The 71,734-nt window shown below is 44.4% G+C and overlaps 1 protein-coding gene across 1 annotated transcript; it reads left to right on the forward strand.

Annotated features, from left to right (window-relative positions):
* The first annotated feature begins 5,504 nt into the window (after positions 1-5,504).
* Positions 5,505-34,391, forward strand: LOC140202760 (aldo-keto reductase family 1 member B1-like). The gene is made up of 10 exons (XM_072268063.1): positions 5,505-5,707; positions 14,635-14,802; positions 14,894-15,010; positions 15,551-15,628; positions 15,832-15,954; positions 16,092-16,198; positions 19,428-19,509; positions 21,971-22,054; positions 25,631-25,713; positions 34,171-34,391. Exons 1-10 carry the CDS (start codon positions 5,630-5,632, stop codon positions 34,199-34,201), a joined length of 951 nt encoding a protein of 316 aa, XP_072124164.1. The 5' UTR covers positions 5,505-5,629; the 3' UTR covers positions 34,202-34,391.
* The last annotated feature ends 37,343 nt before the right edge of the window (positions 34,392-71,734 follow it).

The following is a 71,734-nucleotide window of genomic DNA, read 5'->3' on the forward strand; positions in this document are numbered from 1 at the left end:
ACAGATGGCATTTGAGCTGTGCCCAGCCACACAGTGTTGGGTGTAGAGAGAGTAGAGCAGTGGGCTAAGCACGCAACCTTGTGGTGCGCCAGTGTTGATTATCATTGAGGAGGAGATGTTATTTCCAATCCGTATGGACAGTGGTCATCCAGTGGAGAAGTCAAGGATTCAGTTGCAGTGAGAGGTACAGAGTCCCAGGTTTTGGAGCATTTCAATTAGAACTGAGGATATGATTGTATTCAAAGCTGAACTCTAATCAATAAATAGTGGTCTGATGTAGGTGTTACTATTGACCAAGAGATCCAAGGCTGGGTGAAGAGCCAGTGAGATTGTATTTGCAGTAGAGCTATTGTGGCAATAGGCAAGTTGGCAGCGGGTCCAGGTCCGTGCTTAGGCAGGAGTTGATTCTAGCAACGACCAACTTCTTAAAGCACTTCATCACAGCATATGAGAATGCCACTAGGTGACAGTCATTGAGGCAGTTCACCCTGCTCTTCTTGGGCACTGGATTTATTGTTGCCCTTTTGAAGCAAGTGGGAACCTCTGATAGCAACAGTGAGGGATTGAAGATCTCCTTAAACACTCGTGCCAGAGGGTTGGCACAGATTTTCCAGAGGCCTACCACGTACAATATCATGGCCTGATGCCTTGTGATGGTTCTCCCTGTTGAAAGGTATTCTGACGTCAGCTTCCGAGGCAGAGATCACAGGGTCGTCATCAGTGTTCCCTCTAAGCTGCACAGTAACTGGAATACTCCCGCACACATGACCTTTACTGCCGCACAGCTGGAGTTTTCTTTTATATAATTTTGACATTATGCTGATATAACTTTGAAATATATGGCAAAGTGCATTTTTGAAATGCAACCACAATCAGAATCAGGTTTATTATCACACAGATGTTGCAAAATCTGTTGTTTTGTTTTGCACCAGCAATTCAATGCAATATATTAAAAAAAACTATAAATTGCTTTAAGGAATATTACACGTGTGTGTGTGTGTGTATATATATATATCTCACACATTTTAGACACACACACACACATATATATATATTTTAGCCAGAGTTCAACTACAAGAAGGGTGAGGCCATCTTCTTTGGCAACTGATCCTAGCAATGCTTTGTTTCCTTTCCATGACCTCTAAATACCTGTAGGTGCTGGGAATCTGCTTTGGAGGAGCTGGGGGATACAGCAAGAATAACCAAAAATAAATAAAAACTGGGACTATAGGAGTGGCCTTCCTCACATTGGCAGGTAAGAACCTGATCAACAGGTGAGAAGTACCCTCAATGTTGCTGCATGCAGCAAAGGTATTATCCTTATCCTGTTCCTGCATCGTGGCAGTTACCTGAAGGATTTTCTGTTTTATCTGAAAATTCAAAATGGAATGTATTGGCATTGCAATGCACAAGTCTCCAGAGAACGAAGGAGAAAGCATAGAGTGATGGCCACCTTTGTATGTAATTGCATTATGCTGTGCTTGCAACTAAAGTCAGGCTCCAACTGTCCCTCCGTGCTGAGGTTCTATCTTTTCATGGTGTTCCAAAGGATGACTCATATAACTTATTTAAATCCTCCTAGAGGACAACCTTGTTGCTGTTTGCAGGCCTGTGTGCCTCAATGACCGTGTTGGCTGGAATCAAGGCTTTATGCTTTGGCTCTTGGTAGGCTCACCCATGCCAAACAGGTCAAAGGGCAGAGGCCAGACTAAGAGTGGTCCACTGGATCTCCAGGTTCGGGGGTTCAGCTCAGAGCTAACAACTGTGACTGGTAAAACAAAACTGTTGCAGAAACAGCAATGAAGAATCCTTCTACATCTGAGTGTGACGGTATTCCTGAGTCTCCACCCGGGACTTGCATGACTGGCAGTAGTGAAAACCAAGAAGCTACTATCAGGAAGAAGGAAGCCCTGAACACCACCAGAGATAGAAGACCTTCATTACTGCCCTAAATGCCAGCCACGTAATGGCCAGTTTATTTACATGTCAACAGGACAAAGGAAATTGTTACGACTTCAGCAGAACTCACACCACTTATACCCTTTTCTATCAGGTAGTGTAGTAGTTTGCACAATGGTTTACATTACCGGCGACCAAGTTTCAATTCCCACCACTGCCTATAACAAGATCGTACATATCTCAATAAACAAATAAATAAATAAATATCAACAGCACTGCTATGGAAACTGTGAGCAGTATCAAACTCCTGGGATTGTACATCTCGCACAATCTCTCTGGTTCCAGACCACAATCAGGAAAACTTTTTGAGAGGTCTGAAGAGAGCTGGACTATGCACATCTATGCTCAGGTCATTCTACAGATGTGCAGTAGACAGCATCCTAACATGCTGCATTGCTGCAGGGTACAGAAACTGCACTGTGGCAGACAGGAAGGCTCTACAATGGGTAGTCAAAACTGCCCAACGGATCACCAGCACGAACCTACCTGCCATCAAGAATGTACTGTATATCCAGAAAGGTGCTGGAAAAGGCCCAATAACATCATGAACGATCACATCCACCCTGCTCATGGACTGTTTGTCCCACTCCCATCAGGAAGGAGGCTGCATAGCATCCACATCAGGACAACCAGACTCAAGAACAATTACTTTTCCCAATTAGTAAGGCTAATCAATACCTCCACCCACTAACTCAACCCTCCACAGCCCCAACCACCACTACTTTATAATTTCTTGCCTGTCACCTTATATACAGACACTCCCTTGTTTAGCTCCACTTTATAGACATACAATCAATTTACTTAAGCTATATTATATATTTATCCTTCAGGACTCAAAGGAAGGAAGAGACACCAGAATAAAAAGGTGGGGGAGGGAAGAAGGATAATGAAGTGATAGGTGAAGTTGGGTGGGTAAGACAGCGAAAGGACTGGAGAGGAGTGTGGACCTTGGGAGAAAGGGAAGTAGGGGAGGCACTAGTGGGAGGTGATAAGAAGAGGCAAGAGGACAAAGTGGGGAATAGAAGGGGGAAGCAGAAGGGAAAGAACATTGACCAGAAGAAATCTATATTGATGCCATCAGGTTGGAGGCTATTCAGATGGAATGAGATGTTGCCCCTCCACCCTGAGAATGGCCTCATCCAGAGCATAATTTGTCTTCCAAGAGTGATTCTGAGCTTCCTCTTTCTACTACTTTTCATTTTCAGTCTCACATATGCTAACCTTTGTTACAACTAATGTATTTCAAAACTAAAGAACAGTTGTGGCTACAGCTTGTTTTGGAGGGCCTAATTGGGCAGGTCATGTTTGCCATATCAGTTAGGAATTCAGTAGTTTCTAAAGCACTTCCTAATAGGATTGCTTTGAGATAATATTACAGATCTCAAGACTGTCACTTGATCTTTGTGCATCTCTCTCATTATTCTTTCTCATCTGTTCTTCCCTCCTTCCTCCTGCATCATTACTTCTGTCCTGTATCTCTCTACTTCTTCCCTGATTACCCCATCTTCTTCCTCTTTCTCTTCCCATTTTCTTCTCTCTATACTGGCAGTAAGATATTAAAAGCGAGTCTTTTGATAGTTGGGTAAGTGAGGAGCTGGCGGGGGGGGAATACAGCAAGAATAGTCAAAAATAAACAAAAACTGGGACTATAGGAGTGGCCTTCCCCACATTGGCGGGTAAGAACCTGATCAACAGGTGAGAAGTACTCTCAATGTTGCTGTATGTGGCGCAGGTATTATCCTTATCCTGTTCCTGCACTGTGGCAGTTACCCGAAGCATTTTCTGTTTTATCTGGCAATTCAACATGGAATGCGTCGAGGCATTGCAATGCAGAAGTCTCCAGAGAATGGAGAAGAAAGCTGGTTGTCATAGATACCCCACTGCCAGTTATATTGGTGGTATTTAGGAAAGCAATGAAGGTCTTCCATCACTGGCAGTGCTCAGGGTATCCTTCATTGTGTCAGTAGCTCGGTTTCCACCACAGTCAATCATGGAAGTTCTGAGTGGAGGCTCAGAAATACCGTCATAGTCAGATATTGAAGGACTCTTCATTGCTGTTTCCATAACAATTTAGTTTTACCAATCAAGGTTGTTAGCCCTGAGCTGAACCCCTGAACCTGGAGGACCGGGGAACCAAGGTTGTGGTCCTCTTGGAATGTCATAGATTAGCCTTCAATTAATCATTCCTCCTGCAAAGCTGTCATGCACTGTGGATGCAGGATTTCCCCAGCAGTCAAGAATCCAGTGAGGCAAGTTTAAATGCAGTTTAAGTCATGAGGAGCTGGCAGTGACTGTAAAATCCTGCCCACTGGTTCAGGATTCAACCTTTATAGTTGTATGCTCAGAAAGAAAATTATAAAGGAACTAAAATGTGGCATGCTTATCTCATACAACACCATCAACTTCATACTGAAATAAGGAACATTTATTTCAATTCCAGAATTTTTAGTCTCCTATCACAAATTACTGAAATTGTACAATAGCTTGATAAGGTCCAACCCAGAATACTGACTAGACATTTCAACTCACTGCTTAATCAGCAGAGCAAAACTGGCTATCTGGAATGGAAGTCACATGAAGACAAAGCAGGCTGTGTCCAAGTGAGGTGCATTCTCGTTAAAGCAATCAAAGTTCTTACTCATCCAAAACTGCCTATCTGGAATGGAGGTCACATGAAGACAAAGCAGGCTGTGTCCGAGTTCAGGAATATGAGGTGCATTCTCGTTAAAGTAATCAAAGTTCTTACTTAACTTGGTAAGGATGACTAATTCCCTGGTAGAAGTTACTTTTAAGAGGGACCAGTCTCAGTATGAAGGCTCAGCCATTCGGGACACGAAGGGGAAAGAAAAACCCTTCACCGAAAGAATGAAATTTCTGGAATTCTCTATCCAAGAAAGCCGAGGAGGTTCAGTCATCGAGTATATTGAAGAAATACTTTTTCTTTGTATTCTTACTGAGAAATAAAGTACATACCTTGACAAAGCACATTTCAACTTTGACCAATGATTTGAACAAAATGATGTTATTATATGCTGTTTTATCGTTATCCATTTTACCAATCTTTTGTTCCTTTCCCTGTGCTATTGATTAATATCTTTTGTTATTTAATCTGTCTTCCGTCCAGTCACCCAGATTTCATTTTGTTCTTCCCAATAACCTTTTATCACTATCATTTCCAGTCCTTATAAAAATCGTTAAAATAACTTCAAAATTGATGTTTTCCCTCCTGTCTCGCATACTGTACTGAGAGATTACTACCAGCCCTTTCTTTCCCGTTCAGAGCGTCCGTAGACCCGATAGTCAGTCGGTGGGTGGGGTGGAGGGAGGAGGAATGTGGGCAAATAACCGGTTTGGAAGGGGCGGGGTCTATTGCGGGCGCCCTTTAAATGACAGCGCCTGTTAGCCAATCGGAGAAAGGACTGGCGTCAGCAGGCAGGCTGGAAGGGTAAAGGAGAGCGGTGTGCAAAGCCCACCTTTGAGCGACAGCAACTACGAGCCAATCAGAGGAGGAATTAGCTTCAGGAGCGGGGTGGGGGCAGGTGCGAGTTTATTTTTGCCGTTTAAACGTACGTGCTTGCTAGAATCTTCTATGTGGTGGTAATGCACTGTTAAGGTGGATGCTAACCACCGTAAAACAAGATACAGACAGAATCTTCTATTAGCGTGCGTCATGGCTGGTGGTGGCGCTTTCACTATTACCCTCAACACTGGAGCTCACATGCCCGTTGTTGGGCTGGGGACCTGGAAAGTGAGTAAGTGAGGTAGTTGCCGTCGTTCCGTTCAGTGACTCGAAGGATGGGCACTCGGCAAAGTTAAACCTCACCGGAGTTCTGTGCGCTTGGTCAATGTCACTCCCCGCGCGGTGGGGGGGGGAATGGGGTAGCGGTCTGTGCCCCAAGAGCATGCGGGCCTTACCCCATCTCCCACACCCAGCTGCGGGCCGGACCGTGGGTTCGGGGGTTGCCCCCCAAGCGCTGAGGTGATGGGGTGGGGTGGGGGAACGCGCGATCACCATCTGCGGCGCGCATAGCCGACTCGTTCTCGGTCGAGTGAAGAACTGATAGTGTGGGGTGGGGGAGAGTTGTTCAGACGCGGGTTAACACGCTGTGTTGGGGGGGGGTGGTGTTTATTGCAGCGCAGGCGAGACTGAGTGAGGGGTGCCCGAGTTCTGGGACCGGACAGTGCTGTAAATCTCCCCGAGGTAGGGGCGTTACTGCTCGCACAGATGTGCGCGGGGGGGGGGGGACGGTATTCTCGCAAAGGAACTTCGTCTTTAAAGCGAAAGCGTGCAAGCCATTCCTTAATAAACAAGTGTGTGTGTGATATGTTAACTTCAACTTGTCATATTCTCCTTCGCCGTTATCTGAAGGAACATAAGTTGCATCCGCAGCGCTGTCTTTATCCAGAATAACCCCGAACAAAAAAAATTCAAGTGGGAGATAAGAGTTGGGGAGGGTGTTGATGTTTACATCTATTGGTCCAGTGTCAACGTACTAATGTGATGCCTTGCAGACTAAGCCAGAAAGAAGTTCGAGTTTTCTGTTTTCACTAATGGACAAATACCCGGGTAGAATTGAGCTTTTGTATCTGTTTTATCCAGCACCGGAATGTAAATATCTGTTTGAAGTGTAAGAGTGAATCTAATCTAACGAATAAACAGCCAATAGGTGCTCTTTATTATAAACTAGTTTTTTTAATTTTCTTTTTAGATTTATGTCTTCATTTATCTTCAGTTGAAAATAATCTGAATTCACAGTTTCATCTCCAAAGTATTTGTTCCATGTGTGCTTGGGGAGATCGTTTCCAGACAACACGCCGTTTTGAGCATAATGGGGAAACCTGGATTGAACACAACAGGAATTCTGCAGATGCTGGAAATTCAAGCAACGTGCATCAAAGTTGCTGGTTAACGCAGCAGGCTAGACAGCATCTCTAGGAAGAGGTACAGTTGACATTTCAGGCTGAGACCCTTCGTCAAGGCCTGAAACGTCGACTGTACCTCTTCCTAGAGATGCTGCCTGGCCTGCTGCGTTCACCAGCAACTTTGATGTGTGAAACTGGATTGCAGTTTGTTGGTGACTTTCAGTCACCGAATTCTGGTCAGCACTGCTGGACTAGAATGCCTTCTGGGATGAGATTACAGAGTACCTGGAAGCACATGACAAGATAGGCCAAAGCCAGCATGGTTTCCTGAAAGGAAAACCCTATCTGACAAACCTACTGCAATTCTTTGAGGAAATTGCAAGCAGGAGACACAGGAGACGTGGTGTACTTGGATTTTCAGAAGGCCTTTGACAAGGGGCCACTCATGAGACTGCTTAGCAAAGTAAGAGCCCATGGAATTACAGGGGAGTTACTAGTGTGGGTGGAGCATTGGCTGGTTGGCAGAAAACAGAGTGGGAATAAAGGGATCCTATTCTGGCTGGCTACCAGTGGAGTTCCACAAGGGTTGGTGTTGGGACTGCTGTTTTTTATGATGTATGTCGATGAATTGGACTACAGTATTAATGGATTTGTGGCTAAATTTGCCGATGATACAAAGATAGGTGGAGGAACGGGTACTATTGAGAAAACAGAGCTGCAGAGAGACTTAGATAATTTAGGGGAATGGGCAAAGAAGTGGCAAATGAAATACAATGTTGGAAAGTATGGTCATGCACTTTGGAAAAAATAAACAGGCAGACATTTAGATAGGGAGAGAATTCAGGATTGAATGATGTCTTTTTAGAACTGAGATGCGGAAAAATTAACTTAGTCAGGGTGGTAAGTGTGTGGAATTTGCCACGAGTGGCTGTGGGGGACAAGTCATTTGTGTGTATTTAAGGCAGAGATGGATAGGTCCTTGATTAGCCAGGGCATCAAAGGGTATCGGGAGAAGGCAGGGGAACGGGGATGACTGGAGGAATTGGATCAGCCCATGATTGAATGGCGGACAAGACTCGATGGGCCAAATGGCCGCCTTCTGCTCCTATATCTTAAGGTTTTATCTCATCTCCATTTTGTACAGTATTCGTCCTGGTATTCCTTCTTGCTGAATCCTCTATTTCCAGTCTGTGCTCCTTGTCTCTTGATTGCTCTGAATGTTTGGACTGCTACTCAATTGACCCATTGCCTGAGTGTACACTACTAGAATTTCTTGGCCAGTGAGTGTTCATACTGCAGTGCTGAGGTCTGACCAATTTTTGATGACCAGGAGCTTTTAATTGTGCAAATAGTTCTATCCAAAAGTAACTATTCTGCTTTTTTTTTTTACTTAAAAAGAAACGATATTATTTTGACTTGTTGAGTTCAATGGGGCAAATACAGTATTTTAAATATTTTATGGAGAATGTTGGGTACCAAAGCTGTTTGGAACTACCATAGATGTGAATTCTAGCAGTAGTAGTGTTAGCTGTGATGATGCAAAGGGTGTAAGAAATCTTGATAATTTTTGGGATGTAGGGTTTAAAACTTTGCTAAGTAGTATTGTGAATAACCAGGGAGGGTGTTTAAAGGTGAGCAAAGATTGGCTGGACCTACTCACATTACAAACAATTTTGATTTGGAAAGCTAGGATGAGTTATACTTTTTGAATTGAGAATTTTGTCATGTTTTCAGCTAAGTAATTTTCATGATCAATTGGAGGAAATTCACTGTTTAACATTAAGCCTGTAAGATGAAAGTAACCAGTAAGTGGAGAAAGAGGTGGGTGTGATCAGTCAACATTCTATGCAAGGGAAATAAACAATAATTCTTTCAAAACTCCGAATGCCACTTTACATGGTTATCCAATGATGAGTTTTGATGTTACCGACCTTGGTTGCCTGATCAAGTCTCAATGCCGCCAAGTACAGATCCCATACTCAACCTAAAGTTACCACAGGTCTTTCTGGTGACTGCCTGCTGTCACATCACAGCTTATCCAGTGATAATTCCTGTGTTTAAGACAGGTAAGTGATACAGTTTGAATCCTTGAGCCTGTCTGAAAGTACTGGGACCTCAGGTGTATTGTTTTTACAGCTTGATGACATTCTTTCTCATTGAGGTAGACTGAAAGCAACTTTTTCAGAGTGGCAGAAATCAAGATTGAATGAAGCAAATGGAAGGCATTACATGAATAGTGAAAGCGTTCAAATTCTGAGGATGGAATGGATTACGGGGGGGGTGGGGGGGAGATGTCTGGTGTTGGGTGGGTATACACCAACAGCCCATGCATATTGTCAGTAAAGGATAACATTCTTTAGCATAATATCAGAATTAGGGAAAACACTGAGAGCCAAAGAGGAGGAAAGCTGTCAAATGACTGAATAGTGAACAATGGGTTTATAAAAGGGAAATTGTGCATGACAATGCATTGGATTTCTTTGAGGAGAGTGGACCGAGTACAAATTATGTATTTTAATTCTCAGAAAGCTTGTGATAAGGTCCACACACATTGGACATTGGTGATAAAGTACTAGCATGGATATGTTGGTTGGAAGGAAAGGAATAAAGGGAAAATTTAAATGCAGATGCTAGAAATCTGAAACAAACGGAAAAGCTAGGAAAAAGCTTAACAGGTGGGGCAATGTTTTGTGTCTGCAACCCTCAGTTTTTCAAGTACTGCCTAATCTGAAATTCATCTGGAATTTTCCATTTTCATTTGTTGTAGTAATTGAAGCATTTACTTTGAGTTGATGGGCTATCATTAGAAGGATAAAGGCTTTGATGCCATACAAAACTGAGATTGAAAGATCTCTGGATACTAAGATATGGAGATGAGCAGGATAAAAGCTGTTTGGGGCAGAAACTGGTGAGCTTACTGAGTGGTCGTCTCCTATTTCCTCAAACCATGTGAGCATGCCCTTGCTAGTATAGAAGGGTGGAGAAGATTAACAAGGAAAGGAGTATGGCTTAGTATGGTATGTGATGGTTTTTGAGGAATGGAATATAAAATGCTGATATTGCCAGAACTATATAAACAAAATCAAAGCAAAAACAAGCATGTAGATGCTGGAAAATGGAAGTGAAAAATACTGAGGATACATTCAGTCAGGCAGGTTTCGTAGAATGAAAATGATGAACAGTGGAGCCCAGTGTCATTCATCAGAACTACTCAGTTTCCACTTGACCTGAATATTCCAGTATCACTTGTAATATGAAATTTCCAGTTTGTCAACTTTAATGCATATAGATTGGTGTCATTTTCACAGGAAAGATGTGATGGAACACAAATCTACAGCACATTAGTCCTACAATTACAGGCCCTTTGGCCTACAATCTTGTGTCACCCATGTATCCGACCGCACAGCCTTCTATTTTTCTAAGTTCTGTATATCCATCTAAGAGTCTCTTAGAAGACCCTGTTGTATCTGTCTCTACCACCTTTGCTGGCAGTGCATTCCATGCACCCACTACTCTGCGTGGAAAAACTTGTCTCTGGCATCCTCCTTGTGCTACTTGCAAGCACCTTGAAACTGTGCCCCTCGTGTTACTTCAACCCTAGGGAAAAAGCCTCTGGCGTTCCACATGATCAATGTCTTGCATTATCTTGTACACCTCTATCAGGTCACCTTTCATCCTCCGTTGCTCCAAGGAAAAAAGGCCAAGTTCAATCAGATGGTTCAAATTATTTGGCACTGAGGAAGCTAGGAAGAAACTTTTTTTTATTTGAGATGCTAGGACAGTATAGAACCATTTGACAACAGGGATGAAAGCCAAGAGAATAGTTTTAAAGTACATTGAGTGGATATTAATTTTAACCCAAATGATGATGGTACTGATATAGAACAATACCTGAACAGATGATAGAGGCTTGTTACACTTAAACTGATCATTTGCTGACATGTGGAATTCAAATGGGTGGATCTTTTCCTACTGGCATGGGCAAGATTGATGAAATGGCTTTCTATTCCATTAGGCTTTGGTGCTGTATGTAGGGAGGATTGTTTGTACATCGTAGATGTATCTTGCAAGAGTAAGTCATGCACAAATGAAAGAGTTGAAGAAGCAGGCAAAAGTGTAGGGGAGGGGAGTGCAGAAAATGAAGGTACAAGTATTGACTGTAATGGCAATTTATGCTGAAGAAAGGCTTAAGCCTCTGCAAATTGAACTGTGGACGTGCAGAGAGAAATATGCAAGTGGCAGCAAATAATTGTTTTGAAGAGGAAATGAAGACAAAAGATGGATGTTAGAGCCACTGAGTCTTGCACAGAAGAGCTTGGTGATTTTCTTATAGTAGCAAGCACCCCAATTGAGGCTTATCAATAGGGATGTCAGCCTTGAAAGTTGAAGTAATAGAGGAAAGAATGAAATCGAAGTGAGAAGTGTTGTAGGTTTGAACTGCTATGTGCATATACAAGCATCAAAGCAAAATTGGACAGTGTGGGAGCAAGTCAGTAATTTTCAATAAATTATTAAAAGTTCAAAGTCAAAACTGTGTTCCCTGAATTGGCAGTATAGATGAGCTATAGTGAATTGCTCTAGCTTTTGATTAACAAAATCCTTGTGTCGTGGCGGTGGAGAGAATAAATTTAGTGTGGATGTGATGTTGGGGGGTGGGGTCTTGTTCTGTGTTGTATAACATCTTGACTTTCGTTTTGAAGGATCTAATTGAAATACTTGAATAACATTGGTAGTACAGTGACCTTGGTTATATGAAAGAAATTTTTGAAAGGAATTTTGATAAGGTGTCAGGTAAAGGTGTTATGTAAGAAAGGGGTCATGAGGTTGAGGTAAATATTTTGACATGGTTAGACATTACAGAATAAAAGCTGAAGGGAGATTTTTAACAGTGACAAAAAATAATTACTGGGTACCTGTCAGGATCAGTAATTGATCTTTGGTTATTTGTTGTCTACAACTGGATACCTGATCTTAATATATGCAAGCGTACTGGTGATGTAAAACTTGTGTAAGGAAGTTTAAGTTACAAAGTACACAAGTTAGAAGAGGATACAGATGGATAGGCAAGAATGTGGCAGAGTGGTTTAATGTGAGGATTTTGAAGAAGCCACTCACTTGTAGAATGCTCAGTTTTTAGAAAAAATTGAGTGTGGTTAAGTGAAATGAGATGTTTTTGTCTGGTTAGCAAGCAATTGAATTAGTTAAGCTGTATGGCATGATTACGGTATGATTTATTGCCTGCTTATCTCAACCATATTTAGCTTGAAAGCAATGCAACAAAGGATCTTAAGATGTGTTGGGATGAGAAAGCTGTTCCATGAGGAGACATAGAGCAGAATTTTTATGATTTCAGGAAATGCTAAGATATGATTAGGAAGGAAATTGTCAATGTTGATAGGTTTTTTCCTTTGGTACTTTCTGATGGCTGGGATTACTAAATCTGAGATTTTGTTTTGGGATTAGGGACTGGCTAATGAAGTCAGCTGGAAGTTCCTCACTTGAGGATTGACTTCTTAAAATAAAAGATTATACTCTTGAGCTGTGGCTGTGTAGCTGTTGAACATTCAAAGGTTAAGATTCTGTAAGTTCCTGAATTCTATTGTGAGAGAGATGGGGGAATTGGGTGGGAAAACTAGGTATTTAGATGGCAGAACAGGCTTGGGGTCTTGCCCTACTGCTTGACCTATTCCATGGATATTGCTACAATTGCATTTATCCAGGAAAACAGCAAATACCACATATTTCACCTGTTATTAATCAGTTATTAAGGTGTTCAGGAGTCAGGTGGTCACTTGGTGATCATAGGGTGCCCAACCTCTGCTCGAATCTGGCCACAATTGGTAATTGTCAGATTATCAAAGTACTATCCAAGATAATGACACTTCACATAACTAAACTTGCTGTATCTGGTCAGAAAGTTTCTGGACAGGGCTTATGCTCAGCATATTGAGAAGGGAATGCAGTAATAATATTGCAGTTGAAATTATAAAGGTGGTCAGACTTGCTGCTGATGGTTGATGCCTGATTCTTGTGTGGCACAAACCTTACTGGCCATTTATACCCAGTGCCATTTAGGTCATGGTGGCTGTAGGCATGGACCACCTCATTAGCTGAGGAGTAACAAATGGAACTGCACACTAAGCGAATGTTAAAGAAAATCTTCACTTCTGACCTTGTGAAGAAAATGTCACTAAGCAAGCTGAAGATAGCTCTGAGGGCCTCCTGAAATGATGCTCTGGAGTTGAAATGATTAACCTCTAGCAATCAGAACCAGCTTCTTTCAGATATGAATAGAGATTGAAGAGTTCATGCCTTCATTCCCATTGATGCAATTTTATTTGGACTCCTTGATGTTGCACTTAGTCAGTTGCATCTATTGTGTCAAATCTCTTGTATTATCTCTGGAATTTGTCTTTTCCATCTTCTCTGTATTAGGACCAAGATTGTAAATTAGCTCTGAAACAAGTGGCTCTGATGGTGCAAAAGTATTGGTAAGTGGATTCTTGGAATGAAGAGCTTGTCTTATGAAGAAGTATTGAGCAGTCAGGATCTAAATGGAGGTGATAGTGAAATAATATGCTGAAGAAGTTATGAAGGTAGATACTGAAGATGTTGCCTTCTATGGAAAAACTGATTGGGCAGAGATAAAGGTTCAGAATAAGTGGAAAAACCATTTAAAATTACAATGAGGAATCTTGTATGAGGATTGTAAGTCCCTGGCATCCTACTTTCCAGAGTACTGAGAAGGTTGCATTATTGGATATGTTTAAGCCTGAAACAGATTTCTGGGCTCTGGTGGAATTGGGTTTGGGCAGCAAATTGGAGGTCAAGCTAATAATCTGGTCAGCCATTGAGCTGTTATCTTCAAATGGTGAATAGACTTGAGTCACTTTACCTGCTGCTTCTAGAATGGCACTTGATAGCATTGTCAAGGGATCCTTTTGGTACTTGGTAATGCTTTTGGTTGGCTGAGTGTCAGGATTAAGACTGTGCTAGAAAAGTTTGGTGTATGGCAGGGCAGATTTGCTGTATTACTAACAGAACCTAAAGTTTGCTGTAAGCAGTATCCTTAGGATTTTCAAACACAAAATCTGTAGATACTAGAAATCACACTCAATGCTGGATAATGCAGCAAGCTGGGCAGCATTTATGCAAAAGAGTAAACAGTCAATGTTTTGGGCTGAGGCCCTTCAACAGTCCTGATTTCACCCATTTTATGGCTTGTTGGTTGTAGTAGCAGAGACAGCCTGTTGCCTTTAGTGGTGATGATCATCCACCATCTTGATGCTCAGTGGTTGTTCTGGAGAGGTACTTCAAATAGTTCTTTTGGTTAGAGTTCAAGGCCCAGTGACTGTGTGGGGGGGGGAGGGGATATAATTTTTTTCCATGTGAACTTGCATTTGGCCATGTTCTCGTCACTTGCTGTCCTTGTCTCAGTGATAAAGTTTGTGCTTTAGAGAGGTGCTGATGGAGTGACCTAGAAGACTTAACTATTTTATGGATACTTTGCATTTCAGTGCTGGTGGGATTGGGCATGTCTAGACTGGTGAATGAGTTGGAAGTCATTGTCTGCTACCACTAATGTCAAGCTTCCCAAGTGTAAATGCAGTTGTCCTTTGCCTTTTTGTCTCTTACTTGTGTGATCTTCTGTGGTAGAGCTTGGTTAAATTCTAGGCTAAAGAGGATGTTGGAAGAATGTTTTTAGCTTTGCTGTTTTGAAATGCTTAAATTTGAATTGAGTGCCATTTATATTTGTTTCATTTGGCTTTGCCTTACCATTTGAATTTTAATTAGAATCACTTTTCTGTTCAGTCTGAGCCAGGTAAAGTGATAGCAGCAGTGAAAACGGCCATTGAAGCTGGTTATCGTCACATTGATTGTGCATTTCTGTATGAAAATGAAAAAGAAGTTGGTGATGCTATTCAGGCGAAGATCAAGGATGGAACTGTAAAGCGTGAAGATCTTTTCATTGTTAGCAAGGTAAAGGATTTGGGGTGCTGCCAGGTCGCTAAAGTATAATTTAACTTTAGCAATATCAATGCACTAATGAATAGTTTTGTTTTCCTGCTAGCTGTGGTGTACATTTCATGCCAAAGACATGGTGAAGGATGCCTGTTCTAACACATTAAGTGACCTGAAATTGGACTATCTGGATCTGTACCTTATTCATTTCCCTATGGGATTCAAGGTAAACTGCCTGGCAAAACAATTTTGTATATCTTTCTCTAGGTTAATTTGCACACTGCTCGAGTTAAATTATTTGTACCCTTAGATAGCCAAGTACTCAGTGGGTTGTTTAAAATGAGTAAATTTTGGGGGTCAGGTACTGTACTTGAGGTTTTTTAACATTCATTTGTGAGAAATCTAAGCCAACTGAATTACATTGAAGTGACTCATAGGAACATTGCTAGGTAGTAGCAAGCCATACTGGAACATCGAATATACAATGCAGAGCAGCCTCTTTGGCCCCGTTAGAAGAAACACAGGACTCCTGCCCTTGCATGCCAATGTGTTCCTCTTGTTGAGTAATGTCAAGGAATATGTAGTGAATACAATTTGATAAGACTTGGACATGAAGTATATTCTGTAATATAAATGAAAACAAACCAAAGGCAAACTGGCAAACAGCTCTTAAATGTTGGCATGTATTAACCTACTTGGGTCTACATCCTTTCTCAGTAATTTAAGTCATGCTTTTTGTTCTTGTTTCTAAAATATCTCCTTTTAGGCTGGCCCGGAGAACCTTCCTCTTGATGGGAATGGGGTGGTAATACCAAGTGACACGGATTTTGTTGACACTTGGGAAGTGAGTATGTAACTGAAGAATCTTAAGTTTATTGTTACTAGATTTATCTAGAAATTAAACTTGTAATATGTTTCCTCCTTAAAGCCCTTGTTGTTAGATTGGTCCCTTGACTTTAGTTGCTTGAAACATTATTCTGGATGGTCTTCAGTCTATAATAATTAACAGTCAGATCAATTTAAATTTTAATCATTTTCCATTTACAGGCAATGGAAGACTTGGTGGATCTAAATATGGTTAAAGCTATAGGGGTGTCCAATTTTAATCGTAAGCAGATAGAGCACATCCTTAATAAAAAAAATTTGAAATACAGACCGGCTGTCAACCAGGTAATTGATCACTTTTAAAATTTGGCATTATAGAATTTCACTTATTTTCAGTATGGCATTTATTGACACTACCTTTTTCTGTGAAAATTTCTCATCAACATTGAAGTTTTATTGTGTTCTTTTTTTTGTTTTACTAGATTGAGTGCCACCCTTATCTAACTCAAGAAGATCTGATCTCCTATTGCACTTCTAACAATATTGTTGTGACAGCCTATAGTCCATTGGGATCTCCAGACAGACCATGGTACTAACGTAATTTGCTCCTATTTTAGTAATGAGAAATTGCTAATATTGTAGTTTATTTTATAAAGACAACTTTCTTTTTCAATATTTTTATTAATTACTTACATAGACGAATACAAAATACATTATGAAAACAGAAACAAGATTGAAGTGCCCCATAATTATGTATAGTAACTAACCATAATATTGAAAAGGTATATTTTATTCTAATCTAAAACAATCAAAATGCCATAACAAACCAAAAAAGAGGGGAAAAAACAGCTATTTGGTTAAAAGAAAAAAAAAATCTCTGCCATATAGTTGTAAATTCAAACATATAATAGCCATCATCATTGCTATAATAGCCAAATCGAAAATTGTGAAAGTAGTTCCAAAAAGGTCCCCATAATGTGAAAAAATCTTGTCTAGGTATAGAAATAGAACACCTAATCTTGTCCAGATTGAAACGTGACATAACATCAATCAACCAATGGACATGAGTAGGCGGAGTGGCATCTTTCCATTTAAGCAACAAAACTCTTCTGGCTACAAGAGAAATTAAAGCCAAAATATGCAAATCATTCGATTTAAGAGTAAAATCATTTCCTCCAACAATGCCAAACAAGGCAGTCAGGGTTGGGTTTAAAGTTTACTTTAAAAAGCTCTGAGAAAGTTTGAAATACTTCTTTCCAAAATTTATCAAGCCGCGGGCAGGACCAAAACATATGAATTAGAAAGGCCTCTTCGACATTACACCTATTACAGTATGGAGAAAAATCTTGAGTAAAATCGAGAGAGCTTATCTTTAGTCATATAGGCTCTTTGAACCACTTTAAATTGTAAAAGAGAGTGACGAGCACATAACGAAGAGGTGTGAACAAGTTTTAAAGTTTCATTCCAAGTATCCTCATCAATTGAAATCTGTAGGTCTTGTTCCCAGAGGTTTTTAATTTTGTCTTACGAAATGTTTCTCATTACCAACAACATACTATAAATATTAGAAATAGATCCATTATGAAAAGGTTTCAAGGTAAAAATTGTATCAATTAAGTTCTTATCTAGACATTTAGGAAATGTATGAAGTTGAGAATGCAAGAAGTATCTAATTTGTAAATATCTAAAAAAGTGAGCTTTACGAAGATTAATAGTTGATCAAATGAGGAATGACCATCTCCAACAAACAGATCTGAAAACATTTAATACCTAGTCTATTTCACTCTTTTGAAAAACTACATGGGTCAAAGAAGGTATAAAAAAATTAGAAAAAATGGGAGTGAAAAACCAAATAACCCAAAGAATTTTCTAAATTGTAACCAAATCCTCAAAAAATGTTTAACTACATAATTATCAGTTAAATTACGTAAAGATAGAGGAATTAAAGAACCAAGAAGAGAAATAATAGAACATTTATTAACAGAATTAACTTCTGAAGAAACCCAAACTGGACAGTCTTCACAATTAATGTAGTATAACCAAAACGTAAAGTGGCGTATGTTGACTGCCCAGTAGTAAAACCTAAAATTGAGTAGGGCTAATCCCCCATTTTGTTTTTTAGTTTTCTGAAGATGAACTTTTTTTAATTGGGGGTTTTTATTCTTCCATAAGTAAGAAGATATAAATCGAATCTGAAGAGTCAAAAAAAGGATTTAGGAATAAAAACAGGTAGGACTTGAAATAACTAAAAAATTTAGGCAAAATATTCATCTTAGTAGAATTAATACGACCAATCAGCGATAAGAAAGGGGAGACCAATTTGATAGTACCTTCTTGATATATTCCAAAAGAGAGAGTTTTCTTTAAAAAGAAATTTGTAATTCCTAGTAATTGTTATACCCAAATAAGTAAATTGCTTTCTCAAAGTTTTAAAAGGAAGGTCAGAGTTGACTGATACCAAATTATTCAAAGGAAAAAGTTCACTCTTATGAGGATTTAGTTTATATCCTGAGAACTGGCTAAATTCAGAAAGTAAAGAGTATTGAGGGTAGAGAGGACTCCACATTAGAGATGTAGAGCAAAGGGTCATCAGCATAAAGTGACAACTTATGAGTGATACCCCTCCTTAAAATACCTGAAACGTCAATGGATTCACGAAACACGATGGCTAAAAGCTCTAAAGCCAAACAAAAAGCAAAGGACTCAAAGGACATTCTTGTCTGGTTCCACGTTGGAGATTAAATAGTTTGGAGCTCTGAGAGTTAATAAGAACCTGTGCATTGGGAGATGAATAAAGTAATTTAATCCATCGATTAAAACTTACCCAAATTTAAATTTTTCTAATATTTTAAAAAAATAATTCCATTTTACCCAGTCAAGGCTTTCTCAGCATCCAAAGAAATCACGCATTCCAAAGTTTCTTTAGAGGGAGAATAAATAACATTCAGTAAACAACGAATGTTAAAATGAGAATAATGATTTTTAATAAATCTGGTCTGGTCTTCAGAGATCTTTGCAAATCTTTAGAAAGAGTTGTAGTAAATTTCCAGTGTAATCTGGCCAACCTCTTGACATGAAAGAATCAAACTGCAAAGCTGTGTATCTTGAGGACACATAATGGAAAGACCATTGTCCTTCTCTATTAAATCTAAACAATATTATTACTGTTTCCCATGTGCCTACCTGACACTGTCTATCTGATTTGCCATATTCTTCAAAACCTGATCATCCATTGATTCATCCTTGGTACATTAAGAAATAATGTATTTGCAAAAAATAATCTCTGCTTTGCTCTTATTAGATGATGAATTTTTGAGTAATTGATCCCTAATTTTTTTAAACCATGCTACAATTTATGCACACTTATTATTGTCACTTGTACTAAGGTATAGTGGAAAACTTGTCTTGAATACTAATCATACAGATCAATTTGAGGAAGAACAAGGTAAAACAATACAAAATGCAGAATAATGTAACTCCTAGAGAGAAAGCGTAGGGCAGACAATGAGGTGCAAGATCATAGGTAGATTGTGAAGTCGGGTTTATTTTGTAGTACTAAGGAACTATTTTATAGTCTTACAAGAGCAGGGTAAAAACTGTCCTTGACTCTGGTATGTGCTTTCAGGCCTGTGCTATCTTTTGGCTGATGGAAGAGGGGAGAAGAATGTCGAGAGTGGGTGTGACCTTTGGGAAAGTTAATCTACCTCTGTGCTAAGCTTCTCCATGCCACTTCTACTGATATGCATCATATATTGCTGCTGAAAGTTCTTACTAGGAGATTTTGCACAAGTAATTCCGTTTCCTTTCATTAATTTCAGGGCAAAGCCAAATGAACCCAATCTCCTTGAGGATCCTAAGCTACAGGAAATAGCACAGCGCCATAAGAAATCAGTTGCACAAGTAGGAACTTCTCTTATTAAATCTCTGCAGCAGTGTCAAATTCTAGCTTTTTGGTTCATTACGTGTAGCTGTACCATGTGTACTTTAATTTTATTTCAAATACAATGGATTCCATTCGGACATGTTGAGACCAGTATGTTTTGGCCCAGTTGAGTGGCTGCCCCAATTGGCAGAAGATTCATGGAAAAGTTAGGTACAAAAAAGACCAAGTACTGTTTAACTGAAGAATAGATTGTGTTTAAATTAAATACAGAGCAAATTAGGACACTACCACTACTTTAAAGATGGAGGAATTCGTCAGTGTACGCTGGCATGTTCTTTGAGCAAAATCAGTGCAGACACCTATGCAGTTAATGGACTGCCTTCATTGTCTACCTGCATGAAGCAGTGTTGTAATCCAAATAATTTCCTGGCAGCCTGTGTAGTCAAGCTCAGGTTCAATTGTGTCATTCTCATCACTTTCCTAGTCTTAACGTTCCCCACTTGGTGTTCTGATATAATGCTTTCAATGATTGCATCCTCCAAATCTTCATTTTCTTTAGAATATTCAAGATGATTGTTGATGCCTTCAAATTCTTTGTAGTTTCTAACTTGAAGTAGTGAAATCATTTCCTTTTCACTCTTAGCTATTTCTGGCATCTCTAAGCCTGAACACTTGAAACTACATTGAGCAAAACAGTTCTGAATTGTCTTGCTTATTTCTTGCCAACTTCTATTGACAAATTATACTGCCTGTAAAAGATTAAACTTTGCTCTCACTTCCTTGGCTATTGAAGATGTCATTGATTTTCTTCAAATTCTTTAATGTGTTCACTAACTTTAAATTTTTTGATTCACATATCTATTGGCTACACCAAGGATGTTGTATTGTCAGACAAATTCCAGAAGGCTGTTTCTCAAACATTCTACACTGTAAAGAACTATTTCATTGACATTGCAGATATTGTCTGTAAAATTACTGAATTTGAAGGTTTGTAGATTTCCTCGTTTCTACATATGCAACATCAGCTTTGCCTTTCTCACCATGTGCTTTCTTTAATGTGCTGACATTTCATTGAGATAACCAGCCATCTGTTCATTTAAATTCTTCGTTACCCAGCTTCTTAGCTACTCCCTCTGGCTTGTCTTTTTTAACATTTGGTCCTTTATCATGCACATCTTGTCCAGTTATAATGGAAAACTATTGAGAGCCTCCAACACCTTCACACATTATTTTTGGAATGCTCCCTTTCCTTTTTGTCATGCCCATTCTTACAGTTTAACTTGCTGATGCAGTTGTCAATTTCGGCACTCAGTTATCTCTGCCAGCCAACAATGAGTGGTGTTGGGTGGATGGGTTTTAATTTGGTCTAGGTAATTTTCTTCGGCTATTGACAAATCTGTTGGTGCTTATTTGGCAAAGGTCTCAATTTTTTTTTAAAAGACAATTAGACAACTTTTTAAAAAATCATCAAAAATTGCTGCATTTTGAATCTGTCCATTCAAGTGGATAACATAACATCACACAAGCATATGTAAACTGGTTGTTCCAAGCACGGTGAAGTCTTAACAGTGACAAAAGCGCCAATGACCAACCGTCTGCTGCCTAATTAAGTGACATTGTGTCCCAAATGAATTAAGGGAACCTTGGCTACTTCCTTGATTTAGTTTTTGTTCATTAAGTGTTGTCCAAAATAAGTGGCTTCACCTATTAACTGATGGCCCGATTAACCAGAATCCACTGTTTGAAACTTTTTAATGTAACTTCCGAAGAACTGATTCTTGATTTTCTTTGATATTTTGATTATTCATCTATAAAAGCTGTAATTCAAATCTCATTCTGGTTAGTTCACTAAAGAAGAGCTCCATAATTGGTTGGATACATTGGGTGAATGTTTATTCTCCTTCCAGTACCTTACCTATTAGTGTAAAAAGTTTGGAAGGATGGAAATCTGTTCTTTAATTTAGCATGTAACTTTTTTACAGAAACTACCAGGTTTAGTGTTGTGCTTGGCACTTCTGGTGGTCTGAGCAAGAAAGGGGTAGGTTCTGTCTGATTTGTTGTCAGCAATGTGCTTAGGGCCTTGACTAAAGCTGCTTTCTGCTCAATGGATGGATGTCCCACTTTTTAAGTTAACACTGCTTTCGTTGTTCCTGATTTGTTAAATTGTAGCGTCCTACAATTTGAAGGAATTTTGGGGCTGAATGGCAAGTTTGGAGTTCCTGTGTACAAGCCCTCGTGTTAAAAGGTATTTCCAACATTAAAGTTCAGCAGCCTCTTCTATGACCTGGCTAGTTTCCTTTTAATATAGGAAATCAAAGTCACTTCCTCACTTGGAATCTCACTTTGGAAAATCACATGGTCGGCATTCCAAAACATTTGGCCAATGGAACCCACCCTATATTGAAGCAGCAAATCTGCAATCGTCATTAATATTCTACAGCAGGCTATTGGCTCTAACTATAGTGGATTTGGTTTCAGGTTTTGATCTGGTTCCAGATTCAAAGAAGGCTGGTTGTAATTCCAAAGTCTGTCACTCCAGAGCGAATTAAGAAAAACTTTCAGGTAAGTAAGATTTGAGGTGTTGTGTCCTGTACACTTCCTGGCCTGTTTCCTCTTTAACTTGTGTTGCAGTTCCCTGGAACACCTGCAATTACCCTTCTATTGCTGGGGACTTCTTGTGGTGTGCTGCTGTTTTGCCATTTTTCTTCCTTTTGGTATAACTGCTGGGTGAGTGTGGTTGTTTGAGTGCTGTTAAGTTAGCTAGTGCACGAGTATGCTGGTTAGAGAGGGAATGTATTCCAGCTGAACTGAGTAAATCAGTTTTTCCTATGGGTCACTCCATTGTTTTCAAGGTGTTCCTAGGTAGAGACGTTATCTGATAAGATGAGCATTTCTTAACTGCATGACCATAGGCTGATGGCCTATGCTTCCTGAATTTTTGCTTTTAAAGTCACCTCTTGTCCAGTACACCTCAGAAGATAAGTAGGGTTGTTCATTTGATTCTTAGATCTGCACTTTTTTGTGTGTTTAGATTAGCACTCAAACGCCATTCTCATTTTGGTGTGTGTGGGATGGGGAGGGGGGAATGAGAGAAAGCTTAAGTGAATAGGTTAAGTTGGGAGAGTTAAAGTGACTAAATTTTAGGCACTTTTGTGGTGGGTCCATAATTGGCTTCTGTGAAGTTCTACCTTTGAACTTGTTTGTAAACTACTATCCTGAGTTTTGTTAATTAGGATGACTGGCAGTCTCCATTGAAGAATTATGCTTGTCTGGGGTAGGTAATCCATTCTATGCTATTCTGGTATTTGAGAGGTAACATCTAGTTTTAATTTTGTAATTATGGTCTTAATGGCTATTTTCTAGAGCAAAATTTGCCACATGCCGTATCTAGGTCGCTATGTGCTGTATTGGGCCCTCGTGTGTGTTGTGTACACTGTTGCTTTGTAATAAACGCCCCAGTTGTAGGTTTGTGCTTATTTCTATACCTTGTCAGAACTTTAATGTAGGGAAACTTTTAAATATGGCATCTGTTGAAGAGTTCATTAAAGCTCCTTCTCAGGAGCTGCTTAAGCAGTTTACAAAAGATCAACTTTTGCAGCTGGCCTCTGGTTACAAAATTGAGCTTACTAACACTGAAAATGGTTGAAAGGAGTGTAAAAATTGTCATCAGGTAAGTGTTGATAGACACTGGGGTTCTTGAAATTAGCTTCCCACCCCTGCCGGATGCCCAAACCTATTCCTTTGTCAGAGGCTGTCATTGAGTTGCGGCTAAACGAGATAGATAGTGCTGCAAGAAAAGCAATTAGTGGACAGGCACAAGGAACACCAAATGCATTTAGAACATGAACGTTTCCTTATGGAATTGTAGTTTAAGAAGTCTCCTAGATTAATCCTTCTGTATTTGATGTAGGTAGCCATTGTAAGGAAGTTCTACCATTTGCAGAGAAGGATGCCAAAATACTCTCATTTTGAATGTGTGGCTGCCACTTCAAAGTAGCCTAAACGTGGGTAAAGCCACGGAAGCCTATTCTGCTCCAAGCACTGAAAAGAGCTCAGATTATGATGGGGGTCAAAGTGGCTATCTTGAAATCTTATGAATTAGTTCCTGAGTCTTATCGGCAACACTTTATTAGCTATAGCAAGCTTGACAGGAAAACGTGTTGAGTTTGTCCTGGTGGGGAGGGGAGAGAGTCTGTTTGACCAGTGGTGTTTAATTTCTACTTGAGCTAAAGAACGACTTCGTCAGCTCACCATGCTTGAGGAGTTTAAGAGCCTGTCTGCCCGATGTTGTATCTGTCTGTTTAAATGAACAGAAGGCATCACCCCTTGAGCAAGCTGCCATATTGGAAGATGAGTATGTCTTGACCCACAAAGTCGGTGTTATCTGTAAACAGCATGCTGGGGAAAAAGGCCTATCCTATCAAATACCATCTTTAAAACCAGTACCCCACCTCACCCTTGACTAAGAATTTTACATCTGAGAAAGCTACATTCCACCGTGTTTCTACTGCAACAAGCCTGGTCATCTAATTACTGAATGCTCAGTGCTTAATAAAAATCAGAAATCTGTGAAGCCTGTAACTTTTGAGAAAACTGTAACAAATTCCTGTCTTCATTTGGTGACATCTCAAGCAAGGAATATGAGTTGGCTGGCTGGCTCTTCCTAATGGATATTTCATTTCTCCTGCCTCTGATCTTGAGTCAAAGCAACCCATTAAGATCTGGAGGAACAGAGCTTTTCAGTCTGATTCTCCACGATGTTTTGCCATTGAGTCTGCTTTGGGTTCAGAGACACTTGTGAAAGAGTTTGGTACAGGTTTTTTATCCATGCCTTTGCATAACTTTTGTCTCCACTCAGGTTCAGTTTCTGGTGAAGTTGTTGCCCTTTGTTCCCAGATACCAATTGAAGGCATGTCTTTCATTCTAGGGAACAACTTGGCGGGTAGTAGTGCTCCCTACTTCTGAAGTAACCTCTAATCCTGTGGTGCAGATCAGCTTGAGCTGACTATCCCAATACTTTCTTGTTTGTGTTACTACTTATTGCAATGTCTAAGAAAGATTAAAGCAAAGGCAAGAGCTCTGACAATCTCCCTATATTGCCCTCTGTGACACTTTGATGGCCTAAGGTGATGTAGATCTAACAGGGTTTGGCCACGAGTTTCCTCTTGTGAACAGCTAGTACTTGAACAGGAAAAGACCCTTCTGTCTCCTCTGGAGAGGTGGTCTCAGAGGAGACAATTTAGAGGCTTTGTGTGGTTATTAGCAATGGGTTGATAGTGAGAAAGAGGACTCCAAAAGTGTCCGTTCAGGACAATTTGAGTAGTGCCCTGATGTTTACCGATCGGACATAGTGCATTTGGCTCACAATCATAACCTCGCTGATTATTTGGGCACTAGGAAAACTCTTGTGCACTTGGACATTTCTTCTGGCCTGGTGTGAGGCCTGATGTAGCACAGTACCGTAAGTCATGCCAGGTGTGTCAGGTTGTTGGTAAGCTTAATCAGAAGATCCCTGTTGCTCCTCTACATCATATCCCTGCCACTGGGGTAGCTTTAAATTGCACCAGAGCAAACTTATTAAGGATGAGGTTATGTCCTGTACATTTCCTGGCCTGTGTATCTTCTTTAACCTGTGTTGCAGTTCTCTGGGACGCCTGCAATTAGCCTTCCATTGCCAGCACCAGCTGGGGACGGCTTTTAAAATGAGGCCACTCCCTCTCCCTCTCTCCCATTCTGCAGCCACATCACACATCACCCTTCTTCCCTTACCTTAACAAAAATCTTCTGTTTTCCTGTCGTGGCCCAACTCCTTTGTGTTACTTCCTGAGCCAAGGTTGTAAGAGGGGGTAGGAAGAGGAGATCAAAAGATGATGCATTGCACCAGCTCATACTTAATTTAGTGCTTATTAGTGCTTTTTTTTTAGGGGTGGGTGGGGGGGAAAAAACTAAATTTATGATAGTTAGCTTGAGGCTTCTGATTTGTCTGTGAAAGATCAAATGCTATAGTTACTTTTCAGCCCCTTGTTAAATCCCAGCTGAAAAGCTCATGGAAAGATTATTTCTACATGTCATGTATGTCATTTCACCAATCTTTCACTGTTTTAATTTCACCATCTAAATGTGTTTCTGCTGTTGCAGGTGTTTGATTTTCAGTTGAGTGATGAGGAAATGAAGAGTATTCTTTCATTCAACAGGAATTGGCGATGCTGTCCAATGGAATGGTGAGTTGTGTGCACGTGTCCATTCAGGCTGTGTAGCAGAAGTAAAAGCTGAGCATTGTTTTTCAAACATTACCACTTCTGCTATTTTTTTTCTTATGGTGGTCAAGCCATCGAGATCGAAGAGATGGAAATTTGCTGTTTTGAGCCTAGACTCAAATAAGTGTGCTTGACTCTGATCTGCCTGCCTGAACTAATCTATTTTGAAAGCCCGTTAATAAAAGCTGATTTGTCCCCAGTAGCACATTACATGAAGAAATAAAAGAGAAGTGTTTGCATTACTTTGGCCAAGAGTCCTTTACTGGTGCCAGGCTGACTGGGTAATATCGGTCCTTAAAATCTACCTGCGAATTCCGCTTATGTTCCTAGATCTTGAATCTTCTCTGTACTGATGTTTTTCCACATTCTCATTTTTCCTTAGTTTTTATTTTGGTTCATAAATTAGAGATTTTTTTATACCTGCTTTTTGGCTCTATTTTTGAAAGCTACTTTTCACATCTTGCTGTTCTCATGGAAAGCTTTGACCAATGAACGTCTAGAACTTCTGATGTGCATAATAGATTTTCCAACAGTTGTTGCATGGCTTTGACTATTCCACTTGTGAGTATGCTGCAATTCCATTTTGAATAATTGAACAGGCAATGTGTTCTGTCTTGAGTTACCAGACTGTTACTTTGCTTAACTATTTCTTAAGTGATGAACTAGAATAGTATTGAAAAGCTTCCCATTTTTCTAAATGAAATTACAGAAAACAAACAATCCAGCATTATTCAACCTGTTCTGAGTGCTTCGAATAATTTGATACTTCTGCATGTTCACTCTCTCCACATTTGAGGTTTCTTTTAAGACAAAGATGTCATGGGTTTGAAGTAACGCTGAGCAAGACGCTGAAGCTAGTGAAATTTGGTAGCAGGTGAAAGGAACTCAAGGAAAAATATGCACATTGTTAGATTAGATTAGATTTTGAGGACACGCAGTCCTCTTTTATTGTCATTTAGATAACCTTAAATTCAAGCAAGATGAAATGATGGGAAGAAATGAAACTATTATAACAGTAAAGGTTGTATATGATTTGTGCCTAGATGAAGGTTAGAGCAGATTAACTGAAATGTAAGCAGTTTCAAGTGATGTTTGAGGTTAAATGTGTAAGCTGCTTAAATCTAATCTTGATGAAATGTAGTTTGTGTACAGTGTTTATTTTGGTGAGAATAATGTTGGAAATTTAGGATTAAGTTTGACCCAGAGCTCAGTAATTAGCTGGACGGAAATTGTGCTCCTCCAGTACTTTGATTCAGTTCCATTCTCTACCATCTCAACCTTTCCATTATCTGCCAAAATTCATGTGGATGTGGAAACTGCTTCTGTTTGAGTTCCTCAGTCATATCATCCAAAACATAATCGTATTTTAAAAAGGAGTTGATCTTCCATATAGGATTAAGAACTCCTGTCATGACTGGCAAGGCAAGAATAAAAACAAATGTGATTATTCCCACTGTTGAATAATCTTCATGTGATTTGATTTAAGCTCGCACCTTAAGAATAATTACATAAAAGGGACAGAAAAGCTGGCATCTCCTGCAACACGTATTTCATGAATGAAAGAATGGTGCGTCAACTGTTAACTATTTCCAGCACTTCTGTCCAATGTGGTTCTGGTACCACCATTTTAATCCTGTAATTGATGTGCAGTCTACAAAACTCTGAAACCATAATCCCGGACACTGTAAATTGTAAACTAGCAGTCATGATCTTTCTGAACAGTTACTGATTTATTGTGGATGTTGCTATCATTTATTGTATGTAATTGTCCTGAGAAGGTGGTTCTTGAACCACCACGAACTCCACAATTGCATGATTTTGACACCTAACTGAAAGTGATGTCTCCAGGATAAGATGGTAGTTGTGGAAGGGAGTTTGCAGATGATGGGCACGTGTGTTGTCAAAGTTCACCTAGATTACTGAAGTTACTTGTTTGAAAGGTCCTGATAAGTAAACCTTAGTGCATTCAATGGATCTAGTTAATTTGCATAGCATCAATTGATGGGAGCTGTTAACAAAGGGATTTAGTTAAGATGAGTAATTTTTGTTCCTAATAATCATGAATGAGCTCATAATTCGGGCAAATGGAATATAAAAGCAAGGATGTAATACTGAGACTTTAAGACATTGGTGAGCCTCATTTGGAGTATTGCAAGCAGTTTTGGGCCCTATGTTCAAAGGATATTCACAAAAAATGATCTGAGGATTGAAAGGCTCAAGTGTTTGGCTCTGGGCCTGTACTCGAATTCAGAACAATCATGATCTCACTAAAACCTAATGAATGTTGAAAGGCCTTGATAGAGTGGATGTGGAGAAGATGTTTCCTACGGTAGAGTCTAAGACCAGATGACACGGCCTCTGAATATAGGGATGTCCATTTAGAACAGATGAGGAATTTCTTTAGTCGGGTAGTGGTGAATAGACAATAGGTGTAGGAGTAGGCCATTCGGCCCTTCAAACCAGCACTGCCATTCACTGTGATCATGGCTGATCATCCATTATCAGTATCCAGTTCCTGCCTTATCCCCATAACCTTTGATTCCACTATCTTTAAGAGCTCTATCCATCTCTTTCTTGAAAGCATCCAGAGACTTGGCCTCCACAGCCTTCTGGGGCAGAGCATTCCATATATCCACCACTCTCTGGGTGAAAAAGTTTTTCCTCAACTCCGTTCTAAATGGCCTACCCCTAATTCTTAAACTGTGGCCTCTGATTCTGGACTCACCCATCGGTGGGAACATGCTTCCTGCCTGCAGCGTGTCCAATCCCTTAATATTATGTTTCAATAAGATCCCCTCTCAGCCTTCTAAATTCCAGAGTATACAAGCCCAGTCGCTCCAATTGTTCGACATATGACAGTCCCGCCATCCCGGGAATTAACCTTGTGAACCTACGCTGCACTCCCTCAATAGCAAGAATGTCCTTCCTCAAATTTGGAGACCAGAACTGCACACAATACTCCAGGTGTGGTCTCACCAGGGCCCTGTACAGCTGCAGAAGGACCTCTTTGCTCTTATACTCAATTCCCCTTGTTATGAAGGCCAGCATGCCATTAGCTTTTTTCACTGCCTGCTGTACTTGCATGCTTGCTTTCAGTGACTGATGTACAAGAACACCTAGATTTCGTTGTGCTTCCCCTTTTCCTAACTTGACTCCATTTAGATAACCTGCCTTCCCGTTCTTACCACCAAAGTGGATAACCTCACATTTATCCACATTAAACTGCATCCGCCATGCATCTGCCCACTCACCCAGCCTGTCCAAATCACCCTGCATTCTCATAACATCCTCCACACATTTCACACTGCCCCCCAGCTTTGTGTCATCGGTAGATTTGCTAATGTTATTTTTAATTCCCTCATCTAAATCATTAATATATATTGTAAACAGCTGCGGTCCCAGCATTGAACCCTGCAGTACCCCACTGGTCACCGCCTGCCATTCCGAAAGGGACCTGTTAATCGCTACTCTGTTTTCTGTTAACCAGCCAATTTTCAATCCATGTCAGTACTCTGCCCCCAATACTATGTGCCCTAATTTTGCCCACTAATCTCCTATGTGGGACTTTATCAAAGGCTTTCTGAAAGTCCAGGTACACTACATCCACTGGTTCTCCCTTGTCCATTTTCATAGTTACATCCTCAAAAAAAAAAAAAAAAAAATCAGTGAATCTATGGAATGTTTTGCTACAGGTGGTTGTGGAGGCCAAGTCATTAGGTATATTTATGGCAGAGGTAGATGAATTCTTGATTAGTCAAGACATGAAAGGATATAGGGTGAAGGCTGAGGGAAATGGATCGGCCTTGTTGAAATGGTGCAGCAGACTAGATGGGCCAAATGGCCCAATTCTGCTTCCATATTGATAGATAGATATACTTTAGTGATCCAGAGGGAAATTGGGTTTCATTACAGCTGCACCAACCAAAAACAGAGCATAAATATAGCAATACAAAAACCACAAACAATCAAACAACAAAATGCACACTATGCCAGATGGAAATAAGTCCAGGACCAGCCTATTGGTCTTGTGATGTAAATAGAGAATGTTCTGTAGCATCCATAAATTGGCTTGTAACCTGGAAAGATATTGAGTTACAAGATGTTACTCTGTTGGAGGCTATCCAGCTTCTGACCTATATTTGCAGCTATACCTTCTAATGTTCTTGGTCCAGTCAAGTTCTGGGCCTCTGGACTGTAGAGAGGAAAGGCTGTTGATCAGTGAAAATTGCAGAAGTTTAAATCCCACAAGTCTGGTGATTACATAATTAGTTGTGAAAACACACATTTGTCTAAGTTGGCACTCCAGCTGGTGTTGTGGATATTGGGGATTTTTGCTTGGCTAGATGTCAAAGTACAGGAAGGTGTTTAGAAGGTAATGGCTCTATCTGAAGTGCACTTGATACCAAATTTGCCAGGCTGTAATTGCTTAGCTTAGTCTTGCTGATCTTGAATGAAGGAAGATTTCCTTTTTGCCCCCCTCAGCAGCCTGGGATACATTCTGTCAAGCCCTAAAGATTTAGCTGCCTTTAATTCCACCAAGATATACCTCCTTGCATTCTCCAACCACAATGCCCATCTCTACCTAGATTACTTACCTGTATTAATTGAAACATCACCTATATCTTCTGACTCCAAACCTATCTTGTCCCTATTCTTCCCTGATTATCCTCTTGCCTTTAGTTTTTAAATATTTTTCTTCAATTTTCCCCATATGATGCTCTTTCTCTCAGGTCTTCCTTAGTTCTCTAAGTATACTTTGTATATTTTCATAATTTTGAAGAGGTTCTCCAGTTTCAGCTCTCCATAGTTGCCAAGCTTAAACCTTAGTTCCATAATGCTCTTTGGAGAGAAAATTGCACCGTGGCCAAAAAGTGACTCTGAACTGACCAACTTGACTTAGTTTAGGCCATTTGAGGAATGACATTAAATGTCATTATTGCCAACAATGTATCCTAGGAATGAATGAATCAAGACCATCTCCAGCTCAGCCACCCAGGGCCTCACCAATGAGGGGGTGGGATGAAGAAAACAAGTTCAAATTGATGGTCATCTGACTATATATGTACAACCAAATGAAACAATGTTCCTTGGGACTGCAGAGCACCCACACATGTAACACACACAGCACAAACCAAAATATTGTACTATAAATAAGTTTAAAATATAGTAGTGAAGTGCAGCAAAAGTATGAGTGACGCCACCTCGGTGGTGACAGAGTATTCATTAGACTCAGCCTGATGGAAGAAACTGTTACCCAGTCTGGCAGTCCTAGTCCTGATGCTTCTGTTCCTCTTCTAGTTGGTACTGAGTCAGAAATTGTTGGATGGGTGGTAGGGATGGATCCTCAATGCTTTAGGGTCCTTTGTCAGCAGCGCTCTTGGTAAATGTCAGAAGTGGGGATAAAGGAGACCCTGATCCTCTTTGAAGCAGAGTGGTGGTCACTATGGAAGAGGTAGCACGGCAAAGGTTAATTAATGTCCAAGCAAGGGTAGATTGCAGACGTCCAAAGAAAGAGAGCATAGCTTCTATTTGCCCAGCAGCAGAGTTGGAACTAAGGGAATATTTCAATGGAGCTTTGGTTAAGCCATTCTTTATTAATGTGGGTGACCTTGACTCCCCTGATGCCAAATTGTCCTGTCCAATTTTGCCTTCAAAAGTTGAAAAAGCTGTCATTTAACTAAAATGAGGCTTTCAGAGCAGTGAGTATTGCTTTTGAGGTTTCAAATCTTCGAAGGGTGAAACTTCTGTTTCCTAAGTTACTGATATTTGCAATTTTAGGATGAAAACAAAGAAACTGTTGTCAAAAGCTCGTTTCCTCCTTCTGTCCAATAATAGCTTCTTGCTGGAAGATTTGTACTAAATTGTGTACAAATTACATTTTCAACTACATTGAAGCTGCTTATTCAAGTGTAAATACCTCTAGCATCACCATATAACTTCTGATACCAAATTCTTGTACGTTTTGGCTTTTCTGTATCTGATTTGTCTTTTGAATTCAAGGTGCAATTTTCCTGATTCTGATTGAGCCTTGTGGATTTAATCTGATAATGACATGCAGTTGCTTGATCTTTTCAAGGATTTCAGGTTTCCTGGCCCCCATCATATTTTTTACTATGTATGTCCAGTCCCTATACACCTCCATCCCCGACCAGGAAGGCCTCAAAGCTCTTTTTTTCTTTCTGGACATCAGACCCGACCAGTTCCTCTCCACGATTCGCCTCTGCCTAGTGGAACTTTTCCTTCTAAGTAATTTCTCCTTTGGGTCCTCCGACTTCCTTCAAATAAAAAGGGTAGCCATGGGCACTCACATGTGTCCCAGCTATGTTGCCTGTTGGCTACATGGAACAGTCTATGTTGCAAGCTTAGACTGGTGACTGTCCTGCACTTTTCCTATGCTGCATTAACAACTGCATTTGTGCTGCTTTCTACACCAGTGCTGAACTCGTCGGTTTCATGCACTTGGCATCCAACTTCTACCCGGCCCTCAAATTCACCTAGTCAATCTCCAACATTTCCCTTCCCTTTCTCTATCTACAGTGACAGCTTATCCACCAATATCTATTATAAACCAACAGACTCTTACAGCTACCTGGACCATATCTCTCCCCATCTTGCTACTTGTAAAAACGCCATCCCCCTTCTCTCAATCTCCCCCACATCTTTCAGGATGTGGCTTTTCATTCTAAAATGAAGGGTATGTCCTTTTTCCAAAAAAAAAAGGCATCCCTTCCTCCATCAACGCTGACCTCAACCGCATCTCTTCCATTTCATGCGCATCAGCTCTAACCCCATCCTTACGCCACGCTACCAGGGATAGCATTCCTCTTTCCTCACATACCATCCCACCAGCCTGCGTGCCCAGCACATAATTTTCTGAAACCTCCCCCACCTCCAACTGGATCCTATCACCAAACACATCTCCTCCCACCCCCACTTCCTGCTTTCCGCAGGGATTGCTTCCTGTGCATTCCTTTGTCCCTTGTCCATTCGTCCCTCCCCACTGATCTCTCTCCTGGCACTTAGCCTTGCAAGCAGAACAAGTGCTTCACCTGCCCCTACACCACCTTACTCACTACCATTCAGGGTACGAAACAATACTTCCAGGTGAGGTGACACTTCACCTGTGAGTCTGTTGGGGTCATATACTGTGTTCCGTACGGCTGGTGTGGCCTCTTGTATATCTGTGAGACCTGATGTAGGTTGGGAGACTGCTTCACTGAGCATCTATGCTCTGTCTGCCACAACAAACGGGATCTCCCAGTAGCAACCCGTTTTAATTCCACTTCCAATTCCCATTGCAGTATTTCCATCCATGGCCGCCTCCACTGTCAGGATAAGGCCACACTTGGGTTGGAGGAGCCTTGTATTCCATTTGGGTAGCCTCCAGCCTTATGGCATGAGCATAGATTTCTCAAACTTCTAGTAATGCCTCTACCCCCTCCTTCACCATTTCCCATTCCATTGCCGCCCTCTCATGTTATCATCTTACTTGCGCATCGCCTCCCTCTGGTGCGCCTCTTCCCTCCCCCCCCCCGCCCCCATGGCCTTCTGTCTCTTTCACCAATGAACTTCCTAGCTCTTTGCTTCATCCCTCCCTCTCCAAGTTTCACCAATTGCCTGATGTTTCTCTCTCCCCTCTTCAGCTGGCCTGCTGAATTCCTCCAGCATTTTGTGTGTTGCTTAAGTTTTCACCATCTGCAGACTTTCTCTTGCTTGTGACATGCAGTTGCTTGTCCATTTCATAATTTTTGCCTTTCACCTGCCACTTTGGCAACCAATCTTCCTTTCAGCCAAAAGTAAAATCAATGGAAAATGTGCAGAAGTACAAGCTCATTGTAGAGAAAAATGTCTCTGACTGAATTGCCGAGTATTTTTATATCCTTATCAAGCCCAATTTGTACACTTCCGGTCCCTTAAATGCTTCTGACCCAAATTTAACTAAAAATATGCTTGGAAATGTAGCAAAATTTTGATTTTAAAAAAATTGAGGAAATATGAGACTCCAAGCTGTTACCTTGAAATCCACAAAAGATCAGCTTTTAACGTAGCTTTTTGTAGAAAGGAATTGCAATTATGAAAGTATGCTGTACATGTTAATGGTTGTTAATTACATTCGAAATACAAGAGTACCAATCATTTGGAACAGTGCACATGTGCTTTACCTTGGAGTTTGTGGGTCTGGTTGGAGGAAGGTTGGGGCATTGGCCAGTGGAGTGTGCAGTGTGCTGGAGTTGGCTATCAGTAGTGCCTGGTTCTGAGGCAATGGAGTTGCAGTAAATGTCTGTGCAGAACACTAATCTGAATAATGTTTATGGCTAAAGTATAAAACTTAATAAAATTGCAGGCAAGTTATCTTGGCATGTGTTGGTGTTTATATGCCTGCCTTTAAAGTGGGATCTCTAACTTTTTTTTTCTTTTTAGGTGTGTTAACCACAAGGACTATCCTTTTTGAGATTATGAACTAACTGCTTCAAATGGAACAAGCTATCTGAAAATTAATAGCTCTCCTATCTGTAGACCTGGAACAGCAGAATTAATGTGATATTTTGAAGAATAAGGTCTTTAACTACGGTGATGTGCTTTAGCAGTGTAACTTTCTGATTGCATCAATGATATGAATAAACATTCACAAGAATTTGCCACTCTTGCTGCGATGCCTCTATTTTCTTTCTGTGCAAATCCAGAAACAATTTTCTGTTCTTGGCTTCAGAAAATTTGCCTTTACCTAATTACTAAAAGTCTGATTGCAGGAAAAATATTTTCACAGGATTTATGAAACCAATTTACAGTAGACAAATTTATAATTCTGAAGTCCAAATCTTCAGTATCACCTTGCAACATGATAGTTCTGTTTAGTGTTACATTTTAAAGGTTGTAGTAATCCCAGAATAACTTCATGTAACTACTTGTTTCTTCAGAGCTGGTTCCATTTGGTCACAGAGCTTGAAACTGCTAAATTGCTCACTGAAAGGAATATAAGTTTGACATGAGACACATACCTTTGAATGTGTGCAACTTAGCAATTGAAACTATCAAAAATTCCAGTAATAGATTATGCTTTTTGTCCATTGACAATTTTTCACTCAAAACATTTGCTAGGAGTTTATCCCATTTCACAATTTCAGAAAATGCTGTACATGAGTTCTGTAACGAGCTAGCATTATGTTGGTGTATTACCATAGTGATAATCCAGAGGCCTGTGCTGATATTAATAAATAAAACTTCACCAAACTGGTAAAATTGAATAAAGCGAAGAAACATCATGCCATTACTGCAGATTATAATCACTGGGTTTTCCAGAGGGATGTAGAAGTTAAATTCTAATTTCCTGTTTGAAGGAAATCTGATGACCTTCCACAGGGTTGGCTAATGCAGCATCATGGTCTGAACAATGCAGATGACTGTTAATAACCTGTGAAATGGTCTCTCTGAAAGCTGGAAAGACAAAGTCACACTCAGCACAGTCAGCTTTGTATGCACCTGCCCTACATGAGGAAGCAAGTTTAATATGGAGGAGTAACTAAGTATGATCTCTAGAAAGCCATCTCACGGATAAAGTAGCAATTCCAGTCTCAACTCTAATCAATGAATGATGCTCAACTGTTGTGGCCAGGCTTGAATGCCATGACCTCTTAAAGTAAAATGAAGTGACATAGGTGACAATAGGACTTGGTTTCTGTGTTGGGACTGCTTTTTTACATTGTATGTCAATAACTTGGGTAATAGAATGCATAGCTTTGTGTCCCAAGTTTGTGGACGATACAGGGATGGGTGGAGGGGCAAGTAGGATTGAGAAAGTAGAGAAAAGAGAATGGGTGAAGAAGTGGCAGGTGGAATAGTGTTGGAAAGTATATAGTCTGCACTGTGGTAGAAGAAATAAAAGGGTTATCTAAATGGAGAGAGAATTCAGAAATTTGAGGTGCAAAGGGGCTTGGGTGTCTTCGCACAGGAGTAATAAAAATGATTCTGGGATTGAAAAGTTTGTGATATGAGGAGCATTTGATGGTTCTGGGCCTGTACTCATTGGAATTCAGAAGAATGATGGATAACATAATTGAAACCTATTGTATGTTGAAAGACCTAGATGTGGAGAGGATGTTTTCTGTGGTGGGGGTGTCTAAGATCACAGGATTCAGCCTCAAAATAGGGGTGTATCCTTTTAGAATGGAGATAAGGAATTTCTTTAGCCAGAGAGTGGTGCATCTGGAATTCATTGCCACAGGTGACTGTGGAGGCCAAGTCATTAGGTAGATTTAAGGCAGAGGGTAATAGATACTTGAATAGTCAGGGCATGAAAGAATACAGAGAGAACATAGGATACAGGGGCTGAAGAAAGGTGGATCAGCCAAGATAAAATGCTGGAGCAGGCTTGATGAGCCAAATAGCCTAATTCTGCTCCTCTATCTTATGGACTTGTGACTCATTGCCTTCTATGCTTGCTTTGATGTCAAAACATGAAGGAACCATCATGAACTCCCAAAGCAACCCCCCATGGCTCCCTCTTCCCTGCATAGTCATGTGATTTCAGTCTGAGGCTGATGTGTGAGTGGCCTTCAGGGTGAGCCTGTGAAAAGCAACCAGCCCAGATGGGGTATCTGGCCAAGTACTGAAGACCTGTGCTGATCAACAGGCTGGAGTGTTCATTGAGATCTTTAACCTCTCACTTTGTCATACTGAGGTATCCACCTGCTTCAAGCAAACTTGTACAGGTGCTCAAGAAAAATGCAGCAGATGCAATCTCAATGGCTCTTCACATGGCTTTAGACCACCTAGACAACACAAACACCCATGTCAGAATGCTGTTCATTGAATATAGCTCAGCATTTAATGCCATCATTTCAACAATCCTGATTGAGAAGTTACAGGACCTGGGCTTCTGTACCTCCCTCTGCAATTATATCCTCGACTCTTAACCGGAAGACCACAATCTGTGCAGATTGGTGATAACATCTCCTCCTTGCTGATGATCAACACTGGCGCACCTCAGGGGTGTGTGCTTAGCCCACTGCTCTACTCTACTTTCTATACCCATGGACTGTGTGGCTTGGCACAGCTGTATAGCATCTATACATTTGCTGATGATACAACCATTGTTGGTAGAATCTCAGATGGTGACACGAGAGCATACAGGAGTGAGATATGCCAACTAGTGGAGTGGTGTCACAGCAACAACCTGGCACTCAACATCAGTAAGATGAAAGAGCTGATTGTGGACTTCAGGAAGGGTAAGACAAAGGAACAAATACCAATCCTCATAGAGGGGTCAGAAGTGGAGAGAGCAGTTTCAAGTTCCTAGGTGTCAAGATCTCTAAGGAATTAGCCTGGTCGCAACATACCAATGCAGTTGTAAAAGAAGGCAAGACAGCAATTACTAGAAATTTGAAGAAATTTGGTTTGTCAACAAATACACTCAAAAACTTATATAGATGTACTGTGGAGAGCTGACAGGCTGTATTACAGTCTCATATTGAGATGGTGGGGAGCTACTGCAAATGACTAAAAGAAGCTGCAGAGGGTTGTAAATTTAGTTGGCTCCATCTTCGGTATTAGCCTACAAAATACCCAGGACATCTTCAAGGAATGGTGTCTCAGAAAGGCAGTGTCCATTATTAAGGACCTCCAGCACCCAGGGCATGCCTTTTTCTCACTGTTACCATCAGGTAGGAAGTACAGAAGCCTGAAGGCACACACTCAGTGATTCAGGAACAGCTTCTTCCTCTCTGCCATCCGATTCCTAAATGGACATTGAACCCTTGAACACTATCTCACCTTTTCAATACGCATTTCTGTTTTTTGCACGATTTTTAATCTATTCAATATATGTATACAGTAATTGATTTATTTTCCTTTTCTATATTATTTATTGCATTGAGCTGCTGCTAAGTTAATAAATTTCATGACACATGCCAGTGATAATAAATCTGATTCTGATTCAATGACTATTCTTCAGTAGCACTTATATCCATAGTAAAGTGTTTTGAGAGGTGCATGATCAAATATATCAACTCCTGCCTGAGATGTGACTTGGATCCCCATTTTTTTTTCCTACTGGAGCAACAGGTCCCCAGCAGATGCTATCTCACTGGCTCTTCACTCGAGATCCGGGCAACCAAGATGCGTACATCAGGATGCTCTTTAACAACTACAGCTAGGCATTCAATGGCATCATCCCATCAAAGCTAATCAGTAAGCTTCAAGACCTTGGCCTCAATACCTCCTTGTGCAATTGGATCCTCTGTTTCCTTACAGACTCCAGTCAGTTTGGACTGGCAACATTCTCTCCAGAATCTCCATCAGTATAGGTCCACCAAAATGCTGTGTGCTTAGTCCCCTGTTCTATTCACTTTATACTTATGACTGTATGGCTAAGCCATATTCAAGTTATTTGATGACACCACAGTCATAGGCAGAATTAAAGCCAGTGAGAAATCAGCATAGAGGAGGGAGATTGAAAACCTGGCTGAGCGGGTCCACAGCAGCAACCTGTTACTCAATGTCAGCAAGACCAAGGAGCTGATCATTGACTTCAGGAGGAGGAAACCAGAGGCCTATGAGCCAGACATCAGAAGATCAGAGGTGGAGAGGGTCAACAACTTTAAAATCCTCCATGTTGCTATTTCGGAGGTCCTGCTCTGGGCCCAGCACAATGTGCAATTACGAAGAAGGTGTGGCGGTGCCTCCAGGTAGTGTTTTGCGAAGATTCAGCATGACAGCTAAAACTTTGACAAACTTGTAAGATATATAATGGAGCATATATTGACTGGCTGCATCACAGTCTGGTATGGAGGCACCAACTCCAGCAAAATCCTACAGTATCCGTCATCGGGGACCTGCTCCACTCATGTCATGCTCTCTTCTTGCTGCTGCCACTAGGAAGATGATAGGAGCCTCCAAACCCTCACCTCCAAGTTCAGGAACAATTAGTACCTCTCAACCATCAGATTTGTGAACCAAAGCAGGTAACTTCACTTGCCCCATAATTGGAAGTTTTGCACAACCAATAGACTCACTTTCAAGGACTCTCCATTATCATGTTCTCGATATTTATTGCTTTTTATTACTAGTTATTTCTGTATTTGCAGTTTGTTGTCTTTTGCACATTAGTTGAACACCCAAGTTGGTACGGTTTTTCATTGATTCTATTATGGTTGTTATTATTATGCGTTTATTAAGCTTGCAAGAAAATGAATCTCTAGGTTGTAAATGGTGACATAGAAAAACTTTTTGCTTTAAGTGCACATCAAATGTTGTTTCTTTTTTTTGTAATTTATTTTTTATTGAATTTAATCGTAAAACAAACATTTCCATAAGATGTATTTCAGATAGTGTACGTATATATCATATAATCATATTTGTCACAGATCTCTACATAATATTTATCTGAGGTATACATTTATAGAAAGGAGAGGAAAGAAAGAACAATCGAAAGAAGAAAACTATGTACAGAGTAGGGAGTGATCTTTTTTTTAACAGCATATTCATTGAATTGTGAGAATAAGATCAGGCCTATGAGGTGTTATGTAATTAAACCATTTTTCCCAGTATGAATAAAATTGTTCTAACTTATGATTAACAGATGCTGTTATCTTCTCCATTTTGTAAATGTCCATTGTAATTTCCATCCATACATTTAAAGTTGGGCTCTCCTGTGATAACCATTTCCTGGTAAGGGTCTTTTTACCAGCCACCAGCAGTACATTCATTAAATATTTATCTCTTTTCAACCATTCTTGAGGTATTTACCCAAAATATATGGTCTTACTCTCTAAAAGTATTGCACATTTAAAGACGTCTTGTAGGGCATTATGTATCCCACTCCAATAGTCTTTGATAATGGGGCATTCCCAGAAAATATGATAATGGTTTGCATTTTGATTTCCACAATTTCTCCAGCAAACAGGGGGGGTTACTATCATAATGGGATTTCTGAGAGGGTGTAATAAAATACCAAGTTTTTCCACCCGAACTCCCTCCATTTCTGTGAACTGGTACACTTCCGTTGATACCTCCATATTATTGTCCAGTCTTCCTCAGATATTATTATCCCTCCTTCCTTCTCCCATTTTGTTTTAATGTATGAAGTCGAATGTGTTTTAAGATTTGACAAACCCTTATACAAGCTTGAAATGATTCTACTACCATTGTCTGAATTATATGCTTTTCGAAATAGCGCTATCAGACATGTACTTGCCTTGGTTACATTTTTAACTGTCCTATTAACATACTGTCTGTAAATACCAGTAAAAGTCTTGTTTTCCTAATAAGTGTTTCTCTTTGAGCATTTCAAAACTGAACAGTGTTCCTTCTTTCATTATATTGCAAATAGCTGTTATTCCTTTAGCTGTCCAGTCCTTAAATCTAGCATCCTGTTTATTTGGCGTAAAATCTGAGTCATATGCATGCCATTTAAGAATTGCCATGTCACTCTAGTTTATGTTCTTTTATAATAGTTTTCCATATTTTAAGAGTCCATTTCACCCACGGGTTATCAATAGTATTTATGTAACTTTGTAGGTTGTTATCAGCCAAAATTGCCCGTATGGGGATGGAAAGTATTCTCTCCTCAATGTTTTTCCATTGAGCGTCATATGATGGATTGCACCCAGCATATCACAGCTCTCAACTGTGCTGCAAAATAATAATCTCTAAGAGAAGGTAGGCCCCATCCCCCCCTTTTCCTTGGCTAATTGCAAAGTTTTGAGAAGAACCCTAGGCCTTTTACCTTTCCATATGTATCTTGATAGCATCTTGTTCCATTCATTGAATTGATTTTGGTTCATCTCTATTGGTAGGGTCTGAAAGAGATATAGTAGTCTGGGCAGTATATTCATTTTAATAGATTCAATACAGTTAGAACATAAAGCAAACTTTGCATGATTATTCTGGGATGTGTTCTGTTCACTTCAGTATCATACTATGAAGTTGGTAGTGTTACCTTAGGAATCTTTAACATAGACTGGAACCAATGAAGACTCATCATATCAGATCAAAAAGGAGCAAACTGAATCAGTACCCTCATCTGTTGAACATTGCTTGGGAGAAAGCAATAACACAATAGAGTGTGAATGGGGGGACTTAGCCATCCATCATGAAGGCTGATTCAATACAATGATTACTGATATTGACTAGAGTAGTACTGCACAAAAATGTACAGGTTCTTTGCCCAACTATGCTAGTTCCATTTGCCAACCTTATTCCGTATCCTATGTCTTGCCTATGTACGTGCCTGTCTAAATGTCTCTTAAATGCAGTGATCGTACTTCACTATTTCCTTGAAATGCATTGTAGGTACCAACCTTGCCCAATGGGAAAAAATCCTCAAATCTTTAAAAGTCTTCTTCCTCTTACCACATGGGAAATAGAATCTATTTATCTGTATGCTTGTTTTATATACCTCTGCCAAGTCATACTGCTGCCCCACTTGCCTTTCCTTTAAACCTGCCACCCCACTCCAAACTCCCTTGTTCCAGGAAAAACAAGCCCAGCCTATCCAATCTCCCCCTATAACTGGAGCTCCAGTCCAAGCAACATCTTGGAGAATCTCCTCTGCACCAGAACGACATACAATTCAAGTGTTTTGTAAAGTTGCAATGTAACATCCCAACTTCTATGTTCCATACCCTGTCCCATGCAGGTATCATGCCACCTGCCTTTTTCACTACTTTATCTACCCGTGTTGCCACTTTCATGCACCTACCATTCTATTAAAATAAAACCTCTTTCTGGCATCCCCCTATGTTCTTCCTATCATTAAAACTATGTACCCCACATTAGCCATTTCTGTCCACTCTCTATGCCTCCTATCATATATACTCCTCTATCAAGTCACCTCTTTATTCCAAGGAGAAAAGCCCAAGTTTGCTTAACCTTTCCTCATAAGACCTGCTCTCTGATCCAGGCAGCCTCCAGGTAACCAGAGTTTTATAGAGCTGGAGATTTACCTCACAACTCTTGAATACAATCTCCCAACTAATGAAGGCCAACAATGCATATGCCTTGTTAACCACCCTATCAATATGCACAGTAACTTTGAGGGGTCTATGAATGTGGACTTCAAGATCCCTGTTTCTCTATGCTGCTACAATTAACCTTTTTTTAAAAAAAAAATCAATCTTCCAAAGTGAATCACTTCACACGTTTCCAGATTGAACTCCATCTGCCTCCTTGCTGCCCAGCTCCGCATCCTATCAATATCCCATTGCAACCTAAGACACCTGCTACATATCCACAACACTACCAACCTTTGTATAATCTGAAACCTTATTAATCCACCCTTCTAGTTTTTCATCAAAGTCATTTATAAAAATCTCAAAGATCAGGGGTGCCAGAACAGATCCCTGCAGAACACTAACCTCCAGGCAGAAAACACTCCATCTACTACCAACACCTTCCTTCTGTGGGCAAGGCAATATTGAATCCAAGTTTCCCTGGATCCCATGCCTCTTGATTTTCAGAATGAGCCTACCGCAGGCAAGCTTCAACACCTTACTAAAATCCACATACACCACATCCACTACTCTACCTTCATCGATCTGTTTTGTTACTTCCTCAAAGAATACAAGCAGGCTCATGAGGCATAGCCCGGTCCCCACAAAGCCATGCTGACTATCCCTAACCAGACTACACTCCTCTAAATGCTCAAATCCTGTTTCTCAGCATCCTTTCCAATAGTTTATCCACCACTGACATAAGACTCACTGATCTATAAATTCCAGGATTATCCCTATTAACTTTCTTGAACAGAGGAATGACACGTGCCACCCTCCAATCTTCTGCTACTACTCCTATAGCCAGTGAATAATCAAAGATAGTCAAAGACGCAGCTACCTTTCCCTTGCTTCCTATAGTTGCCTGGTGTATATACCATAAGCCTGGAGGTTTAACTATCCTAATGTTTTTCAAAAGTTCCAGTGCATCCTCTTTCTTAATGCCAGCATGTTCCAACAAGTAGCCTGTTCTATGCTTCCTCACATTTGTCACGATCCTTCTCACTAGTAAATACGGAAGCAAAGTATTCATTAAGGACCTTCCCTACCTCCTCCAACTCCAGGTACATTTCCTCTTTTTTCCTGATCAGTCCTACCCTCACTCTAGTCATCCTGTTCTTCACGTACATGTTGAATGCCTTGGGGTTTTCCTTAATTCTGCTCACCAAGGTCTTCTCATGTCCCTTTCTAGCTCTCCTAAGTCCATTCCTAAGATCCTTCCTGGTTACCTTACAACTCTCAAGAGCCTTGACTGACCCTTGCTTCCTAAATTTTAAATGTTTCCTCCTTTCTCTTGATTAGACATTCCCAATCTCTTGTCAACGATGGTTCATCTACCCTATCATCCTTTGCCTGCCTCAATGGGACAGCCCTATCCAGAACCCATGTGACAGCACTCAACCAGATAATCTATCTCATTCCTGAGATTCTACCAATAACAGATGTGATATCAGCAAATTTATTGATGGCATTTGAGCTGTGCCTACCCACACAGTCATGAGCGTAGAGATGGTACATCAGTGGGCTAAGCACACATCCTTGAGGCATGACTCTTTGTTCGTATCACCTGCAAAATTACTCATCATACTACTTATAAGCACATCCAGTTCATTAAAATATATTACAAAAAGGAGTACCAGGACTGATTCCTATCAAAAAAAAACACCCTTCCTACAGCACCCTTTGCTTTGAATATGTCAGGGCTATAGTTTTGAATAGTTCAAAACCCAAGGCAGTTTTTCCCCTAACTGTGTACCATTGTGGCCGGAACAGACCAAATGTATCTAAGAGTAAGGCAACCAACTGTGGAAGACAAAATACAGGATTAAAGCCATTTAATGAGCTAAAGCAATATGGAATAGATATTTCAATAATCTCATAAATGGCGAAATCTGGATTCTTGCCTCATTCAGTTTTAAATTATGATGGGTATTTACCAATGGGAGGTGGAGTGGTTGTAAATTAATTCATTCTGTGCAATTATTATTGATACTAAGGTAGCAGTGTGACACCACAGTTTTGCATAAAAACTTGTGCTTCAAAACTAGTCAGGCTTCCGGGTAGGCTGTCCCAATATTATAATACCACTGATATCTACTCGACAATTCTGCACAATGCAGGACAAATCCAGTTACTTCCCTGTTATTAGATCCATTGAGTTAATTTTTTTTGAAGATACATACATTGTACATCTTTCACTGGCAGTCAGAGTCATAGAGCAGTACAGGACAGAGAGAGGCCATTCGGCCCACCTAGTCTGTGCTGAACTGTTATTCTGCCTAGTCCCATTGACCCGCACCTGGACCATACCCCTTCCATCTATGTTCATACAGTGGCATGCAAAAGTTTAGACACCCCGGTCAAAATTTCTGTTACTGTGAATAGCTAAGCGAGTAAAAGACGAACTGATTTCCAAAAGGCATAAAGTTAAAGATGACACACTTCTTTAAGATTTTAAGCAAGAAAACATTTTTTATTTCCATCTTTTACCATTTAAAAATAACAAAAAAGGAAAAGGGCCTGAAGCAAAAGTTTGGGCACCCTGCATGGCAGTACTTAGTAACACCCACTTTGGCAAGTATCACAGCTTGTAAATGCGTTTTGTAGCCAGCTAAGAGTCTTTCAATTCTTGTTTGGGTGATTTTCACCCATTCTTCCTTGCTAAAAGCTTCTAGTTCTGTGAGATTCTTGGGCCGTCTTGCATGCACTGCTCTTTTGAGGTCTATCCATAGATTCTCAATGATGTTTAGGTCAGGGGACTGTGAGGGCCGTGACAAAACCTTCAGCGTGCGCCTCTTGAGGTAGTCCATTGTGGATTTTGAGATGTGTTTAGTTTCATTATCCTGTTGTAGAAGCCATCCTCTTTTCATATACGGCTTTTTTACAGATGGTGTGATGTTTGCTTCCAGAATTTGCTGGTATTTAATTGAATTCATTCTTCCCTGTACCAGTAAATGTTCCCCGTGCCATTGGCTGCAACACAAACCCAAAGCATGATCGATCCACCCGCGTGCTTAACAGTTGGAGAGGGGTTCTTCTCATGAAATTCTGCACCCTTTTTTCTCCAAACATACCTTTGCTCATCGCAGCCAAAAAGTTCTACTTTAACTTCATCAGTCCACAGGATTTGTTTCCAAAATGCATCAGGCTTGTTTAGATGTTCCTTTGAACCTTTTGAGTAGAAGTTTTTGGCAGCTCGTTCCAAACGCGCACCAACCTGGCCACTGAATGTAGATCTGTGGTTTACTACTGCTGTAGCCCATCCACATCAAGGTTCAAGTGTTGTACTTTCAGAGATGATCTTCTGCACACCACTGTCGTAATACATGGTTATTTAAGTTACTGTCACTTTCCTGTCAGCTTGAATTAGTCTGCCCATTCTCCTCTGACTTCTCTCATTTTACAAGGGATTTTTGCTCTCAGAACTACTGTTTACTGGACGCTTTTTTGTTTTTCACACCATCTTCTGTAAACTCTAGAGCCTGTTGTACATGTAAATCCCAGGAGATCAGCAGTTTCTGAGATACTCAAACACCCTGAATAGCACCAACAAACATTCCATGGTAAAATTCACTTAGTTCACATTTCTTTCCCCATTCAAAGGTTCAAAGGTACAATTTAATGTCAGAGAAATGTCTACAATATACATCTTGAAATGCTTTTACTTCACAACCATCCACGAAAACAGAGGAGTGCCCTAAAGAATGAACGACAGTTAAATGTTGGAACACCAGAAGTACCCCCAGCTTTCCCTTCCGGCGCATAAGTGGCAGCAAGCAACAATCCCCCCTCCCCACACTTGCAAAAAAAAAGCATCGGCACTACCACTAGGCACTCAAGAGTGAGCAAAGCAATAGCAAAGACGCAGACTTGCAGTTACCCCAAAGACTTTGTATTGCACCCAGTATTTGACATACCACAGGTTCTCTCTCTCCCTAATAAGGGAGGAAGAGGTGTCTCCATTTTCCCAGCGAGCGGGGAGACATAACAAACAACTCGTTGGTTTATGATGTTAAAAGTCCATTATGTCACTTTTCTCTGGTGTTTGGAACAATAACCAAACCTTCTGACTATGTCTGAATATTTTTATGCATTCAGTTGCTGCCACATGATTGGCTGATTAAATATTTGCTTAAGAAGCAGGTATACCTAATAAAGTGGCCACTGAGTGTATTTCAGTTTATCACATTATCATTGAGATTTTTGACATAAATGACCCAGTGCTGATCTCTGCTGCACACCACTAGTCATGGGCCTCCAGTAAGAGAGAGGCAGCCATCTACTACCACTCTCTGGCTTCACCCATGAAGCTAATGTTGAGTCCAATTTATTACCTCATCCTGAATGCCAAGTGACTGAACTTTCTCAACCAGGCTCCCGTGGGGAACCTCGTCAAAGGACTTCCTAATGTCCGTGTAGACAATTTCCGTCATCAATTTTCCTGATAATTCAGTTAGTCAATTTATCTGCAATATTCCATGGACAATTTTTCTAGTTAATCCACATTTCTCCAAGTGACTGTGCATCCTGTCCTCAATAATTGTTTCCAGAATTTTTCCCACCACTAATGTTAAACTGACTGATCTGCTGTTATTTATTTTATCCCTACACAATTTTATTTGAACGAGACCCCTCCTTCCCTTTCTCCTATGGTCCACTCTCCTCTCCTATTAAATACATTTATCTCCAGCCCACTTGGCTTCACCTATCACCTCCTAGCTATCCCTCTTCCCCCTCCTCCCATTCCTCCCTCCTTTTTATTTTGTCATCTTCCTCCTTCCTTTCCAGTCCTGATGAAGAGTCTCAGTTCAAAATGCTGACTGGTTATTCATTTAAAGACACAAGAAAATCTGCAGATGCTGAAAATTCAAGCAACACACACAAAAAATGCTGGTGGAATGCAGCAGGCCAGGCAGCATCTATAGGAAGAGGTACAGTCAATGTTTCGGGCCGGGATCCTTTGTCAGGACTAACTGAAAGAAGAGATAGAAGGAGGTTTGAAAGAAGGAGGGAGAGGGGGAAATCCAAAATGATAGGAGAAGACAGGAGGGGGAGGGATAGAGCTAAGAACTGGAAAGTTGATTGGCAAAAGGGATACCAGACTGGAAAAGGGAGAGGATCATGGGATGGGAAGCCTAGGGAGAGAGAGAAGCGGGGAGGGGAGCCCGGAGGGTGGAGAGCAAGCAAGGAGTAACAGAGGGAGAAGGACAGAGGGAGAAAAAAGAGAGAGAGTAAAAAAAGGAGGGAAAATATATCTCATTTCCATGGATACTGCCTGACCTGCTGAGTTCCTGAGTGTATGTTGTTTTGCATATGATGTTTGTAACCGTCCAGTCCTTAGCACCAGCCCTGTTTCTGTTGTTTTCATTTGAATATCATTTGGTATCCTGGTTGAATATCATGGTCAGGATCTCTGCATTTCCATTCCTTAATTTCCTCAGCAACCAAGGATGTACCTGATCTAGAACCAGTGATTTATCCCCTTCAATTACAGCCTGCCTTTCAAGCATCTCTTCTTTATCAGCTTTTATTCCATCCTGAATCAATACTACATCTTCCTTTACAGAATCTCCAACAGCACCATCTTCCTTGATAAAGATGGATATGAAGAACATCAAGGATTGATGGTCAACTTTATCGACCATATGCATTTATATGCATTAGGAATTTGCTGTGGTGTGTTGGCATGACGTGCAACAAAAATAACACGTTCAACAATTATAAATATGTAGCCTCCCTGCCCCCACCACCGGCTTGTATGAAAACCTGGCTTGTTGCCCAGCTCTGCTAATATCTACATGACTCAGCGGTGAGAATATCACCTTTCATAAACAATATACGTCTAGGGTCAGTATAATTTGGGGTTGCACCAAACAGGAACGTTGTGTTGTTCCGATTAAAGAAACCTCAATTTGAGTGAATTCTCTGTAAATACTGTCCATACACAATTGTCAGTCAGCAAGAAATACAGATGATACACTGCATACAATTATAAAGAAGGTATACTTACAAATTTTGGCTTTATTGAGCAGTTAGTGGGGAGAAAGAAAAGAAATAAAAGGCTCCATTACAGTTAAACCAACCCAAATGAGCACATAAAGTTGGAGCTCATCCTGGAGTTGCCTTTTTACTCATGCGCTGGACCCACACTCCACGTGAAAGCACACACCACATTCTGAACTTCGCTTGAAATCCATCTTGAACAAACGGACTCTCTCAGGATTATTGGCCCTTCCTCCTTGGAGCTATCCATCTGGACAAAGCACTTCACACAGCAAGGACGCTCCTTCCCATGGCATCCTCAACCATCCGCCCTCCTGTCCTCACTTCAGGTCCCGCCAGAAAGAACACGCAAACCACACAGTCCGTCACCAAAACCTCTCTCCCGCTTCCGCCATCCTGACTGGCTGACATAGCCTTCCTAAGTGGAACAGCAGGGCTCTTGTCTCTGGCTGAAACCAAAACATTCTACCAGCAGGTCACACTGCCTTTGCAGAAAATACCTACAGCGTAGCATTACAAGAATAAAGAGTTACATAGAAGATAAAATTAGCGGTTAAAGCACGGATATGGAACAAGTTTGCATAAATACCTAACTGCAAACAAGTATTTACTATGTAAACAGCATTATAAAAAGTGGTTTAAAGTAAATACAATCCTGTAGCTCAGTGCAGTCACTGAGGTGATAGACAGAGTGAGGTGGGCTAACTAGAATGGCTGCGCAGATTAACTTGCTGTGTTAAGAAAGTTTTTAAGATGGCATGTAGTTTTATAAGTTGCTAAACCTCACCACCTCTGATCACCTGATGGGGACTGGCTCATAGGCCTCTGGTTTCCTCCTCCTGTAGTCAATGATCAGCTCCTTGGTCTTGCTGATATTGAGTGAGAGGTGGTTGTTGTCTGATTTTCAATCTCCCTCCTACATGCTGATTCATCATCACCTTTGATACAGCTAATGACAATGATGTCGCCAGCAAACTTAAATGACCACTAGAGCTGTGCTTAGCCTCACAGTCATAAGTATGAAGCGAGCAGAGCAGGGGGCCAAGCACACAACCTTATGGTGCACCTTTCGTGATGGAGATTGTGGAGGAGATGTAATAGCCAATCCAAACGACTGGGGTCTGCAAGTGAGGAAATCGAGGATCCAGTTGCACAAGAAGGAATTGGGGCCGAGGTCTCAGAGCTTATTGAGAGTTTTTTTTAGTATTGAGTGCAGAACTGTAGGCAATGAAGAGCATGCTATGTATGCATCTTCAATGTCCAGCTATTCCAAGGTTGAGCGAAGAGCCATGAAATGGCATCTGCTGTTGATCTGTGGTGATGGTAGGCAAACTGGAGCGGATTCAAATCACTCCTCAGGCAGGAGTTGATGTGTTTCATCACCAACCTCTCAAAGCACTTCATCACCATGGATGTAGGTGTTACTGGATGATAGTCATTGAGGCTGGTTACCATATTATTCATGGGCCAGCTTAAAGCAGTTGGGTACCTCAGACTGCTGAAGCGATAAGTTAAAGATCTCAGTGAACACTCCAGCCAGTTGATTAGTATAGGTCTTCAGTACTCAGCTAGGTACCCCATCTGCTTTCCTTGCTTGCCCGTCAGCCTCAGAGACTCCAAATCATAGGGTTGTTGGGGACATTCTATTTATTAATTTACTTACAGAACGTGGGCATCACCAGCTAAACAAGCATTATTTGCCCATCCCTTGTTGCCCTTGAGGAGGTGGTGATGAGCTGCCTTCTTGAACCGCTGCAGTCCCTGAGGTGCAGGTACACCCACAGCGCTGTTAGGGAGGGAATTCCATGACTTTGACCCAGCGACAATGAAGAAACTGTATTATGTTTCCAAGTCAGGATGGTGAGTGACATGGAGTGGGATTTCCAAGGGGTAGTGTTTCCAGGTATCTTCTGTTCTTGTCCTTCTAGATGGTAGTGGTCATGCGTCTGGAAGGTGCTGCCTTAGGAACTGTGGTGTATTGTTGCAGTGCACCTTGCAGATAGTACACACTGCTGCAACTATTTGGCGATGGTGGAGGGATTGGATGCTTATTGGAAGGGGTACCAATCAAATGGGCTGCCTTGTACTAGATGGTGTCAAGCTTCTTGAGTGTTGATGGAGCTGCACTCAACAAAACGAGTGGCAAGTATTCCATTACACTCCTGACCTGAGCCTTGTAGATGGTGGACAGGCTTTGGGGAGTCAGGAGCTGAGTTACATGCCGCAGGATTCCCAGCCTTTGACCTGCTCTGGTAGCCACAGTGGTTATATGGCTAGACCAGTTCAGTTTCCTGTCATTGGTAACCCCCAGGATGTTGATAGTAGGGGAATTCAGTGATGGTGATACCACTGAATGTCAAGGGACAATGGTTAGAAACTCTCTTCCATTGCCTGGCACTTGTGTGGCTCGAATGTTACTTGCCACGTCAGCCCAAGTCTGGATATCTTCCAAGTCCTGCTGCATTTGGGTATGAACTGCTTCACTATCTGAGGCGTCACGAATGGTGCAGAACATTGTACAGTCATTTGCGAACATCCCCACTTCTGACCTTATGACAGAAGGAAAGTCATTGATGAAGAAGCTGAAGACAGTTGCTCCTAGGACGCTTCCCTGAGGAACTCCTGCAGTGATGTCCTGAGGATGAGATGATTGACCTCCAACCACCACAACCATCTTCCTTTGTGCCAATGATTCCAACCAGCGCTGGGATTTCCTCCTAATTCCCAGTGACTCCATTTTAGCTAGGGCACCTTGATGCCATACTCGGTCAAATGCTGTCTTGATGTCAAGGGCTATCACTCTCACCTCACCTCTGGTATTTAGCTCTTTGGTCCATGTTTGGACCAAGGAGGTGATGAGGTCAGGAGCTGGGCATCCGTAAGCAGGTTATTGCTGAGCAGGTGCTGCCTGATAGCACTGCTGATGACTCCTTCCATGACTTTGCTGATGATTGAGAGTGATGATTGGCTGGGTTGGACTTGGCCTGTTTCTTGTGTACAGGACATACCTGGGCAATTTCCCACATTGCCGGGTAGATGCCAGTGTTGTAGCTGTTCTGGAACAGCTTGGCTAGTGGTGCAGCAAGTTCTGGAGCGCAAATCTTCAGAACTATTGCTGGGATTTTGTCTGGGCCCATAGCCTTCGCAGTATCCAGTGCTTTCAATCGTTTCCTGATATCATGTGGAGTAAATTGGATTGGCTGCATACTGACATCTGGGATGCTGGGGAATTCTGGAGGAGGTCGAGCTGGATCATCTACTCAGCACTTCTGACTGAAGATTGTTGCAAATGCCTCAGCCCTATCTTTTGCACAGGTGTGCTGGGCTCCTCCATCATCGAGGATGGGGATATCTGTGGAGCCTCCTCCTCCAGTGAGCTGTTTGATTGTCCACCATCGTTCATAGCTCGATGTGGCTGGACTACAGAGCTTAGATTTGATCCATTGGTTGTGGGACCACTTACCTCTGTCTATTACTTGCTGCTTATGGTGCTTGGCATGCAAGTAATCCTGTATTGTGGTTTCACAGGGTGACGCCTCATCTTGAGGTATGCCTGGTGTTGTTCTCGGCATGCCCTCCTGCACTCTTCATTGAACCAGGGTTGATCCCCTGGCCTGGTGGTAATGCTAGAGTGGAGGATATGCCAGGCCAGGAGGTTACAGATTGTAGTTGAGTACAATTCTGCTGCTGCTGATGGCCCACAGTGCCTCATAGATGCCCAGTCTTGGGCTGCTAGATCTGTTTGAAGCCTATCCCATTTAGCACGGTGGTAGTGCCACACAATGCGGTGGAAAGTTTCTTCATTGTGGAGACGGGATTTAGTCTCCACAAATACCGCGCAGTGGTCACTTCTACCGATGCTGTCATGGACAGATGCTTCCGCGGCAGGCAGGTTGGTGAGAATGAGGTCAAGTGTGTTTTTCCCTCTTGTTGGTTCCCTCACCACTTGCTGTAGTCCTAGTCTAGTAGCTGTGTCCAGTAGGACCTGACCAGCTCAGTCTGTGGTGGTACCACCGAGCCACTGTTGGTGATGGAGATTGAAATCCCCATTCTGTGTCCTTGCTGCTCAACATGGAGAAGTACCGATTCATCAGCTGAGGGCAGACGGTAAGTGGTAATCAGCAGGAGGTTTCCTTGCCCATGTTTAACATGGTGCCATGAGACCATGTTTTGTTGGATAAAAGTGACCATAAAAGGCACTGAGCTCAGCTGGGAGTGAAATCTTCAAAGTACATTTAATATCAAAGTATGGATTCTACATACAATCCTGAGGTTCATCTTTTTGCTGGCAGCCACACACAAAATAAAGAAACACAATGGAACCCATTAAAAAAGCTTCACATGACAAAGACCACCAAACCCCCAACGTGTGAAAAAAGAGCAAACAATAAAAAAGTGAGCAAAAAGCAGTAACTGCAGAGTCCTCAAGGGTGAGTCGACAGCGAGTGAAGCTGGTCCAGGAGTCCAATGGCTCCAGGGCGCAGTCACAGAGCCAGTTCAGCACTGAAGAAAGTGCTGATGGTTGCAGGCCACATCTACGAAGTCAGTTCGGCGTTGAGATGAACAAACCTATGAGCTCAACTTCCTCACCCTTGGTTCATGATGCCTTGATCTTTTTAATCTGGCTTGGTGCTTAAATCCACCAAACATTGGCTTGTTTCTCGTTCTTGTCCCCAGGCCCTGCCACTTTGATCTGGCCCCAAGTCTGCTCCAGGAATGGCCAAATATCAGTTTGTATTTTGCTCCTGGGCCCAGGACCAATGCTGACCTTGTTGTCACATACTGTGCGTTGCTGGGTTGTACTTTGTGGGAGGTGATATAATTCATGCCCTGTGACAGATGTTGACCATCCTTCTGTGATTTAAGTTTGGTCCAGAACTGCTTCTTTGCTTGTGAGATGGCTCTCTTGAGGCCATACCTGGACCTCTTGCGATTTACTTGGTCACCAGACCTGAATGCCACTGATCTGGCCCTCGGCAGATTGCTAATTTCTTAGTTCATCCAGGAGTTCTGGTTGGGGAAAACTCGGAGTGATTTTGTAGGGACACATGCGTCCACACTGACTCTACAAATTCTGTGACAATTGTGGCAGATTTGTCCAGATCCTCTGAGTCCTTGAACATGCCCAAGCCCACCGATCAGAGCAATCCTGTAGCTGTTCCTCTTGCCCTCTCGACCACATCTTTGTTGTCCTGACCTCTTCAGCCTCTGTCTGTATGCAGGTAGGAGGAGGACAACCTCTGAAATCAGGATCAGTGTACTAAAATGCAGTCTAGTAAAGGAACAGTAGGTATTCTTGATGGTGGTGTAGCAGTAGTCAAGTATGTTGAGATCCCTGGTACTGCATGTGATATGTTGTTGATAATTAGGCAGAGATTTCTTCAAGCAAGCTTGATTGAAGGCAATAATTTGAAAAGCGCTTAGGTAGGCTGCTTCTTGTTTGCTAATCGTGGCACTCGTTACATAAAACCCTTACTTAACATCAGCCTTTGGGAGTATGTAAACTGTGGTCAGGATCACGGAGAAATATTCTCTTGGTAAGTAGAATGGACAGCAGTTAATCATAGATGTTCCAGGTCGGGAGAGCAAGAGTGTGACGTGACCACTACGTCTGAGCACCACAAAGATATTATCATGAAACTCAGACCCCACCTTTTGCCCTCTTTGAAACAATGGTTTAGTCCGTCCAGTGGATCAAGAAGCCCTTGGGTGTGACTGCTGTATTTGGCTTGTCTGGAGTGAGCTATGTCTCTGTGGAACAGATAATGCAGCAATTCTTCATTTCCCTCCAACACAGCAACCTTGCCCTTAGATCCTCAATCTTGCTCTCTAGTGACTGTACCGAGTAGAGGAAGTTTTACACCCCAACGTTGTGGTCTGGCACGTAGTCCTCCCCTCCAACCTCTCTTCTGGCCATGGCAATGGACATTCGCCCGCTTGAAGGTACCGTACCTACATTACTGAGGGTCCAGTCAACTGAATCCTTCAGGAGATTGTAAAATTGCTAGTTCATTTTGATGGTTCAAAAGTACATTACTTAAAGGGAAATTGCAGTCTGTGGATTGCAGCGATAGCAGGTCACAGTAAGTATATCTCGCAGTTTTGTGAGGTGTCTGCAAAACGTCGCCCAAATGTTGAAAGTGTTAACCGTAGAGTTGTTGATGACAATTGAGTGGAGAGGAAATGTATTTCTCCTGCAGTTGATATGCATCTCCAGGATTTGAGAGCATTCAGCTCCAAGTAGTTGTGATGGCACAAGGGCGTTGGTTTGTTTACTTCAAAGAGGTAGTGGGTGTTGTGTATTTAATATTTTAGTAATATTTGAGTAATATTGTAATTGTGTTGTTTGATTAAGCATTCTTTGTTGTTTACAGTATTCATTACGGGTTATATGTAAAGGTATGTGAATGGCATACATCATGATGCCACTAAAGTCATATTTGCGCATCACTAAAGTCAAAATGAAACTAAGAGTACATGCTGTCCTGGATCCTATGTTTTTCTTTCAATTAGTTTTATGTTTTGGAGTTACAAAGCATAACAGTGGTGATGAGGAAGCTTTAAAAGAAACTAAGATAATCTGTTGAAGTGCAGTGAGACATTTGAGTAAAAAAAAGCAGCACTGCATGGTGTCTCTTTGGAAGGACAGAGGGGAATGGTCACATTTTAAAAAAAGGCAGAAAACAGATGAATTCATGGGTTCATAAACAGTGACTACCTCATTGCTCAGTCTTGAACTAGCCTTTCCATAATGATGTTCATTTCGAGTGACCTGTGTATCTTCATCGACTCTTCTCTGAATAAACTCTCATCCATGTTTTACACTCGAGTCTCCGGTTATTCCACTGTCACGTACCCCGTGACGGGAATAAAGAACCAGCAGAAATAGAAAACATCTTGGAGTCCAGTATTGCTATTAACTGATAATATTTATTAGTAACTATGCAATACAGTAATATAAATGTAGATAAATCAAACAGGTTAGCAATGATTGTATATAAGTAAGTAAGTCAGTAAGTGTGGAAATATATGTGAAAAACCAAGCTTCTTTAAGTCTAGGGTAAAAAGATACAGTCTTATGATGACAAGTAAAGTTCAGTTCAGTTCAGTTTGTGGTATTGAGTTGAGCAGTGATGGAGAGAGAGGGAGAGATTTGAGTCTTCAGGTGAGCTGATGCCCTCGATCTTCTCGTTGTCCTCTGAAATCCTTTAAAAGTCACCGACTGTGACCACAACAAAGGGGACCGGTTTTCTGTGGTGGAGCTATCACCCAGGCAAGGGTGGACACATGGCCAACTCCCCACCAGTCAACCTCTTTCCTTTTCACTGCAAGAGCCACTGATCGATCCTCCAAAAACCCACTTTTTCTGTGGGCACAACAAAGCTCATTCAGTGTCCACAAACACGTGCCTGAGGTCTATCCTCTGACCTTCTAGTTTATCTTCCCGTGCTGAGCATCAACTGTCACTCAAATAACTCCTCCTTCCTTTGTCTGTGTAAGAAATACACCAGCATGCCATGTCCTTGAAGAAAGTATAAACAACCTGTGAGCAGTCTTCATCTCTCTCTCTCTCTCTTTCAAAACAACATGTCAGTGTTAAATAACTCTCTCTCTCTCTTTTCAAAAGCACAGTTAATAGAGGTAAACGAGCACTTCATAGGGGTAATTCAGGACTCCGTCACACCGCGCCTGGGTTCACTAGCCTGAGTTCGTCATTACTAAACCTGGCTACTGTGTTCCACCCCTTGAATTCATTACTACAGATCAGGAAGTAATGGCAATGGGCAAAGCAGTGTGAAATAGCTTTCCAAAAAGTTAAAGGAAATGATGACATCAGACATTGCATTCCCACATTATAATCCCCATTGTCCAGTGAAGCTTGCCTGTGACCCCTCTTCTTATGGGCTAGGTGCAGTCATGTACAGGTATTATGTTATGAGTGATGGAAGTGAATGCTCCATAGCTTTTGCATCTGGCCCCTTACCATTGCAGAGAAAAACTACACACAGATTGACAGAGAAGCTTTGAGTTTGGTTTGGGGTGTGAATCAGTTTGTATGGGAAAGAGTTTCAAGTCAAATCAATTTTATTGTCATTTAACTATATACATGTATATAATGTATATGGAAACAAGACAACATTTCTTCAAACCGGGGTGTAAAGCACAGTAGTACACATAACACACGATAACTTATGAAGGTAAAGATAAAACCTACAGATGACTCACACATAAATTACAAACTAAAGTGCATAAATTTTAAACATTGGAAAATAAGGAACAGATTAACCAGTGACAATTTGAATACAATGCAGCAGGAATTCAGAAGCCTAATGGCCTGGGAGAAGAAACTGCTTCTTATCCAGACCATTCTTGTTTTTATGCATTGTAGTCTCCTGCCTGATGGTAGAAAGTCAAAGAGGATGCTGGATGGGTGGGTGGGATCCTTAATGATACTAAGGACCTTGCCATGCAGCACTCCTGATAAGTGTCCCCGATGGATGGTAGGAAGACTCCTATGATTCTCACAGCTGTTCTCACAGCCCTCTGTGGGGACTTGAAGTCCGATTCTCGATTGCTCCCATACCAGATGGATTTGCAACTTGTCAGGAGGCTCTCAATAGTGCTCTTGTAAAACGCAGTTAAGATTAGGGGATGGGAGCCTTGCTTGTCTCAGTCTTCTTAGGAAGTGGAGGTGCCGCTGTGTCTTCTTTTTCAAGGAGGTGATATTAAGGGACCAGGTGAGGTCATTCATGACGTGAACTCCCAGGAACTTGGTGCACTTAACTCTCTCTATAGAGGAACCATGTTTTTTGCAGAGGGGGATGGTTCATCTACTCCTTCCTGAAGTCCACAATGATTTCCTTTGTCTTCTCCATGTTCAGGCTGAGGTTGTTCTTCTCTCACCAACCCACCAGCAGCTCTACTTCTTCGCTATACTCCATCTCATCATTGTTCTTGATAAACCCAACCACTGTTGTGTCATCCGCAAACCTGACGACACGGTTTGAGCTGGATCTGTGACACAGTCATGTATCAGCAATTTGAACAGCAGCGGGCTGAGCATGCAGCCTTGGGGAGCACCAGTGCTCAGCGTGATGGGATGAGAGACGTTGCTGCCCAGCCTTACTGTTAAGAAGTCCATTATCTAAATGCAGAGGGAGGTGTTGAGACCCAGCAAGAATAGCTTTCCCACTAGTTTCTGGGGTATGATTGTGTTGAATGTTGAACTGACATCTATAAACAGCAGTCTGCCATGTGAGACCCATTTCCTAGGTGGGACAGTACAGGGAGGTGAGCAGGGGCTATTGCATCATCGGTGGATCGATTTGAGCAATAAGCGAACTGAAAAGGGTCCGAAGTAGCCAGTAGAAAGGCTTTAATGTGCTTCATGACCAGCCGCTAAAAGCATTTCATAATGGTTGATGTTAATGGAGGGAGGAGAAGATGGCGGCGCGACGCAGTGTGAGCAGATCTCCGGTGAAATGATATCGTTTGTTAAGTAGGGGCTGTGGACAATTCTAATTTGATGGAGACAGACGTGAGAAACACAGAGGAACGTCTGGGGAAATTTCTGAAATGCCCGGTTCGCTGCCGCTGCTACTGTGCGATCGAGAATCTCTGGAGGGAAGGCCCCAAAATCCTCGGCTTTGCCTGCCGCTGGCGACCGAGGCTGGGGTCGAAGCCTTCGGCGGAGATGGTGCTCAGTACTTGGTGTCAGAGGGCTGATCAGAGCTCAAAGTTTTCAGACGACTCAGAGTCGGACTGTGGTCGGGCATGGCAGGGAGAGTTTTCTTCCTCTCCTGTCTGCCTAAGATGTGGGACTTTCGAGAGACTTTGAACTTTTTTGCTGTGCCCATGGCCTGTTCTTCATCAAGTTATAGTATTGTTGCACTGTTGTAACTATATGTTATAATTATGTGGTTTTTGTCAGTTTTTCTGTTCTGTGTTTCTGTAATATCACATCAGAGGAATACTGTATCATTTCTTATTCCATGCATTACTAAATGGCAATAAAAGAGGACTGCGTATCTTCATAATCTAATAATCTAAACTAATAATGCCACCGGACAGTAGTCATTTAGGCAGGTTACAATCATCTTCTTTGATGGTTGCCGCCTTGAAAACTGAGGAGACAATGGATTGTTTCAAAGAGATGTTAAATCTATCTGTCAGCACCTCTGTCAGCTGGGCTGTGCAGTTTTTCAGAACCCAGCCTGGTATATTATAGAGTCCTGCAGTTTTGCACGCGTTGGCTCTGGCCTGGGTCTTCCTAACATCAGCTTCAGCAATACGGAGGGTCTGATCCCCTGGGGAGATGGGGTGTCTTCCTCGCCAGCTCTTAGTTCTGCACATCAAGACATTCAACTTCTCAGGGAGTGAAGCGCAGGGTAGGCTTGTAGTCTGTAATCCTCCGAATTCCCTGCCACATGCACCTCATGTCTCAGGTATCTTTGAAGAGCCTGTAAATTCTCTAAGAATGCTCCCATTTCACCTTCTCGATGGAGCAGAAAAACACAGTTCTCGCTTCCTGAGAGCTGTCACGTTCCCCATTTGTTTATTTTGACTCTATTTTATGCTTCGGTGAGCTCCAGCAGCACTGCACCCCAAGCCTGAAGACTCCAGCCTACTGCATCCTGCCAAGCCTCACCTCAAGTCTCCAGCCTCTAGCCTCAAGCCTGAAGACTCCAGCCTCCTGCCTCCTGCCAAGCCTTGCCTCAAGTCTCTAGCCTCTAGTCTCAAGGCTGAAGACTCCCCCCTCCTGCATCCTGCCAAGCCAAGCCTCTAGTCTCTAGCCTCAAGCCTCAAGACTCCAGCCTCATTCCTCCTGCCAAGCCTCACCTCAAGTCTCCAGCCTCAAGCCTGAAGACTCCAGCCTCCTGCCTCCTGCCAAGCCTCGCCTCTAGTCTCTAGCCTCAAGCCTGAAGAATCCAGCCTCGTTCCTCCTGCCAAGCGTTGCCACAAGAACCTAGCCTCTAGCCTCAAGCCTGAAGAATCCAGCCTCCTGCTTCCTGCCAAACCTCAGCTCAAGTCTCTACCCTCAAGCCTGAAGAATCCAGCCTCCTGTCTCCTGCCAAGCCTCGCATATACTTTCTACCCTCAAGCCTGAAGACTCCAGCCTCCTTCCTCCTGCCAAGCCGTGCATCAGGTCTCTAGCCTCAAGTCTGAAGACTCCATCCTCCTGCCAAGTGTCACCTCATCTCTAGCCTCTAGCCTCAAGCCTAAAGACTCCAGACTCCTGCCTCCTGCCAAGCGTCGCCACAAGAACCTAGCCTCTAGCCTCAAGCCTGAAGAATCCAGCCTCCTGTCTCCTGCCAAGCCTCGCATATAGTTTCTACCCTCAAGCCTGAAGACTCCAGCCACCTGCCTCCTGCCAAGCCATACATCAGGTCTCTAGTCTCAAGCCTGAAGACTTCAGCCTCCTGCCAAGTGTCACCTCATCTCTAGCCTCTAGCCTCAAGCCTAAAGACTCCAGTCTCCTGCCTCCAGCCAAGCCTCGCCTCAAGTCTCTAGCCTCTAGCCTCAAGCCTGAAGACTCCAGCCTCCTGCCTCCTGCCAAGCCTCACCTCGTCTCTAGCCTCTAGTCTCCTGCCAAGCCTCACCTCTAATCTCTAGCCTCAAGCCTGAAGACACCAGCCTACTGCCTCCTGGCAAGCCTTGCCTCAAGTCTCTAGCCTCTAGCCTGAAGACGCCAGCCTCCTGCCAAGCCTCGCCTCAAGTCTGAAGACTCCAGCCTCCTGCCTCCTGCCAAGCTTCGCCTCTAGTCTCTAGCCTCAAGCCTAAAGACTCCAGCCTCCTGCCTCTTGCCAAGCCTCGCCAATAGTTTCTACCCTCAAGCCTGAAGACTCCAGCCTCCTGCCTCCTGCCAAGCCTCACTTCGTCTCTAGCCTCTAGTCTCCTGCCAAGCCTCACCTCTAATCTCTAGCCTCAAGCCTGAAGACACCAGCCTACTGCCTCCTGGCAAGCCTTGCCTCAAGTCTCTAGCCTCTAGCCTGAAGACGCCAGCCTCCTGCCAAGCCTCACCTCAAGTCTGAAGACTCCAGCGTCCTGCCTCCTGCCAAGCCTCGCCTCTAGTCTCTAGCCTCAAGCCTGAAGACTCCAGCCTCGTTCCTCCTGCCAAGTGTTGCCACAAGAACCTAGCCTCTAGCCTCAAGCCTGAAGAATCCAGCCTCCTGCTTCCTGCCAAACCTCAGCTCAAGTCTCTACCCTCAAGACTGAAGACTCCAGCCTCCTGTCTCCTGCCAAGCCTCGCATATACTTTCTACCCTCAAGCCTGAAGACTCCAGCCTCCTTCCTCCTGCCAAGCCTCGCCTCAAGTCTGAAGACTCCAGCCTCCTGCCTCCTGCCAAGCCTCATCTCTAGCCTCTAGCCTCAAGCCTAAAGACTCCAGACTCCTGCCTCCTGCCAAGCGTCGCCACAAGAACCTAGCCTCTAGCCTCAAGCCTGAAGAATCCAGCCTCCTGTCTCCTGCCAAGCCTCGCATATAGTTTCTACCCTCAAGCCTGAAGACTCCAGCCACCTGCCTCCTGCCAAGCCATACATCAGGTCTCTAGTCTCAAGCCTGAAGACTTCAGCCTCCTGCCAAGTGTCACCTCATCTCTAGCCTCTAGCCTCAAGCCTAAAGACTCCAGTCTCCTGCTTCCTGCCAAACCTCAGCTCAAGTCTCTACCCTCAAGACTGAAGACTCCAGCCTCCTGTCTCCTGCCAAGCCTCGCATATACTTTCTACCCTCAAGCCTGAAGACTCCAGCCTCCTTCCTCCTGCCAAGCCTCGCCTCAAGTCTGAAGACTCCAGCCTCCTGCCTCCTGCCAAGCCTCGCCTCTAGTCTCTAGCCTCAAGCCTGAAGACTCCAGCCTCATTCCTCCAGCCAAGCATCGCCACAAGTACATAGCCTCTAGCCTCAAGCCTGAGGAATCCAGCCTCCTGCTTCCTGCCAAGCCTCAGCTCAAGACTCTAGCCTCAAGCCTTAAGACTCCAGCATCCTGCCTCATGCCAAGCCTAGCCTCAAGTCTCCTGCCAACCTCACCTCTAATCTCTAGCCTCAAGCCTGAAGACTCCAGCCTCCTGCCTTCTGCCATGCCTCGCCTCATGTCTCCAACCTCTAGCCTCAAGCCTGAAGACTCCAGCCTGCTGTCTCTTGCCAAGCTTCGCACCTAGGCTCTAGCCTCAATCCTGAAGACTCCAGCCTCGTTACTCCTGCCAAGCCTCGCCTCAAGTCTGTAGCCTCTGGTCTCCTGCCAAGCCTCGCCTCTAGTCTCTAGCCTCAAACCTGAAGACACCAGCCACCTGCCTCCTGCCAAGCCATACATCAGGTCTCTAGTCTCAAGCCTGAAGACTCCAGCCTCCTGCCAAGTGTCACCTCATCTCTAGCCTCTAGCCTCAAGCCTAAAGACTCCAGTCTCCTGCCTCCTGCCAAGCCTCGCCTCAAGTCTCTAGCCTCAAGCCTGAAGAGTCCAGCCTCCTGCCTCCTGCAAAGCCTTGCCTCACGTCTCTAGCCTCTAGTCTCAAGCCTGAAGACTCCAGCCTCCTGTCTCCTGCCAAGCCTCGCCTGAAGTCTGTAGCCTCCAGTCTCCTGCCAAGCCTCGCCTCTAGTCTCTAGCCTCAAGCCTGAATACTCCAGCCTCCTGCCAAGCCTTGCCCCAATTCTCTAGCCTGTAGTCTCCACCCTCCAGCCTCCTGTCAAGCATCGCCTATAGTCTCTACCCTCCAGCCTGAATACTCCAGCTTCCTGCCACCTGCCAAGCCTTGCCTCATGACTCTAGCCTCTAGCCTCAAGCATGAAGTCTCCAGCCTCCAGCATGAAGACTCCAGCCTCCTGCCAAGCCTCACCTCATCTCTAGACTCTTGCCTCAAACCTGAAGACTCCAGCCTCCTGCCTCCTGCCAAGCCTTGCCTCAAATTTCTAGCCTCCTGCCTCCTGCCAAGCCTCACCTCAAGTCTCCAGACTCAAGCCTAAATACTCCAGCCTCCTGCCAGGCCTCACCGCATGTCTCTAGCCTCAAGCCTGAAAACTCCAGCCTCCTGCCTCCTGCCAAGCCTTGCCCCAATTCTCCAGCCTGTAGTCTCCAGCCTCCTGCCTCCAGCCAAGCCTCGCCTACATTCTCTACTCTCAAGCCTGAAGAATCCAGTCTCCTTCCTCCTGTCAAGTCGTGCGTCAGGTCTCTAGCCTCAAGTCTGAAGACTCCAGCCTCCTGCCTCCTGCCAAGCCTCGCCTCGTCTCTAGCCTCTAGCCTCAAGCCTGAAGACTCCAGCCTCCTGCCTCCTGCCAAGCCTCGCCTCAAGTCTCCTGCCAAGCCTCACCTCTAATCTCTAGCCTCAAGCCTGAAGACACCAGCCTACTGCCTCCCGCCAAGCCTCGCCTCAAGTCTCTAGCCTCTACTCTCAAGCCTGAAGACTCCAGCCTCCTGCCTCCTGCCAAGCCTCGCCTCGTCTCTAGCTTCTAGCCTCAAGCCTGAAGACTCCAGCCTCCTGCCAAGCCTCGCCTCAAGTCTCTAGCCTCCAGTCTCCTGCCAAGCCTCGCCTCAAGTTTCTAGCCTCTAGCCTGAACACTCCAGCCTCCTGCCTTCTGCCAAGCCTCGCCTCATCTCTCCAACCTCTAGCCTCAAGCCTGAAGACTCCAGCCTCCTGTCTCTTGCCAAGCTTCGCCCCTAGGCTCTAGCCTCAATCCTGAAGACTCCAGCCTCGTTACTCCTGCCAAGCCTCGCCTCAAGTCTGTAGCCTCTGGTCTCCTGCCAAGCCTCGCCTCTAGTCTCTAGCCTCAAACCTGAAGACACCAGCCTCCTGCCTCCTGCCAAGCCTCGCCTCACCTCTCTAGCCTCAAGCCTGAATACTCCAGCCTCCTGCCAAGCCTCGCCTCAAGTCACTAGCCTCAAGTCTGAAGACTCCAGCCTCCTGCCTCCTGCCAAGCCTCACCTGAAGGCTCTAGCCTCTAGCGTCAAGCCTGAAGACTCCAGCCTCCTGCCTCCTGCCAAGCCTTGCCCCAATTCTCCAGCCTGAAGACTCCAGACTCCTTCCTCCTGCCAAGCCTCGCCTCGTCTTAGCCTCTAGCCTCAAGCCTGAAGACTCCAGCCTCCTGCCTCCTGCCAAGCCTCGCACCGTCTCTAGCCTCTATTCTCCTGCCAAGCCTCTCCTCTAATCTCTAGCCTCAAGTCTGAAGACACCAGCCTACTGCCTCCTGGCAAGCCTCGCCTCAAGTCTCTAGCTTCTAGCCTGAAGACGCCAGCCTCTTGCCTCCTGCCAAGCCTCGCCTCAAGTCTGAAGACTCCAGCCTCCTGCCTCCTGCCAAGTCTTGCCTCTAGTCTCTAGCCTAAAGCCTGAAGACTCCAGCCTCGTTCCTCCAGCCAAGCATCGCCACAAGTACATAGCCTCTAGCCTCAAGCCTGAGGAATCCAGCCTCCTGCTTCCTGCCAAGCCTCAGCTCAAGTCTCTAGCCTCAAGCCTGAACACTCCAGCCTCCTGCCTCTTGCCAAGCCTCGCCAATAGTTTCTACCCTCAAGCCTGAAGACTCCGGCCTCCTGCCTCCTGCCAAGCAGTACATCAGGTCTCTAACCTCAAGCCTGAAGACTCCAGCCTCCTGCCTCCTGCCAAGCCTCACCTGAAGGCTCTAGCCTCTAGCGTCAAGCCTGAAGACTCCAGCCTCCTGCCTCCTGCCAAGCCTTGCCCCAATTCTCCAGCCTGAAGACTCCAGACTCCTTCCTCCTGCCAAGCCTCGCCTCGTCTTAGCCTCTAGCCTCAAGCCTGAAGACTCCAGCCTCCTGCCTCCTGCCAAGCCTCGCACCGTCTCTAGCCTCTATTCTCCTGCCAAGCCTCTCCTCTAATCTCTAGCCTCAAGTCTGAAGACACCAGCCTACTGCCTCCTGGCAAGCCTCGCCTCAAGTCTCTAGCTTCTAGCCTGAAGACGCCAGCCTCTTGCCTCCTGCCAAGCCTCGCCTCAAGTCTGAAGACTCCAGCCTCCTGCCTCCTGCCAAGTCTTGCCTCTAGTCTCTAGCCTAAAGCCTGAAGACTCCAGCCTCGTTCCTCCAGCCAAGCATCGCCACAAGTACATAGCCTCTAGCCTCAAGCCTGAGGAATCCAGCCTCCTGCTTCCTGCCAAGCCTCAGCTCAAGTCTCTAGCCTCAAGCCTGAACACTCCAGCCTCCTGCCTCTTGCCAAGCCTCGCCAATAGTTTCTACCCTCAAGCCTGAAGACTCCGGCCTCCTGCCTCCTGCCAAGCAGTACATCAGGTCTCTAACCTCAAGCCTGAAGACTCCAGCCTCCTGCCTCCTGCCAAGCCTCACCTCGTCTCTAGCCTCGCCTCGTCTCTAGCCTCTAGTCTCCTGCCAAGCCTCACCTCTAATCTCTGGCCTCAAGCCTAAAGACTCCAGACTCCTGCCTCCTGCCAAGCGTCGCCACAAGAACCTAGCCTCTAGCCTCAAGCCTGAAGACTCCAGCCTCCTGCCTCCTGCCAAGCCTCGCCTGGTCTGTAGCCTCCAGTCTCCTGCCAAGCCTCGCCTCTAGTCTCTAGCCTCAAGCCTGAATACTCCAGTCTCCTGCCAAGCCTTGCCCCAATTCTCTAGCCTGTAGTCTCCACCCTCCAGCCTCCTGCCAAGCATCGCCTATAGTCTCTACCCTCCAGCCTGAATACTCCAGCTTCCTGCCACCTGCCAAGCCTTGCCTCATGACTCTAGCCTCTAGCCTCAAGCATGAAGACTCCAGCCTCCTGCCAAGCCTCACCTCGTCTCTAGACTCTTGCCTCAAACCTGAAGACTCCAGCCTCCTGCCTCCTGCCAAGCCTTGCCTCAAATTTCTAGTCTCCTGCCTCCTGCCAAGCCTCGCCTCAAGTCTCCAGACTCAAGCCTAAATACTCCAGCCTCCTGCCAGGCCTCACCGCATGTCTCTAGCCTCAAGCCTGAAGACTCCAGCCTCATGCCTACGGCTAAGCCTCACCTCAATTCTCTAGCCTTTAGTTTCCAGCCTCCTGCCTCCTGCCAAGCCTCGCCTATAGTCTCTACCCTCAAGCCTGAAAACTCCAGCTTCTTTCCTCCTGCCAAGTCTTGCATCAGGTCTCTAGCCTCAAGTCTGAAGACTCCAGCCTCCTGCCTCCTGCCAAGTCTCGCCTCGTCTCTAGCCTCTAGCCTCAAGCCTGCAGACACCAGCCTCCTGCCTCCTGCCAAGCCTCACCTCAAGTCTCTAGCCTCTAGCCTGAAGACGCCAGCCTCCTGCCTCCTGTCAAGCATCGCCTCAAATCCCTACCCTCAAACCTGAAGACTCCAGCCTCCTGCCAAGCCTTCCTTCAAGTCTCTAGCCTCCATTCTCAAGCCTGAAGACTCCAGCCTCCTGCCTCCTGCCAAGCCTCGCCTCAAGTCTCTAGCCTCTACTCTCCTGCCAAGACTCACCTATAGTCTCTAGCCTCAAGCCTGCAGACACCAGCCTCCTGCCTCCTGCCAAGCCTCGCCTCAAGTCTCTAGCCTCTACCCTGAAGACGCCAGCCTCCTGCCTCCTGCCAAGCATCGCCTCAAATCCCTAGCCTCAAACCTGAAGACCCCAGCCTCCTGTCTCCTGCCAAGCCTCGCCTCAAGTATCTCGCCTCTACCATCAAGCCTGAAGACTACAGCCTCCTGCCTACTGCGAAGCCTCGCCTCAAGGCTCTACTCTCTAGCCTCAAGCCTGATGACTCCAGCCTCCTGCCTCCTGCCAATCCTCGCCTATAGACTCTACCCTCAAGCCTGAAGACTCCAGCCTCCTTCCCCCTGCCAAGTCGTGCGTCAGGTTTCTAGCCTCAAGTCTGAAGACTCCAGCCTCCTGCCTCCTGCCAAGCCTCGCTTCAAGTCTCTAGCCTCAAGTCTCCTACCAAGCCTCACCTCTAGTCTCTAGCCTCAAGCCTGAAGACACCAGCCTACTGCCTCCTGGCAAGCCTCGCCTCAAGTCTCTAGCCTCTAGCCTGAAGACGCTAGCGTCCTGCCTCCTGCCAAGCCTCGCCTCAATCTCTAGCCTCAAGCCTGAAGGCTCCAGCCTCCTGCCTCCTGCCAAGCCTCGCCTCGTCTCTAGCCTCTAGCCTCAAGCCTGAAGACTCCAGTCTCCTGCCTCCTGCCAAGCCTCGCTTCATCTCTAGCCTCTAGCCTCAAACCTGAAGACTCCAGCCTCCTGCCTCCTGCCAAGCCTCGCTTCAAGTCTCTAGCCTCAAGTCTCCTACCAAGCCTCACCTCTAGTCTCTAGCCTCAAGCCTGAAGACACCAGCCTCCTGCCTCCTGGCAAGCCTCGCCTCAAGTCTCTAGCCTCTAGCCTGAAGACGCTAGCGTCTTGCCTCCTGCCAAGCCTCGCCTCAATCTCTAGCCTCAAGCCTGAAGACTCCAGCCTCCTGCCTCCTGCTAAACCGTGTATCAGGTCTCTAGCCTCAAGTCTGAACACTCCAGCCTCCTTCCTCCTGCCAAGCCTCGCCTCAAGTCTCTAGCCTCAAGCCTGCAGACACCAGCCTCCTGCCTCCTGCCAAGCCTCGCCTCAAGTCTCTAGCCTCTACCCTGAAGACGCCAGCCTCCTGCCTCCTGCCAAGCATCGCCTCAAATCCCTAGCCTCAAACCTGAAGACCCCAGCCTCCTGTCTCCTGCCAAGCCTCGCCTCAAGTATCTCGCCTCTACCATCAAGCCTGAAGACTACAGCCTCCTGCCTACTGCGAAGCCTCGCCTCAAGGCTCTACTCTCTAGCCTCAAGCCTGATGACTCCAGCCTCCTGCCTCCTGCCAATCCTCGCCTATAGACTCTACCCTCAAGCCTGAAGACTCCAGCCTCCTTCCCCCTGCCAAGTCGTGCGTCAGGTTTCTAGCCTCAAGTCTGAAGACTCCAGCCTCCTGCCTCCTGCCAAGCCTCGCTTCAAGTCTCTAGCCTCAAGTCTCCTACCAAGCCTCACCTCTAGTCTCTAGCCTCAAGCCTGAAGACACCAGCCTACTGCCTCCTGGCAAGCCTCGCCTCAAGTCTCTAGCCTCTAGCCTGAAGACGCTAGCGTCCTGCCTCCTGCCAAGCCTCGCCTCAATCTCTAGCCTCAAGCCTGAAGGCTCCAGCCTCCTGCCTCCTGCCAAGCCTCGCCTCGTCTCTAGCCTCTAGCCTCAAGCCTGAAGACTCCAGCCTCCTGCCTCCTGCCAAGCCTCGCTTCATCTCTAGCCTCTAGCCTCAAACCTGAAGACTCCAGCCTCCTGCCTCCTGCCAAGCCTCGCTTCAAGTCTCTAGCCTCAAGTCTCCTACCAAGCCTCACCTCTAGTCTCTAGCCTCAAGCCTGAAGACACCAGCCTCCTGCCTCCTGGCAAGCCTCGCCTCAAGTCTCTAGCCTCTAGCCTGAAGACGCTAGCGTCCTGCCTCCTGCCAAGCCTCGCCTCAATCTCTAGCCTCAAGCCTGAAGACTCCAGCCTCCTGCCTCCTGCTAAACCGTGTATCAGGTCTCTAGCCTCAAGTCTGAACACTCCAGCCTCCTTCCTCCTGCCAAGCCTCGCCTCAAGTCTCTAGCCTCAAGCCTGAAGACTCCAGCCTCGTGCCTACTGCTAAGCCTCACCTCAAGGCTCTACCCTCCAGCCTCAAGCCTGAAGACTCCAGCCTCCTGCCTCCTGCCAAGCCTTGCTTCAAGTCTCTAGCCTCCATTCTCAAGCCTGAAGAATCCAGCATCCTGCCTCCTGCCAAGCTTTGCCTCGTCTCTAGCCTCTAGCCTCAAGCCTGAAGACTCCAGCCTCCTGCCTCCTGCTGAGCCGTTTATCAGGTCTTTAGCCTCAAGTCTGAACACTCCAGCCTCCTTCCTCCTGCCAAGCCTCGCCTCGTCTTAGCCTCTAGCCTCAAGCCTGAAGACTCCAGCCTCCTGCCTCCTGCCAAGCCTTGCTTCAATTCTCTAGCCTCCATTCTCAAGCCTGAAGAATTCGGCCTCCTGCCTCATGCCAAGCCTCGCCTCTAGTCTCTAGCGTCAAGCCTGCATACTCCAGCCTCCTTCCTCCTGCCAAGCCTTGCCTCAAGTCTCTAGCCTCAAGCCTGAAGACTCCAGCCTCGTGCCTACTGCTAAGTCTCACCTCAAGGCTCTACTCTCTAGCCTCAAGCCTGAAGACTCCAGCCTCCTGCCTCCTGCCAAGCCTTGCCCCAATTCTCCAGCCTGTAGTCTCCAGCCTCCTGCCTCCTGCCAAGCCTCGCCTACAGTCTCTACCCTCAAGCCTGAAGAATCCAGCCTCCTTCCTCCTGTCAAGTCATGCGTCAGGTCTCTAGCCTCAAGTCTGAAGACTCCGGCCTCCTGCCTCCTGCCAAGCCTCGCCTCGTCTCTAGCCTCTAGCCTCAAGACTGAAGACTCCAGCCTCCTGCCTCCTGCCAAGCTCGCCTCAAGTCTCCTGCCAAGCCTCACCTCTAGTCTCTAGCCTCAAGCCTGAAGACACCAGACTACTGCCTCCTACCAAGCCTCACCTCAAGTCTCTAGCCTCTAGTCTCAAGCCTGAAGACTCCAGCCTCCTGCCTCCTGCCAAGCCTCGCCTCGTCTCTAGCTTCTAGCCTCAAGCCTGAAGACTCCAGCCTCCTGCCTCCTGCCAAGCCTTGCTTCAAGTCTCTAGCCTCCATTCTCAAGCCTGAAGAATTCGGCCTCCTGCCTCATGCCAAGCCTCGCCTCTAGTCTCTAGCGTCAAGCCTGCATACTCCAGCCTCCTTCCTCCTGCTAAGCCTCGCCTCAAGGCTCTACCCTCTAGCCTCAAGCCTGAAGACTCCAGCCTCCTGCCTCCTGCCAAGCCTTGCTTCAAGTCTCTAGCCTCCATTCTCAAGCCTGAAGAGTCCAGCATCCTGCCTCCTGCCAAGCTTTGCCTCGTCTCTAGCCTCTAGCCTCAAGCCTGAAGACTCCAGCCTCCTGCCTCCTGCTGAGCCGTTTATCAGGTCTCTAGCCTCAAGCCTGAAGACTCCAGCCTCCTGCCTCCTGCCAAGCCTTGCCTACAGTCTCTACCCTCAAGCCTGAAGAATCCAGCCTCCTTCCTCCTGTCAAGTCGTGCGTCAGGTCTCTAGCCTCAAGTCTGAAGACTCCGGCCTCCTGCCTCCTGCCAAGCCTCACCTCTAGTCTCTAGCCTCTAGTCTCAAGCCTGAAGACTCCAGCCTCCTGCCTCCTGCCAAGCCTCGCCTCGTCTCTAGCTTCTAGCCTCAAGCCTGAAGACTCCAGCCTCCTGCCTCCTGCCAAGCCTTGCTTCAAGTCTCTAGCCTCCATTCTCAAGCCTGAAGAATTCGGCCTCCTGCCTCATGCCAAGCCTCGCCTCTAGTCTCTAGCGTCAAGCCTGCATACTCCAGCCTCCTTCCTCCTGCCAAGCCTCGCCTCAAGTCTCTAGCCTCAAGCCTCAAGCCTGAAGGCTCCAGCCTCCTGCCTCCTGCCAACCCTTGCCCCAATTCTCTAGCCTGTAGTCTCCAGCCCCCTGCCTCCTACCAATCCTCGCCTCTAGTCTCTAAGCTCAAGTCTGAAGACTCCAGCCTCCTGCCAAGCCTCGCTTCAAGTCTCTAGCCTCAAGCCTGAATACTCCAGCCTCCTGCCAAGCCTTGCCCCAATTCTCCAGCCTGTAGTCTCCACCCACCAGCCTCCTGCCAAGCCTCGCCTCAAGTCTCTAGCCTCCAGTCTCCTGCCAAGCCTTGCCTCAAGTTTCTAGCCTCTAGCCTGAAGACTCCAGCCTCCTGCCTTCTGCCAAGCCTCGCCTCAAGTCTGTAGCCTCTGGTCTCCTGCCAAGCCTCGTCCCTAGTCTCTAGCCTCAAACCTGAAGACACCAGCCTCCTGCCTCCTGCCAAGCCTCGCCTCACCTCTCTAGCCTCAAGCCTGAATACTCCAGGCTCCTGCCAAGCCTTGCCTCAAGTCACTAGCCTCAAGTCTGAAGACTCCAGCCTCCTGCCTCCTGCCAAGCCTCACCTCAAGGCTCTAGCCTCTAGCCTCAAGCCTGAAGGCTCCAGCCTCCTGCCTCCTGCCAACCCTTGCCCCAATTCTGTAGCCTGTAGTCTCCAGCCCCCGCCTCCTGCCAAGCCTCACCTATAGTCTCTAGCTTCAAGCCTGAAGACTCCAGCCTCCTGCCAAGCCTCGCCTAAAGTCTGTAGCCTCTAGTCTCGTACCAATCCTCGCCTCTAGTCTCTAAGCTCAAGTCTGAAGACTCCAGCCTCCTGCCAAGCCTCGCCTCAAGTCTCTAGCCTCAAGCCTGAATACTCCAGCCTCCTGCCAAGCCTTGCCCCAATTCTCTAGCCTGTAGTCTCCACCCACCAGCCTCCTGTCAAGCGTCGCCTATAGTCTCTACCCTCCAGCCTGAATACTCCAGCTTCCTGCCACCTGCTAAGCCTTGCCTCATGACTCTAGTCTCTAGCCTCAAGCATGAAGACTCCAGCCTCCAGCATGAAGACTCCAGCCTCCTGCCTCCTGCCAAGCCTCACCTCGTCTCTAGAGCTTTGCCTCAAACCTGAAGACTCCAGCCTCCTGCCTCCTGCCAAGCCTTGCCTCAACTTTCTAGCCTCCTGCCTCCTGCCAAGCCTCGCCTCAAGTCTCTAGCCTCAAGCCTAAGTACTCCAGCCTCCTGCCAGGCCTCACCGCATGTCTCTAGCCTCAAGCCTGAAGACTCCAGCCTCGTGCCTAAGGCTAAGCCTCACCCCAATTCTCTAGCCTGTAGTTTCCAGCCTCCTGCCTCCTGCCAAGCCTCGCCTCGTCTCTAGCCTCTAGCCTCAAGCCTGAAGACTCCAGCCTCGTGCCTACGGCTAAGGCTCACCTCAATTTTCTAGCCTGTAGTTTCCAGCCTCCTGCCTCTTGCCAAGCCTCGCCTATAGTCTCTACCCTCAAGCCTGAAGATTCCAGCTTCTTTCCTCCTGCCAAGTCGTGCGTCAGGTCTCTAGCCTCAAGTCTGAAGGCTCCAGCCTCCTGTCTCCTGCCAACCATTGCCCCAATTCTCTAGCCTGTAGTCTCCAGCCCCCTGCCTCCTGCCAAGCCTCGCCTATAGTCTCTAGCCTCAAGCCTGAAGACTCCAGCCTCCTGCCTCCTACCAAGCCTCGCCTAAAGTCTGTAGCCTCTGGTCTCCTGCCAATCCTCGCCCCTAGTCTCTAGCCTCAAGCCTGAAGACTCCAGCCTCTTTCCTCCTGCCAAGTCTTGCGTCAGGTCTCTAGTCTCAAGTCTGAGGACTCCAGCATCCTGCCTCCTGCCAAGCCTCGCCTCATCTCTAGCCTCTACCCTCAAGCCTGAAGACTCCAGCCTCCTGCCTCCTGCCAAGTCGTGCGTCAGGTCTCTAGCCTCAAGCCTGAAGACTCCAGCCTCCTGCCTCCTGCCAAGCCTCGCCTCAAGTCTCTAGCCTCTAGCCTGAAGACGCCAGCATCCTGCCGCCTGCCAAGCCTCGGGTCAAGTCTCTAGCCTCAAGCCTGAAGACGACAGCCTCGTGCGTACTGCTAAGCCTCACCTCAAGGCTCTAGCCTCTAGCGCCAAGCCTGAAGACTCCAGACTCCTTCCTCCTGCCAAGCCTCGCCTTGTCTTAGCCTCTAGCCTCAAGCCTGAAGACTCCAGCCTCCTGCCTCCTGCCAAGCCTCGCTCCGTCTCTAGCCTCTACTCTCCTGCCAAGCCTCTCCTCTAATCTCTAGCCTCAAGCCTGAGGACACCAGCCTACTGCCTCCTGGCAAGCCTCGCCTCAAGTCTCTAGCCTCTAGTCTGAAGACGCCAGCCTCTTGCCTCCTGCCAAGCCTCGCCTCAAGTCTGAAGACTCCAGCCTCCTGCCTCCTGCCAAGCCTCGCCTCTAGTCTCTAGCCTCAAGCCTGAAGACGACAGCCTCCTGCCTCCTGCCAAGCCTCACCTCAAGTCTCTAGCCTCTAGCCTGAAGACGCCAGCCTCCTGCCTCCTGTCAAGCATCGCCTCAAATCCCTAGCCTCAAACCTGAAGATTCCAGCCTCCTGCCTCCTGCCAAGCCTTCCTTCAAGTCTCTAGCCTCCATTCTCAAGCCTGAAGACTCCAGCCTCCTGCCTCCTGCCAAGACTCGCCTCAAGTCTGAAGACTCCATTCTCATGCCTCCTGCCAAGCCTCGCCTC

The sequence above is a fragment of the Mobula birostris genome, chromosome 9 (genome assembly GCF_030028105.1).
Source record: "Mobula birostris isolate sMobBir1 chromosome 9, sMobBir1.hap1, whole genome shotgun sequence".
Taxonomy (NCBI): Eukaryota; Metazoa; Chordata; class Chondrichthyes; order Myliobatiformes; family Myliobatidae; genus Mobula; species Mobula birostris.

Coding starts and splice junctions, on each gene's coding strand:
- LOC140202760 (XM_072268063.1), top strand. CDS start 5,630: ATGGCTGGTGGTGGCGCTTTCACTATTACCCTCAACACTGGAGCTCAC. Junction 15,629..15,831: donor ATTTTGTTGACACTTGGGAA/GTGAGTATGTAA, acceptor TTCCATTTACAG/GCAATGGAAGACTTGGTGGA. Junction 16,199..19,427: donor GGATCTCCAGACAGACCATG/GTACTAACGTAA, acceptor CATTAATTTCAG/GGCAAAGCCAAATGAACCCA.